The sequence below is a fragment of the Prionailurus viverrinus genome, chromosome B1 (assembly GCF_022837055.1).
Source record: "Prionailurus viverrinus isolate Anna chromosome B1, UM_Priviv_1.0, whole genome shotgun sequence".
Lineage (NCBI taxonomy): Eukaryota > Metazoa > Chordata > Mammalia > Carnivora > Felidae > Prionailurus > Prionailurus viverrinus.
In genome coordinates, this window is record NC_062564.1 from 182,067,932 (window position 1) to 182,140,020 (window position 72,089).

The following is a 72,089-nucleotide window of genomic DNA, read 5'->3' on the forward strand; positions in this document are numbered from 1 at the left end:
ATGGTCTTTTCTCTGGCTGTTGACATAAGGTATAATACTCTCAATAATCTTTCACAATGCTGAGCAGTGGCAGTCTACTGCAGTGACCACAAAAGCAAACAACCAGGGCACCTGGGTGTCTCAGTTGGTTAAGCATCCAAATCTTGGTCCTGGCTCATGTCATGATCTCACAGTTCATGAGTACGAGCCCAACATCATGCTCTGCACTGATGAAGTGGAGCCTGCTTGGGATTCTGTCTCTCCTTCTCTCTGCCTCTCCTTTGCTTGTGCACTCTCTAAATAAATAAATAAATAAATAAACTTAAAAAAAAGTAAACAACCAATATACTTAACAACCTTTCTGTTCACTTTCACGCAGTATTCAATACATGACATATTCAATACTTTAGTATAAAATAGGTTTTGTGTTAGATGATTTTGCCCACCTATAGGCTGATGTAAGTATTTTGAGCACGTTTAAGGTAGGCTACTCTAAACTAAGATGCCTGTTAGGTTAGGTGTATTAAATAAATTTTTTACTAGTGATATTTTTAACTTACCATGAGTTCATCAGGACATAAGCCCATTGTAAATTGAGAAAAAAAAATGTATCTGTATATACCACAGCTTTATGCATTCATCCATCATAGAATATTTAGGTTGTTTCCATGTCTTGTCTATTGTAAATAATGTTGCTATGAACATGAACATGAAGATATCTTTTCCAGCTAGGATTTTCATTACCTTTGGATCTATTCCTAGAAGTGGAATTGCTGGAGCATGTGGTATTTCTATTTTTAGAAATTGAGCATTCTTCATACTCTTTTCCATAGTGGTTGTACCAATTTTCAATCCCACCAGTAGTGCACACATGTTCTCTTTTCTCCACATCCATGCCAGCATTTGTTATCCCTTATCTTTTTGGTGATGGCCATCCTAGTAGGCCATATCTTTGCATTTCTTCTTTGCAAAAATGTCCCTTAAGGTTCTTTGCAACCTTTTTAATTGTGTGTCCGTGTGTGTGTGCATGTGGGTAGTATGTGTGTGTGTGTGTGTGAGTTTTGTTGTTTATTTTATTTTATTTTATTTTATTTTATTTTATTTATTTTGCTATTGTGCTGTCTTTTTTTAGGTTTAGATATTAAATCCTTACCAGATATATGATTTGCCAATATTTTTTTTTCCATTTCATAGGTTGTCTTTTACTCTCTTCATAGTTTTTTTTTTCTTTGCTATGCAGAGGTTTTTTAGTTTGATGTAGTCTCAGTTGTTTATTTATAATTTTGTTGACTGTGTCTTAAGTGTCATATCCAAAAATTATTACAAGACCCCTGTCAAGAAGTTTTGTTTCTGTGTTTTCTAGGGTTTCGTGGTTTCATGTCTTAGTTTTATCACTTTAATCCACTTCGAGTTAATTTTTGCAAGTGGTATAAGATATGGGTTCCATTTCATTCTTGTATGTATGAATATTCAATTATCCCAGCACCATTTATTGAAGGGATGTTTTTTTTTCTGCACTGAGTATTCTTGGATCCCTTGTCAAATGTTACTTGCTGATAAATGTTTGGGTTTGTTTTGCAGATTCCCCTGCAATCCCAGTGGTGTGGGATCAGAATACGGGCTACCACAAAATGGCTGTCCCTCTTGGCTTGTCTTTCCTCTGTAGAGAAACAAGAGGTTCATGGGGGGCCTCTCTGTGTGGTGCTGCACTGGCCTGCAGTAGGAGCAATGCAGTCAATATGTAGCCACTGTTTTTCCTTCTAATGCTGTCTGTCTTGGTTTCTCAGGTGCCCAGTGGAAGTGGTGATGATGTTTTAGCCTCACCTACGTGTTATATTCTCTCAGTAGTGTCTTGTACTTGAATAGATGTTAGTTGATCTTCTTGTGAGAGGAAGAAAAGTAGGAACTATCAATGGAACTATCTTGAGGACATCACTTCCTTATCTTATTTGAAGATTAATTTGAGTATCAAGCAGACACATACAACATTTTTCAGCAAAGGCTACAGGAAAGCAGCAGACCTACCTAAGATATAAAATTAAATGAAATAAAGTAACTTGTTGGATGTGAGGAACAAGAGATTGGAATCAAATGTAATATCTATATTTATGGCTGTGGAATGGGGTGAATGTTGAAACTGTCCATAGAGAAAAAGTAACTTAGGAGACACTTGAGACATGATGGGGCAGCAGGGAGAAATAAGATAAGATTTATACATGTGTAAATTTAGCCATGCAAGGAGAAATAAATAGTGTGAAAAACACCCGTATTTAAATAATAGCTAGAATAAAAAGGCACTCACAAAAAGACTATAGAGCAAACCTAGTGGTAGAAGAAAAAAAATATTAGATTTTATGTCATAGACTCTGGGTCTAAAGTTCTTTCTTTTCTAGCAAGACAGTGGGATGCAGGATGAAAAATGAGAGGTATCTAATGGCTGGGAAAAGACAAGAGCCCCAAAGAAGGGTCCTTGCCTGTATTTATTAAGATCAGAAGGCTTACAAATGTGATGGGTGTGCACAAAGAGACAAAGAAACTAGGAACATTAACTTGGGGATGTGAGGAAAAAGAGGGTATTGAAGATATAGTGTTTGGGGTTTGGGTCAATATAAAACAAAATCCTGTTGCTGGGCACATGGGAAGATGGTTGTTAATGGCAGACAGGAGATGCCATGTCTGTTTATCTTAGCTAGCCTAGGGGATAAAGCCTATTGGTGGAATAACCTCAGAGTTAACAAAACTTATTTCTTTTGTTAATCATCTCCACTCTGGGCATCTTCACCTGCAGCCCAGTGGTCTATAGTCCAATTTATCTGTTTACCTAACTTGATCCTTTCCTCCTGTGAAAGCATCTTTCTGCCATAGTACTAAATTGGGGGTGCTTCCACCTTGAATATCTAATCTTGTTTATTTCATATACCTATGTATCAGGTACCTTTGCACCACTATTTTGGGGCCTTTGTCCCTCCCTCTCTATTCTGGGGGCTCTACACCCCTTCTCCATTCTGGGGTGCCTTTGCACATACATATTTTTTGGGTGCCAATCATGTTTCCCAAACTCGGGTGTGAGCATCCTATGGTTTTGTATTTCTTTATGCCTTGTTAACCTGTTCATGTAAGCCCGGGGGATTCCTAAGCTTATTCCCCACAATTTATACCATAGAACTGAAGGAAGAGACCATATCAGAAAAACAGGGTAGGGCAACAGAATCAGATGTTTCCAGAGCTTAAACAATGTAAGATTAAACAGACCTTGGATTTAACCTTACAGAGATCACGAGTGTCCAGTATGAGAACTTTTTTAATAGAGTGATATTGGTGGCAGCCATCTTGAACCTGGCTGAACTGTAAAAGTGAGATGACAAACTAGAAACAATAGTTGGTAGACATCCTCTTGAGCAGTGTGAATATCAAAACAAGCTAGGGGTGACATTAGGTAGAATGAGAAACAGATGGGGGTGAGATGTTCTTTGTATTTATTTTTATCTTGTATAAAAAGATACTCTTAAACACATTTAAATGATAAGATGAAGAGATTGAATGGAAGACAGAGGAATGGAAAACAGAATAAATGGGTTTGACGGTTTCTGGAAGAGAGGACCCAGAGCCCTGGTAAAATGAGTTATCTTCGACAGTAGGAAGATTCTATCTTTCCTCCACATAGATGGGGAAGAAAACAAGATGAGCACACATGTTTTTCTATTCCTGGGTCAGGAGAAAATAAGTTGAGAGATTATTTTCAAGTAGTTTCTATTTTCTCTGTGAAGTAAAAGGCAAGACCATTGGCTCAGATTGAGTAGGCATGTTTGGATTGAAGTGCAATTGGTTTACAATAGTGAGTAGGAAATGGAAGAAAAATGCCCAGGCTGTACTGAGGGCTTTGGTAACAGAAGTGCATGTACTTGGACCAAGCCTGCATGATTTGAAATTTTCCCTAGAAGTACTCAGACTCCTGGGTGTTAATGCAAAGAATTCAGATAGTCCAACTGTGCTAGAGTTGTGGTTGTGCTAGACAGGATAGAAGGCCAACAGGACAAGAGACTAAATCATGTTGGAAATTGATGAATCAAGGTGTGGGTAGCTAAAGTGGGTTATTTTTGTTTGAGATTTTTTAGAGATACAATTGTGTTTAGATCATGGTTGTGTGTAGATTCAGAATATTTTATTTAGAATTTTATCTGAAATCCAATGGAATAAAGATTTAGAAGTAGGAGTTGAAGAAATTGGCAAAAGATGTTTGTGATTTGCCAGGGAAGAAACTGGATTTGGACTTAAGGCTAGGCTTTTAATCCAGTATTTGCCACTTTCTACCTGTAGGTTTATGCATGTTAGGACTGTCCCTGATAAGATATTTATGAAATCATGGCAAGGCATTCAGGAGAAGAATCGAGTATACAAACAGAAATGTTTATGAATATAAAATACAGAAAATAAACTAGAATTTTGAAGGATGGTTTTAACCTTATAAAGAAGACAGTAGTGGGTACCTGAGTGGTTCAGTTGGCTGAGTGTAGGACTCGTGATTTCGTTTCAGGTCATGATCCCACAGTCATGGGACTGAGCCCCATGTCGGCTCCATACTAAGCATGGAGCCCTGGTTGTGATTCTCTCTCTCTCTCTCTCTCTCTCTCTCTCTCTCTCATCCTCATGTGCTCTTTCTCTGTCAAATAAATAAATAAATAAAATAGAAACAGGTATTTAGGGAATTGTAAGTCATTAAAATAGTTTGAGAAGCTATCTTCTTAGTTACTTTAATTTTTGTATCTTTTTATTAATTCTTACTTTACTTTTCTTCTGAATTTGTTTGGCTTCACTTATGTTTTTCCTTCAGATTATGGATACTATTCTTCATTGTTCCCTGGGGAAAACATCAGAATCCATACAGAGATGGTATTGAAAGATTATCATTTTATTTATTTTTTAAGACATTAATTTTTTAGGGCAGTTTCAAAATCACAGTAAAGCTGAGGGGAATGTACAAGGATTTCCCATCGGTTCCCTGCCCCAAACATGCATAGCTATCACATGGTCATCACCCCCCACCAGAGTGGTACATTTGATACAATTGATTAATCTACTTTGTTACATCATCACCCATACTCTATAGTTTACTTTAGAATCCACTCTTTGTACATTTTATGAGTTTGTACAAATGTATAATGACGTATCTCTATCATACAGTAGCATTTTATTTTTCATATTAAGTAAATTTGAGCTTTAAGTTTAAAAAAAATCACTCAGAAGGCTGCCTAGTTTTGAATAGTATGTATATTAACAACGACCTCTTTTATTGGAACACTTGAGTCATGTACCTTGTCTATGCAAAATAAAACGTTAGTTTAAAGACATAAAGAGTAGTTCTAACCTGAAGTTTTTTGTAACACCCCTATATCAATAATAGACTAGCAATGACCTAATGTTTCATGTGTATATTAGTATAGGAAGAGTTAAGATTATAAGAACCAAGCTTTTTTCTCCACTTCCTGAAACTAAATTTTGATTTACTCACAAAAATCAGAGAAATTAATTTTTTCTACAATGCTTTGCATTCTCTTAATAGTCACTAATAAAAGTTTTTAGTCAGGGTTAAAATGCAATGAGCAAAAGTACCCATGATTCCCCTAAAATACATTGTATTATCTGGATAGCTAATTCGGTACAAAAATAGTTCATCGTGGATAGATTTTATTTTGTAGACCATTATAAATGTCCTGATATCACCTTGCATCCCTTTGTAACATTTTAGCTGAGCCATGGGATGTGTTTTCAACTTTAGAAATGCAAGGTGATTACCAACAGTGCACAAACACAATCCCAGTACATTCTAGACCATAAGTCATACAACTTCTTATTACATAAATACATAAAAATAATAGGTTTTCACTTCTAATTATTGCCAATGAAAAGGAATTTGTTCTCCTGTCACACAACTAGATATTTCATTCAATTTATTTTCATCAAAAAGACTTGAAAAGACAGATGACGGTGAACGTTAGGGGGCAAATTGCATAAAATTATTAGATGTGAAGTGTCGGAAAAGGTAGAGTGCAAATACAGAGAGACCTATCTATTTACCCTAAGAAGCCTAGGGCAAGAAGACTTCTGTCCAAACTTAAAAAGGCATACTGTGAAGTTAACACTCACACTGAAATTTCCTGACAGCAAAGGTTGTGCATAAACTTCACAATGCAAACAACTTGCAAAAACTAAACATCATTAAATAGTTTGCTATTTGAAAACTTAGAAGACATAACCCAAATCATGGCCAAATATAAGTGTGTTTGATTCTCTCAGCAAACACACAGTGGCATATTATAGAATGTATTATCATATTTACTGAATGGTGTCTATCCTGGAGACAATCAGTTCCGTGTGAGTAGGGATGGAACTGAGGCCTTATTTCATATCCTCTTTGCCTCACTGTATCCGAGTTCATTGGACTTGATCCAGTGCTAGCCACAACCTATTCTGTGTGGCCTCAACCAATTTCACTTGCATACAAATCGATAGTGCTGCACTTTGTCCATGCCACACTCTTGTCATGTCCTTCCCCAGTGCGTCCCTATTGCTACATTTCCAAAATGGTTGGTTGCCTGTAAGTGGTACAGTGAAGTGAAGGGAAGAAATCTGGCTCTAACGGTAGAAGGGATCTTCCTTTCTAATGTCGCAGGAAAGTACTGAGAAACAGTTGTTTGCATAGTGTTCAGATGCTTGATACAACATGGGGATCATCTTCACATAGGTTCGTGTATTTCTCTGTCCTTCTGTTTTCTAAGATTACATTTTTAATGTTTATTTATTTATTTTGAGAGAGTGTGTGTAAGTGGGGGGGAAGAGGCAGAGAGAGAGAGAGAGAGAGAGAAAAGAGAGAGAATCCCAAGCAGGCTCTGTGCTGTCAGCACAGAGTCCAATGTGGGGCTCAGACTCATGAACCATGAGATCATGACCTGAGCTGAGACTGAGAGTTGGACGCTTAACCAACTGAGCCACGCAGGCGCCCCTGAGATTATATTCTTAAATAGACTTCAGGTTCTGCCCTCTGGAAAACTAGACTAAAATATTTAATGATGTTTAAAGCCTACAAGAGTGTGAAAAACGTACTAGTCACTCAGTAAACATCTGTTGAGTGATACTACGGTGGACATTGCTAGTGTTGCTTACTTAACATCCATTTCAATATCTTCTCATCCGTTCCAGAGGCGCCAAGCAGGAACATCCTTCCCAATCTTTCATGAAAAGAGTTTTGAGTGGGGCTGTCCTTAGCTGTGGTCAGTGAAGAATGACTTAGTCTAAACTAATGAATCTACCTCTTGGCATCCAGGAATAGCATATTTTCTCTTAACATTTATAACTTTGGGACATAATGTTTCAATGTTATTATATTTGTTAGGGTAATTTCTGATCCAGTGATCATGACTTGGTGAAAGCTCAGAGGACAGTTAATACTTTTTAGCAGTAAAGTATTTTTTAATAAAGACATGTGTATTGTGTTTTTTAGACATAATGTCATTGCACACTTAATAGACTGCTGTATAGAATAAACATAACTTACACATGCATTGAAACCCCAAAATTAAAATATCATTTGTCTCATTTTATTGCAGTATTTGCTTCCCTGTGGTGGTCTGGAATGGATTCCAGATATTCCAATATCTACAAAGTATGCCTGTATTTCTCTTTCACTATCTCAGTTGTTAGTTTTCTGTATCTATCTATCTATCTAGCTATCTGTCTAATTTATCATATATTTAATATGCTTTATACAAACAGAATACATAAGTATTTTCAGGATTTTGCAGATTATTTACAAATAAAAATTAAAAAAATAAATAATACATTCAAAATAGAACATTTAAAGGCAATAATTATGTATCATAATTATGTACCATAATAAAGGCATAAATTATGTACCAATAAACATAATGTTTGAAAAATGTTATTAAAAAGTCTCTAGGGGTGCCTGGGTGGCTCAGTCAGTTGAGCATCAGGCTCTTGATTTGGCTCAGGTCACGATCTCGTGGTCATGGACCCAGCCTCACTTTGAGCACAGAGCCTGCTTGGAATTCTCTCTTCTTCTCTCACCCTCTCTGTCCATCCCCTTCTCATGCATTTGCATGCCTCTATCTTTCTCTCTCTCAAAAATAAGTAAATACACTTAAAGTCTCTAAGTAAAATCTGCTTCATAAAATAGGACTTGAAGAGTATGATGAAATAAATTCTAATTTAGAAGAAATAAACAAACAAAGGATTTGAAATCTATTGTTGCCACTTTGTGTCTCTGTGCGTGCTGTCAGGTCGCATCTACCTCGGAAGGGTAGTTAGAGATTTAATACGTCAATGAATGTAAAGGAATATCTTACTAATCTATTTTTGGTTCTTAGCCATTAAAACTATGGTGGAATTATGAAAAGTATGTTTTGGTGCTGTTTCTGCACTGTTAAAGAATATCTCCATCTATCATCACTTTGATGTGTATTTTTTCCTTAATTTCCTTATCTGTAGCTATGAAAATTCAGCTATTCTAAAAATTATTTTAGAATTTTAAAACCACTCCCTCTTTCCTTTCTATAGTATGTCATGTGACTCAGGGATATTGCCCATGTTACCCTGCATGAACTTAGTAATATTGTAACATGATGAAGTGTGCTCATATTACTTGTATCAAGTTGCTTGTTTGCCTGTTAAAGGGCTAAGGAAAGAACTGGTAATTACCTCCATGAAATGTCCTATATGTGGGACTCCAAAAGAATATTTTGTCCTACTTTATTTTCTCTACTTGGTTTCTCAGTAAATAGATAAGCAATTTCTTTTCTTGAAAATTTTCTACGTATTTCTTTAGTGACCTCTGCTTTGGAAATGGTATTCTGTGCGGAAAATGTGGCTTGTGAATAGTGTATAAGACAACAGTCATTTGTCACTTTAATCAAGAAATATAAAAAAAAATTAAAAATATATGTTAATATTCAAGAAATAGGCTTATAGAGACAGGAAATTAGCAGCGTGTAGAATTAGTAAAAGAAGTACGTTAGATACTGAAGATGCTTGAATCAAAGTTTATATAAATAAAATGTGGACAACACAACAGATGTGGCAACAGTTTGAGAATACAAGGTAAAAACTACATTAAATAGCAGACCAAGGGATGCTACATTACACATACTGAATTTATTTTGACTTTTTGCATGTTTTTATTCTCACATTTGTGAAACCAAGTTGTGTAAAGCTTTAGTTTGAGTATAATCTATGGAAGTTGTTTTATGTTGCTGAATATTAAGGTTGGATGAGTCATAACTTTCCATATTCTCTATTAAATTTAGGAAAATTTTTGCATTTTAACTGCAGATTAAAAAAGGTTCCATTCCTAGGTGATGGCTCCATGAGTATGCAGTCTTCACCCAAGAGTAGTTTATGGGAATGGAAGGGCAACATGGCAACACCAATAAAATGACACTATTACTTAGAAATATAAGTAAAGGAAGTAAGATAGAAAGAAAAAAAAAAGAAGAAAAAGAATGAAAGAGCAAGAAATTAGGAATCAGCCCAAATTAAAGATTGAATATTAGAATGTATTTTATATCAATCTAGTAAAAATAATATACAATCATTATTAATTTAATATACATAATCTAAGAATAATTTATCATGGGGGATGATATCTTACTGATTTATTCATTTTTTCCTCAAAGATACCCATATCTTCTTAAGGAAACTACTCTTATAAACTAAAAAGATAAATTCCCAATTAAATATCAGAAAGAGACAATTATCGGGTTTCAAATGAATACTTCCTCTCATAAATTCATTTTTAAGGTGCAAAGTCACTTAACAGAACATAATGTAGCTCATTATGGAGAAATGCTATTTAATTATAGTGATTCAGTATCTGGAAAAAGTGAAGATTTTCCTTAGAGAAAAGGCATGTATAATGAGTTATCTGAACAATCACTTTGGGTCTATCAGGATGAGAATTTCAGATGGTCCACAGGATTAATAAAACTTTGAACAAATCGAGTAATTTGGTGAAAATGAATACATTAGTCTATTTTCTGTACTGCCGAGGAATTTTTAATAACTCTATCATTAAATATAACACATTTCATTCTCAGTGTTCTATTCACAGCCTTATCTCCTATTAGACTTCAAGGGCAGAGACAACATTCTCTGGCCTATCCTAATCCGAACCAGATGTGATTCTCATATCTTTGCATGTATAGCTCTTTGCTGGAGCCCCTGTCTAGTAAAAGCAATTTTTTCTTCAGTGGTCAATTGAAACCTGAAATCATCTCTTTTGTTTCCCAAGATCTGAGAGGTCTGGAGTGAACACGACCATGAGTTTCCACATGAGTTAAAACCTCCTCTTACCCTTTTTTTCTGCCCAGACTAATTATTCAAATTAGTCTCTAATCCTCACCCTAGTACCTTCTGTCTTTTTATCATCTAGGAGAGGGTCCTGTTTCAAGAATCTTTGCCTGTAAGATTGCATCTCTTAGCAACTTTGAAACATACAATACAGTGTTCTAACCACAAAGAAAGCATAATGAAGATGTTAGCTAATACTACTGGGGTAATGACATTGCAACATATAAATCTATTAACCCATTCTAAACTTACACAATATTACAATGTATACAACGTCAATTGTATCTCAATGACAAGCAGGCCACACACACACACACACACACACACACACACACACACACACATCCTTGCTTTGATGCTGCTCATTTTTTTCTGGTTTAAAACATTGTAACCACCATAATCTTCTCATCATATTCATCCCCTGGAAAGTCCTAGATGAGGGCTGTTCTTTGAACATTTTATTTTAGTCTGCTGGCCTTTCCTTTTGGGGATAACTAGCGAGTTGTTTCTCTGATCAGCCCTCTAAAATATTTCTGACTTAGTTATTTTACTTTCCTAAATGTCTTGGCATGCTCTGGGTCTTTGTGCATAAATGAGCTAAAATAGTAAATGAATGGTCATCTTTACTAATATGTTTCAAAGATTTACAGCCTATATCTACTCTTAATTTCTCAAAAGGGCTTTCTCTAGGAAATCAACAGAATATATACCCTCAGTTCTTCTAAATGAATATAATGTTAATTTCTACCATGTAAATGAAAATTTTAGTAAAAATAGAGAAAGCATGCCAAATACGAGATTTTGTCATTTATGACTTCATGTCTGAGAAAAAAGTATAGAATTATAGAAGTTGTAAAATTTTATCAAAATGTATAAGTACAAAATACCTTTTCTGAAATCAGTGAATATGATGTGGTTGACAACAGTTTTATAAAATATTTAAGTACAATATTTCACATATTATGATGGTAGCAGGTAGTAGATAAAGGACATCAAACTCTGGGTGTAGGGGACCATGTGATCTGATATAATAACATATAATATAATGATATATGTTGATATAATGGCATATAATAAGAGTTCCTAATGGGTGCTTTTATGTACGTCCGCTTCTCTCAATTCTCCTCAGCAGCCAGCATTGCACCACCACAGGTCCTGAGAACAACTTGTTGTTCAGGTGTTTACGAAACTATTGAAGGGATGTCAGATTTGCGTGACAAAGACCACTCTGAAACTCATGCAATTAGGTAGGGAGTAAAAATGAAAACAGTGTGTGAACTGAATAACAATATAATGATCTAAGGATGGATGTTTCAGGCAAAACCATAGCCATAGACATACAGACTTTGGGAGAGATATTAGAAGCCCATTTGATGGGACGTAGTGACAAATTGAATGTAGAGAATGGGAAAGAAATAATGTGCGCTGTCTCCTGCTGTCTCCTTGGTTCTGAATTGGCCAACTTCATGGCTGTGATACCATCTACGATATGGTTGCTGTTATTGAGGATATGGACATTTAGATTTTTTAACTCATAAAACACAATTTAAATATATATATATATATATATATATATATATATATATATATTAGAGAGACACAGCGACCATGAACAGAGGAGAGGGGTAGAGGCAGAGAGAAAGAGAGAGAGAGAGAGAGAGACTCCATGTTCAACATGGAGCCCAACATGGGGCTGGATCTCTTGACCCTGGGATAACGACGTGAGTCAAAATCAAGAATCCAACACTCGGGGCGCCTGGGTGGCGCAGTCGGTTAAGCGTCCGACTTCAGCCAAGTCACGATCTCACGGTCCGTGAGTTCGAGCCCCGCGTCGGGCTCTGGGCTGATGGCTCAGAGCCTGGAGCCTGTTTCCGATTCTGTGTCTCCCTCTCTCTCTGCCCCTCCCCCGTTCATGCTCTGTCTCTCTCTGTCCCAAAAATAAATAAATGTTGAAAAAAAAAATTAAAAAAAAAAAAAAAAAGAATCCAACACTCAACTGACTGAGCCACCCAGGTGCCTGCAGGGGCCCCCATAAAAGCACAATCTTAATCATGTTATTTTTCTTAAGAGTTGATTCCAGGGTTAACCATGATGGTGGGTTACTGAACATACGGCTTCATATGCCATTGTTAACTGCAAAATTTAGTATTTCATTTAAACCAACCAATCACCTTACTTTCACAAAAGATTACCTTCTGTAGGCCCTCAGCACAGGAAGCAATATATAGCATTTGGTTAAAAATGCTATTCATTCTCCTCTGATGGTGGTTCTATTTTTCAACTTCTTATTCTGTTCCACTGACCTATTTGCTTATCTTGAAGCCAGCACTACATTGTATTGATTTCTGTTACTTTGTAATAAGTCTTAAAATAAGGTAGTCCATATAGCCCTCAAACTATGTTCTCTTTCTCAAAGTTGCTTAGGGTATTCTAGGTTGTTGGCCATTTCCATATAAATTTTAGAATTAATTTAGAATAGGGGCGCCTGGGTGCCTCAGTCGGTTGGGCGTCCGACTTCAGCCTAGGTCATGATCTCACAGTTAGAGGGTTTGATCTCTGTGTCGGGCTCTGTGCTGACAGCTCAGAGCCTGGAGCCTGCCTGCTTCAGATTCTGTTTCTCCCTCTCTGTCTGCCCTTTGCTGGCTCTCTCTCTCTCTCTCTCTTTCCAAAATAAATAAACATTGAAAAGAAATTAACAAAAGAAATAATTTAGAGTAAATTCCAAATAGTGTATGTAGATATTATGCCATTAAGAAAGGGGGAGATAAGTCCCCACACTTTAAGTGTGAGCTGTGCATAGGGACTTCCAAAAGGAATAGGTTGGAAAGGGGAAAAAGACTATCTCTCCAGTGCAGAAATTTGACAAAAATTATTTCATTTGGTGACTAAGATAAATATCAAGAGAGGTAAGTCAGGTTGATAGCCTGAACTAGTTCACAAATTTCTACAAAGGTGAAACATCTGCTGAAGTTTTGGTTGAAAGCTTATTGGATCTATATTATAGGTCAATTTGTAGAGAACTAATATTTTTAAGATATTGTAATGGTATTCTAAGTATTAATGAGCATTTTATTTTAGAACAATGTTAGATTAGCAGAATAAATAGGAAGATAATACAGTTACCAAACACCTCACAAGCAGTTTCCCTATTACTCACATTTTACATTGGCATATTTGCCACAGTAAATAGGTCAATATCGATACTTTATTATTAATTAAAGTTCTTACTTAAGACCATATTCCTGAGTGCTCATTAAATACACTTCTACTCTAGAATCCCACCCAGGAGAGCACAATACATTTAGTTGTCTTTTCTACTTAGTCCACTCCTACTCTTGAATGAACCCATTCCTTAGACTTCCCTAGTTTTGATTACCTTGTTTTGATTACTTTGAGGAGTACTGGTCAGATATATATACATACATATATGTATGTATATATGTATGTATATATGTATATGTATGTATATATATATATGTATGTATATATATCTATATATATGAGAGAGAGAACATATATAATATATATTATGTAATGTAATATATATTACAGGTATATATATATAATTACTTTGTCAGTTCCTTGACAATTTTGTGTATATATATATATATATATATACTTTATATATATGGTAAATATATATATATTTACCATATACATGTAAATTTACATATATATGGTAAATATATATATATTTATAATATATATAAAGTGTATATATATATATTTACTTTATATATATGGTAAATATGGCTTATATATTTATGGCATGTAATATATATGTATGTGTATATATATATGTATATATATATATATATATATATATATACACATTTACCTTGTAAATAGCTTGACAATTTTGAGGAGTATTGGCATATATATATATAGATAGATATATAGATAGTAAAATTGGGGCTTGTTTGATGTTTTTATTCTCAGGGTTAGTTCATACATATGGGTTATTGAGGGGAAGATCACAGAGGTAAGTAGTATCATTCTTATCAACATATTACATGTACATGCTATCAACGTGACTTACCTTTCTTGATGTTTATCTTACTCACTGACTGAAGTAATATTTGTCAGATTTCTGTACTGCAGAGTTAGTCTTTTTCCCCTTTCCAACCCTATGCCTTTTGGAAGTCCCTATGAACAGTTCACACTTAAAGTGTGGGGACTTATCTCACCCTTTCTTAATGGCAAAGTATCTCGATACACTATTTGAAATTCTTTCACATAGGAGATTTATCTTTTCTGTCAAATTTTTTTGTTAGTTTGTCTATTTATTCAATTATTTACTTATATGTCTATGGATGTATGGACATTTATTTTACATTTTCAGTTATAATCCAGTAGTATTTGTTTTATTTATCTCTTCAAACTGTTTCCAGTTTGACTGCTGGGGATTATTTGGCGAATATATATATTATATATATTATATATAATATATATATAGAATATATATATTATATTATATATAATATATATAATATATATATTATATAATATATACATTATATATATATTATATTATATATAATATATATAATATATATATTATATAATATATACATTATATATATATTATATTATATTATATATAATATATTGTTTTGTTTTGTTTTTTAGGAATTGTTTTGTTTTTTAGGAATTTTTAAATTTTCTGTATATAAGAGGTTCTAGGCTTATATATATTCTCTGTCTCAATACTAGATTTAGACATTCTTGTAAGAATTTTCAGTTTCTTTTATTGCTGAGTAGAATTGAATGCAAGATCTGGGTACTGAAGAAGTTTATTGCTACTGGGATGGCACTGCTACCAGTCTCATTCAGCTAACAGAGCAAAGAAACATTTCTTTATATTCTATAAATAGGTATACTAACCTACTTGCATAGACATGTCTATAAATACTTCTATATGTGATGTATGTATATTATATGCATATTAAGTATGTACACTAAGCTACCTGAGTTTATATCGATGTTGCCGACTCTGTTGGCGCTTGGCTCATTGCCATCTTCTCCCTTCGCTTATCTCTTCCAGCTTCAACACAAAAGCCTGGCTAGCAGAGACCCTTTCTATCCTCTTATATCCTAACATGGTTGGTACGCACATGGGAAACGACTGTCAACAATTGCGGATGCTAGGCACAACTCCCTTTGCATTTAGTTTTAAAAACACCAGCTTTGGTTTCCAAATTTTCTTAGGTCAGTACGTTTTCCTTCACTTCTTTCAATAAATGGTTTCATACATGTCATAGCGTTAGCTATTTTTGTCATAGGCTGAATCATTCCATCCTGGGATTCCTCAATCTCCTTTTTTTTTTTTTCCTAATTTTCATTTTGCTTATGTTGTTTCACCCTTTAGGGTTTAAAATCTAAAGATTTTGACAAATGCATAGCATCAGGGATCCAACATTACATTATTATACAGAACAGATTTACTGACCTTAAAAATACTGTTATTCACCTTTTCAAGCCGCTCTTCCCCAAAACTGTAGAAACAACTGATTTATTTTTACTGTCTCTAATTCTTTTTCCTGAAAGAATGTTCTATACACGGAATCATATACTTTGTAACTTTTTAGAATGACATCTTTCATATGCATGAAAGATTCATTCATGTCTTCCTATGACCTTATAGCTCATTCCTTCTAGTAGCAGAATAATATTCCGTTATGTGAAAGTAACACCACCTGTTTAAATATTCACTTTTTGAAGGATATTCTATTTACTTCCAATTTTTGGAAATTATGAATAATCTAATGTAAGTATTCTTTTTTTTAATTTTTTAAATGTGCATTTATTTTTTTTTTTAGAGAGAGAGAGAAGGCATGAATGTGGGAGGGGCAGAGAGTGAGGGAGACAGAGAATCCAAAGCAGGCTCCAGGCTCTGAGCCATCAGCACAGATCCCCACACAGGGCTCGAACTAATGAACCATGAGATCATGACGTGAGCTGAAATAGGATGCTTAACTGATTGAGGCACCAGACGCCCCTCTGCTATAAGTATTCTTACACAGACATAAATCCTATTGGATTAATACTCTTACCCTTAATTATTTAATTAACTTTTTAAAGACTTTATCTCCAAATTTACACACAAAAATGTTTCCTAAGATATTGGGGGTTTGTCTTCCACATATGAATTTTGTGGGAGGACACATTTATCTCTATAACAAGTATTTTTGAGCTGCTTTTAGGATTCTTGAAGATATTTCAGAATTCAAAAAGTTTTTCCTAATCCATTAAAAAATTTTTCTTTTCCTCTTCTCTTAGGCTATTAAAAAACTTTAATGGGGGCGCCTGGGTGGCGCAGTCGGTTAAGCGTCCGACTTCAGCCAGGTCACGATCTCGCGGTCCGTGAGTTCGAGCCCCGCGTCGGGCTCTGGGCTGATGGCTCAGAGCCTGGAGCCTGTTTCCGATTCTGTGTCTCCCTCTCTCTCTGCCCCTCCCCCGTTCATGCTCTGTCTCTCTCTGTCCCAAAAATAAACGCTGAAAAAAAAAAAAAAAAAAAAAAAAACTTTAATGTGGGACATAGACTATACTGTTTAGATAATTCTCTTCTTATTAGTTATTTTATTCTGAGATTTCTAATTATTTATCAGATTGTAAGAGTCATGAAACCCAACTTGAGGAAAATCATGAAGAGAAACGCAGGACACCAGCTCTGTCTCTGATCACAGTTGTCTATCCTGATTTATCCCATGTGCCTAAATACACACCAGATGACAAAGCATTATATTTTATTATTTTGTTCCTATTATGCTTATGTATCTTAACCAACCATGAGTTACTCTGAGGTTGTGGCAATATAGCTTTCCTTGTGGTCTAAAAACTTTCGCCTGAGCTTAAAAAAACAAATACATTCGTCCCCATTTGAAAGAAAAAAAAATTGGCAATGCAGTTATTAGTAACAGACAATGAAAATCTTTTCACATGCTATTGTTGATCAGTGGAATAGAATATTTGATAAATTGGCTGCATTTTGTTATATATACACAAAAGGATATTGGTTAAGTGTATTTCTTAGTAACAAATATATGGAATGTTTTCATTCTTATTTTAATCCTACCCAATAAAGGACCTTGGATAGAATTATAATATTTTGCAAGTCAATTATAAGGTCTAAAACCTTTCCATAATAACGTCCTCAATACCAGTATTTTACCTAATCCTTAGATACACTTTTTTGTGGAATTTTTAAAGTATCTTATTGCCAGGAGAAGAACAAGCTTTGTGGGTTTTTGTGTTGTTGTTTGTTGTTTTATTTTATTCCTTAAGTTTCATAATTAGAATCATTTTCCTAGAGAGGAAAAGCTCTTATACTACAGAACTGCTTTGTCTATCTTGGATCCTGGGTAGGAAAAATAATTGACCCATTGACAGTGATAGGAAGAAGTCCTGGTCAAAAAGAGGAGTATCTAGTGGGTATAGATTGCATTAACATTGTGACATCCACTGATAATAATAATAATAATAATAACCACATATTTCAGAAAGAAGCGCAAATTGGCAACCACAAATCAAAACATGGTCAGTCTTTAAATATCCACACAAACAGATTGGTAGCATGAATGAAGTAAGTTTGGTAACAGATATAATGGCTTCTCTCACCTGACTATAGTTGGGCACTAAGACCTAGTTAGGTAGGAGGATGACTAGGCCAAATAAGGCAAATTCTAGGATGTAAAAAAACATTGTTTTAATGCAAAGTCCCTAAACTAGACGCTATTCACCAAAAAAAAAAAAAAAAAAAGAAAAAAGAAAAAAAAAAAAAGAAAGAAAAAAGTGATAAGAAATGTATTTGCATAATTTAGCAATAAAAGGAGTAATATGATAAGTCATATAACATTTGGTTACATACTTTATTGGGTCAAGACTGTGCACTGAACTTGAAGGAGCGTGGATAGAGAATTGGAGAAGGTGGACTTTGGCAGGTACGAAACTGAAAGAAGAAATGATAAGGAAAATCTAAGAATTTTCCAAATCATAACATTGCACATGCCACATGGGGAGTTTTCCAACTTGCATCATAATATTTTCTTGTAGAATACCCTCCCACTGTTGTCTCCTGATCAAAGCAAACATTATACTGATAGGGATTTAGTTCAAGTAGAAGCCCTTTTGTGAAAACATCTATCTTTCATCATGGAAGTATAAGATATGTTCTAACTGGAATGCTGTGCATATTGTTTGGGCAGATAAGTTTTTCTTTTTGTTTTTTTTTTTTTTTTTTTTTTTTCCCAATGGAACCAGGAGAATGGAGAAAATAGATTACTGCAGAGTTTTTTATTCATAGAACTTCTGCTCCTAGCATGGTTTACATGGTGCTTAGACTACAGTAACATAGCGCACAAATGTTTCAAAGGGAAGTGTGGCCTTGAGAGCACATACTGCACAAAGGACTTCAATGAGTGGCTCAGAGTTGCTTTTAACAGTTTACATTATAGGACTTGAGACTATGAAGATTACAAAAATACCAGTGAAGTTGAACTGTGGTATTCAGAAGTTGGGAGCAAGGCATGCCAGAGGGAGTCTTTGAATGTACAATAGATCTTCTCCAGCTTGGTGAGCCTAAGATGAAATTCAACCATGATTGTGGCAAATAAACATTATCACACAAAAAAAATCTCTTTCATACTTTGTTCCATTGTGACTGCAACTTACAGAGGCTGGGCATTCCTACCTCTTCCTAATGTTACTCAGACTTTTTCTAACTTCTATCCTCTTAGACTGTAGAAACTTGACAATTCATTTTCTACCCGGAACCTAGAATAACTATTAAAAAGGAAAATTAGATTGTGTAACTCCACAGTGAGAAACAATTTAATTCTTCCCATTGAGTTAAGAATAAATGCCTACTTCATACAACGGCCTAGGTAATAGGGGGAGAACCCTTGATAGGAGGGAGGGCATGGCCTACACACCGGCCTTAAGGGTTATTTTATGATTGATCTTTACTAGTCATGGTAATTTCTTTTCCTTAGCCACATGACTAAGTTCTGACCAGTACCATTGTTTCAAAAAGAGAAAGTCCTTCATCTTTCTGTCCCTTACTGCTGACCAGAGTGTGGCAGCCATCTTCACTGTGGGGAGAAAGGCCAACTTTCCAAGAGTCACAGAACACAAACATGGAAGATCATGGTTTATTAATGACACTGTTGAACTGCTGCACCAATGTTGGACATATTTTCTCTGAACAAATTAAAAAAATATATATATATACATACACATATATATATATATACACACACATATATATACACGCATATATATATGTCTGTACATATATATATGTATATATGTATATATGTATGTGTGTATATATATGTATGTATATATGTATGTATATATATGTATATATGTATATATATACACACATACATATACACATACATATACACACATATATATATATAACAATGGTACACGTCATTGTGTTTTCTGTGGCATCCAGGTTAACAGATTCCGAACTGCCACTTACCTTCTTGTGTAATTGGAGGCTAAAACAAGTTACTATTTCACCCACTGCTTTCCACATGGCATCAAAATCAGCCACACACTATTGATTAAGAATCTGTGGAATGGATGTAAATGAATGACACAGACTTAATTACAAATGGTATACTACTTTATGGTTTTATATGATTCTTGTCAGTCATTACCTATTTTCAAAGTACAGATTCTTCCACGTTTCCAGAGGTTATCTCAAGAGCAATGTCAAAGACTTCAGGTCTCCTCATGGTTTCTTCATTTCTCTCCCTGAAGAAGGTTATTGTTCCTTGTATGCAATTGTAACTAACTGATAAAAGAGCTATTCTGAAGGTAGTTCACTACCAAGAGGACATATCTTAGTATTTCATATATTTAATAACTTCAGTGTATGTTAATACACGACAAGAAGCATCAGCCATTTTCACCTTGCAGTTGATGATTAATTGTGTTATGTAAGTATCATGTTTGGATGTATTGTGGCAAATGATTCTGAGGCTTCAATTAAGTAATATCGGATGATACCATAGTCCAGTGAGCATAATTTTACATCAGCTGATAACGATACGTTATTACCAATTGAAAACTTTCACAATTACTTCTGCAATCATGCTCTCACGCTTTCAATTTCTGTCTTCTGTTTAGAGATTCTCTACATTCTCATCTGTAAGCTTGGAAAAGCACACTTATGTGCTTATTTCTCTAGCTACCTATTACTATAGGGTCTAGATTTTGTTTTGCCATGTATATCAATAGACTTACTAAATGATGATGCATCCATTTTCCTCTTTCATGAGGAAAATGCATTATAGAATAACCTGATTATTATGTGTGAATATTTTCCCAAGTAAATTATTAAAAGGGGTGGGTGGGCGGTACAATGCTTCTGGGGATCCTTAAAACACCCTCAATCTATTTTACATATATTTTTTTAATTTTTTTACACTGTTCATGCTGTGTGCATCCTCAATGAAGGAGAATATTCTGTAATAACAGGAACAAAGTAAAATGACAGACAGATAATAGGATAAGTTAACTCTATGCAGAAGTGGATGTAAGTGTCATCTGAAATCAGCTTCTTTCAGATTTGGTTTCAAATTCTGCCTTTTGTTTCTGAATTATTCCTGCCTACTCTATGATTCATCACTTTCTCCCTTGACTTACTGTGGCAGTGCATTTGTGTCATATAATCAGACTTCCGGTTTCATATGTACCACATTTGTTTTTTCAAATACCATATTAAATTTGAAACACACGGTTAGCTCCTAATTTCTCTACTGCCATCATTATCTCGTTCATCATCAGTAATTAAAAAATGCTCAGTAAAAACAGTTGCATTGGGTTATGCGTTTTGTAAATTAATAATGCCTTCATTATTTATTTCTTCTTAAGCTTTCTACCAGTCCTCCTTCACAGTGTTGTAAAGCATTTTCAGTTTTAAAGCATTTAGAAGCAGTAGCTTTTTCTGTTAGCTCTTCAGACAGGTAGACACAAATTGTTTTTTCGCATCCTTGTTGGAATTTGAGTTTAGATTCATTACTAAAGTAAAGTGTTTTTATTTCTCTGTATCACAGGAATGCTTTTTATGTGGATGAGGTTCCATTTTTCCCAGTGTAGAAAAAAAATAAAGATATCCTAAAAAATTGTAATGTTTTTAACATCTATGGCTATAAGAAAGATATTTCAACAAAAGCATTTATTTACTGGATCAAAAACTTGAAATTGCTGAATATCTAAGGAAGAAAGGTGTGCCAGGGTGGCTAAATTCGTTAATCCTCAAACTCTTGATTTCAGCTCAGGTCGTGGTCTCACGGTTTGAGTTTGAGCCCCCAGTTGGACTCTGCTCAGACAGCACAAAGCCTGCTTGGGATTATCTCTCCCTCTCTCTCTGCCCGTCTCTGCTCACTCACTCTCTCACTCTCACAATAAATAAATAAGCATTTAAAAAATAAAAGAAATAAAAGAAATCGATTTGATGAGATACTTAAATTTATACAGAACAGCCATTTGATATGAGGCTTCACAAAAATTCTCACTATCTTAAAAATTGTATTCCACTGTTTATTACATAAAAAATCAGTGACACGAAGAAAATGCCATGCACGGTCATAATTTTTTTCTAGAAATATGTATGTAAGTATGTATAAGACTAGGCAAAAATGAGAATTATATGTAGTAAAATGTCGACATTGGTGAACTGATGAAGCTATTTGATTGTTTTCTATGCGTCTTCCATTTTTATCATTTGCATTCTCTAAACTGCTTTTTGCAATAAACATTAATTGCTTTTATCATAAGAAAATAGAGGGTCACCTTGGTGGCTCAGTTGATTAGGAGACCAACTCTTGTTTTCAACTCAGGTCATAATCCCAGGGTAGCGGGATTGAGCCCGGTATCGCATAGCATGGAGCCTGTTTAATATTCTCTCTCTTTCTCTGCCCCCATCCCTGCCCTGCTCATGCATGCTTTTGCTCTCTAAAATAAACATTAAACAAACAAACAAACAAAAAAGAAAATAAGAAAGAACAGCTTTACTACCAAATATGAGAGAGGTCAAAATGAAACAATCCAGAAACAATTCCATTGAGATGCAATTGTGAAACCTACATATAATTGTTGACAATCGACTTTGTTCCCTAAAATAACAGGTTTCTATGGTGTTTTCACTTAAGCCCCCTGTCTTTGTCTTCGGTACTGTGTCTTTGTAATATCATATTATGCAACATAATTTTGAACTGTGCTCTTTAAGGAACACTTGTGGAAGGAAGCTAATTTTTCAGCACTGAGAAAATATTTGAGAAATCCAAGGTTTTTCTGCCTTTGTCATGAATAGAAAATTTTCTCGAGGGTGCTCATGTTGAATTAAAATTCACCTCAGGCTGCTTCTGTCTATGACTGCAATTTGATACTGCTGTATGGGACTCTTTTTATTGATTTCTCTTGCTTGGAGCTACCAAAAATTAAGGTTGCCAAGTGTTTAGGGAGCAATCCTATTGGAGAGGTGGAGTCTTAGTTCAGAGGGTAAAAAGCAGTTTTGACTAGTAACTTTTGGTTGTTTCTTTTTTTTTTTTTTTTTCCTGAAAGCGAACATTGTCAAATCTGCTAATGGATGTCACCTATTGACAAAAGGGATAGAAATAGTCATTTTGTGGTTTATTTGTAGGTTTTGGTAGTAATGTTTTTAACTTCAATTTTCATCAGTTTCCTTTCAAAATATCAGCTGCCGGGGCTGATGTTAGCTGTTCAGTTCTTCTTTTATTTAAATATTTATTTGGGGGATTTCACAAGCTGGGGACGGGCAGAGAGAGGACAGAAGATCTGAATTAGGCTGTGTGCTGACAGGCTGACCACAGCGATCCCAACGTGGGAATCGAACTCACAAACTATGCGATCATGACCTAAGCTGAAGTCTGACGCTCAACCAACTGGGTCACCCAGGTGCACCTAGCTGTTGGGTTCTTCTAACTAGCAGTGGAGCAGAATTGGTCTGACAGTGATTGGGCTGGTTTCTAATAGAAAGAATTATTGACAAAGATACTGAATCAGGTGCTCGATTCGGCAGCACATATACTAAAATTGGAACGATACAGAGATTAGCACGGCCCCTGTGCAAGGATGACACACAGATTCGTGAAGCGTTCCATATTTTTAGCACTGCTAGGAATTCACCCAAGGGATACAGGAGTACTGATGCATAGGGGCACTTGTACCCCAATGTTTATAGCATCACTTTCAACAATAGCCAAATTATGGAAAGAGTCTAAATGTCCATCAACTGATGAATGGGTAAAGAAATTGTGGTTTATATACACAATGGAGTACTACGTGGCAATGAGAAAGAATGCGATATGGCCTTTTGTAGCAATGTGGATGGAACTGGAGAGTGTGATGCTAAGTGAAATAAGTCATACGGAGAAAGACAGATACCATATGTTTTCACTCTTACATGGATCCTGAGAAACTTACCAGAAGACCATGGGGAAGGGGAAGAGAAAAAAAAAGTTAGGGAGGGAGCCAAACCATAAGAGACTCTTAAAAACTGAGAATAAACTAAGGTTGATGAGGGGTGGGAGGGAGGCGAAAGGGGGTGATGGGCATTGAGGAGGGCACCCGTTGGGATGAGCACTGGGTGTTGTATGGAAACCAATTTGACAATAAATTTCATAATAAAAAAAGGAAAAAATAAAGCTACATTTGTGGTAAAAAAAAAAAAAAAGATACTGAATCAGCTGAATATTCCACACATGCTTTTGCATATCTTATTTCATTAAATGTCATTATTTTTTGCCATAGATATACCTCTATCTATCTATCTATCTATCATCATCTATCATCTAGTGGTTGTCTGAGTTTTCCTGTAATAAGAAAATGGTGTGCACTTTATTTTCAAAATACACATAGAAGTATTTTAGATAAAGTATGTATTAGTCATAATTTATTATATTAGAATGTGTTAATGTAATATTTTGTTAAAATAACTGAAATTTTATTTATCGTACGTTGGCTATGGCAGGGTTATGGTGGTGAATATGATTGTGTTAATTTTTACCACGATTCTATGGCTAGGTTTCCATACCTGGTTCTATGTGACTAATAAAGCCATTCAATATTAATAACCACCACAGCATTCTGTTTCAGTAAATAAAACTCATTTCTGTAATTAGGTTTACACTAAAAATGGAATTTGTAAATCATTGTACATGTTTTCTATTACTGTGATTCTTCCAATTAATTCAATAATTATTTTTTTTATACCAGTTGTTTAAACGTGGTTATTTGTGAAGCAATGCTTGTCAAGGATTCTGTAATGGTCATATTTTTAATAAAAAGAAAATAGCTCAGGGTGCCTGGGTGGCTCAGTTGGTTAAGTGTCTGACTCTAGATTTCGGCTCAGGTCATGATCTCACAGTTCTTAGTTCAAGTCCTGCATGGGTCTCTGTGCTGACAGCACGGAGCCTGCTTGGGATTCTCTCTCTCTATCCCTCTCTCTCTGCCTCACCCCCAAAATTGTGCCCTCATTCTCTCTCTCTCTCTCTCAAAATGAATAAATAAACTTTAAAACAATATTTTTAAAAATTAAATAAGTAACTAATAAAAAAAATAATTCAACAATTCTAAGACACACACAGAGCAAATATATCCATATTTCCCTCCTCCCAATCTGTCCTTTTCTCCTGTATCTTTGACACTTATCAAAGTACAAAATATTCTGTGTACACAGAGTTAGTAGCTAAATTATACACCATTCTTAACTGTGGAGTGGAGAGTAAATGGGTCCTTGAGAAAGTACACCGAATATAAAATGTTTGTAACATTTCACTGTTTCCTCTCCACCTCTGATACAATTCAAAAAGGAGTCGTAGATAATAAAAGCCCACTTTGCTCCGCACAAAACATGACGGATGCATTTATCACCCGTATTTCAGGACCGGATGAGACACGATCTTGCTCAAAGGTTTAGGGACTGCAGCAATGTCAACATGACTGCTATGCTGTGAGATAGATTTACTATTAATCCGGATATACTATATTGCGAGTGTGTGCTGAGGGGTAACTCTGACTGGGTAATTAGAACTCCATACTGTGTAAAAGTTTTAAAAAATGAGGATCACTCCTCGACTTTTACGTTATTTTCTGACAGCGTGCAGATAACTTCAGACACCCGCTCAAACTGCCAGAAGAATATATATTTGCTTTCAGTGCCACCCCAGAGAAAGATAAAAACTTGCTTTGAGCATGACACTTATGTGCCAGTCCTTGAGTCGGACAGGCAGGGGTAGCAAGACATGTTAGCTGAAAGTAGCGATCCGGCATATCTCCAAACATGATGTCCCATTTATGTTCAAAATGATGTGGATGGAATCAATTAGGAGAAACAAGTGAGTTCCAAGACACATTTTGAAAAAGCTGCGGAGTTGCTTAGTAACCTGATGTTGTACTTCATTTCCCAACAGAGCTGTAAAGGCTGTCAGAGTTGGTAATGGAGCACTTAAATGAAGCAAATCTCATGTGCTCTGACAAGAACATGCCCATATTAACTACGTCAGGCCCTCCCTGTCAGAAGTGAACATACGTGGTCAGTAAAACACGGAGCATGACAGCGATCGGGGGATATGACTTCAAGTGGCGCTTCGACATAAAAACCCTGTTTATTTTCTTTACGTGCCTTGTGTTGCCATAAATCATTGGGCCGTGTTATCCATCATTACTCGGGAGAAACCTTCATTCAAGTGCATCGTCTTGCCACGCCACTTGCCATTCACAGGATCTTCTCGGGCAGAACTGACTGCTCTCCACACCTTGAACGCTTTGCATTTTAGGATTTCACACGTGAAGTCATAAGCAATGTTGCTTCTCCTTCACCTTGGCCAGGCAGGCAGCCACCTACTCACATAAATGATATCCTTATGGAGAAATTATACTTATCGAATACTTGAAATAATGTGAATATATCCTCTGCAGAGAAAACCAAGCCCATGCACATAAACTACACTATGCATATCATAGTATTTTTAAAAGTATTATTTATGAACATTTGAACCAAGGATCTAGAACAGCCTATCTATTTTTGCTTTGAATTTATAAACTCTTAATCCTTTATTCTAATTTGCCAGAAAGGAAAAACAATTATTGATTGCCATTGGGAGTTGTGTCTTTGGAGGCAAAGGAACAAAAGGAAAGTAGAGACACATTAACTGACTACCTTTATTCGTAAAAACTCATGTGACAGGTCTTGATTTTCAAGTTAAAGATCTAAGGAGAAGAAAATCCCCTATTATCTCCTCCTCAAAGTTATTTGACACATGATCATTAAATTATTAATTCTTGTATCATCTTTGTGAGAAATATTGGGAGCAATCATTATTTTTCTAAGTAGGAGATTTCACAAATTTCTGGTTAATTGGCAAGCATGTCTATGTGAATCTTGGGAAAACCATAAAGGATCACATGTAATGTTGCATTGGAAGATTTTATAAATAGATCCTGTCATCAATTATCTGGTAATAACTGTGAATAAATTTAGTAAAAACGTAGTGAGACAACTTTATTTATTTATGTTCAACATCCCTGACTATGTTTGGACCCATTTCCAACAGTTTTCAAACTTAGACTTTAAGACTAGAAAAGTACCAGTAATATAGCTTTCATCAAGACACATGGAATTAACATATAAGGACATTTCTCCTACAGGTAATCCTTTGAAAAAAGAAGACAGGTAAAGCAAGAAATCAAGAGAGAATCACAAATCCCAGCTTTCTCTAGGGTTGTTGCTTCATATTATGATCATCCTTGAAAAAAAAAAAAAAAGAAAAGAAAATCACACTTCAACAGATAAAAATAATGCTTAACAATGATTTTATTTTTATTATCCTTTGAACATCAAAAATGCAAATGCTATTGAGGCATTAATTGCCACACCAGAGGGTCAAGGTCATTGCAGCCCAACAGTCTAGAAATTATCGATTCTGACATCATTACAGTCTCATTCTCACTGTGATGGAAAAGCATGTTGTAATGTTATCCAGTCTATCAATAAACTTTGCAACTCACTAGTAATTCTTGTATGTTGGCCTACTGCAAGTATTCAGTTTGACCATCTGACCTCAGAGCATATTTTCATTCAACCTGTAAGGCCAGAATGAGCGGAAACCCTTCCATTGGTTGCTCTATTAAAAAGCACCAAAAAGAAAACACCCTTTACCCATCTGCAAATACATAATAAGTACCCTGTCATGAAATATGGACACATGACTTTCTGAGTCATCAGCTAAAGAATTGAATTACTCTGGGGGCGCCTGGGTGGCTCAGTCGGTTAGGTGTCCTGGCTTCAGCTCAGGTCATGTTCTCACAGTTCGTGGTTTGAGGCCCAGGTCAGGCTCTGTGCTGACAGCTCAGAGTCTGAAGCCTGCTTCCAATTCTGTGTCTCCCTCTCTCTGCCCCTCCCCCACTCACACGCTGTCTCACTCTCTCTCTCTCTCAAAAATAAACATTAAAAAAAAAAAAAGAATTAAGCTACTTTGTTACAGTTAGACTCCAAATATGAATATGAAAGTTTTAGAATTAAGTATTAGGTTTGAAGATTGAACAGTTGTTAGCCAACTGCTGAAGGGAAACAAACTGATAATCTGTTGTCCCCTCCAGTTTACAGGTTGACTTGGCCTCAGCCCAATAAAAAAGAGAGACACATATAGACTTTTTTTTATTTCTTCCTTCAAGAAATCCAATCACGCTGGCCTTTTAGTGTGTAACAGCCAATAGACGGAGTGTTTTATCCCACAATCATAGGGCATGGATTTCCTTTTCTGGTAGATTTTTTTGTTCTCCAATTTCTTTGAAAGAAATGCTCTTTTTCCCTCCCTCAATTCTTCCATCATGAGCTGAAACATTGGTAATAGATTCCAGGAGATGTGGGATTTGTTCTAGACTGCTTTCACATGTAGATATGATGAGATGTTTTCATAAAAGTAATATCTGTTGCATTTATAGTGCACCATATACCGTTACATTGATTATTTTCAACTTTATACAAAGCACACAGAGCTGGTTGTTTTAAATGCCACTTTACAAAAGCAGGGCCCATAGCTTTGCGAGTTTAGCTGACATTTCCAAGGCCTCAGAATTAGTAACCATGGAGGTAGAATTGTTACTCTTATCTGTCTGACAACAAAAGTGCATGTCTTTCCTTAGTGTCAGGCTGCCCCTCTTGGGGGGAAAAATTGGAAAGAAAAGGGCATTGTTAGTAAATGCACAAGGTGTGGGAAGGTTGCTTCCTCAAGGTATGTTATTTATTTATTTATTTATTTATTTATTTTTAGAGAGAGAGAAAAAAAGAGAGGGACAGTGCCAGCGGGGTAGAGGAGTAGAGTGAGAGAGAGAGAGAATCTTAAGCAGGCTCCACATTCAAGATGAAGCCTGTCTCAGGGCTCCATTCCACAACCCTGGGATCGCGACCTGAGCCAAAATCAAGAGTCAACCTCTCAACCAACTGAACTACCCAGGTGCCCCAATGTGTGTCATTTCTAATGAAAAAATAAAGCTAGAGTATTTTCATCATATGTGTCCATGTTACATTTGACTAAGTGATCTGAACTTGATTTTAATAAGCTATTATTTCCTTCTCTGGAAATGGCAATGGCTTCTAAATCATGGATCTGTGGTGAGAATTTGAAGAAATAACAAATACAAATAATTAGCACAGTGCCTGGCAAAAAGGAAATGTTCATAGAATTTTAAACATGATTATAATTATGTTTACCTCTGGAGTCAGTCACGGTAGTTTTGAGAGGCTCAATGTGGATTCAGAGGACAAGATCCTTAGCAGCTGCCAGTAGTTACCTGTGCTTTGCCCCATTCACTTTAATGTCTGCACACATGGTCTATGAAGAAATTTGAGATTCAAGGAGGTTAAGTGACATTTAGAAGACCATGTATGTTGTAGATAAGAGTTTTTTTTTTTCAATCCCAAATCTCTTGATTCACAAGTCACCCAGAAAACATCTTACCTTTCCTACATTAGTTTACTAATTATCCTAAATGTTATTTTGTGTAAAGAAAAACCTTGAATGGAATTCCTAAAAAGAAAGAGAAAAAGTTGTATATCAGTTCAGAATATTTGTCATATACCTTTTTTTTGAGAATTAAAGTAGAAAAAGAAGAGACATACAATGCAAAGAATTACAGCTCTATATGTCTTTTCTCAAACCTTTATTTTTAAGAACCAATGCCAGTCGATGGAAAACTACAATATGTAGAAAAAAGAAAATTTAAAAACCTGCATCCTGTAAAATTCAGAATTGGTGTGAATATGAAATTATAAAATATAGCTGTGTTTATTGAATAAAGCAGAAGACATAAATATAGTTTGATTAATTATTTTCCATATATATATATATATATATATATTTTTTTTTTAAGTAGGCTTCATGCCCAGCGTGGATCCATATACAGGACTTGAACTCACAACTATGAGATCAAAACTTAATCTGAGCCAAAGCATAAGAGACTCTTAAAAACTGAGAACAAACTGGGGCGCCTGGGTGGCTCAGTCAGTTGAGTGACCGACTTCGGCTCAGGTCATGATCTCACGGTTTGTGAGTTCGAGCCCCACGTCGGGCTCTGTGCCTACAGCTCAGAGCCTGGAGCCTGCTTCTGATTCTGTGTCTCCCTCTCTTTCTGTCCCTCCCCTGCTCATGCTCTGTCTCTGTCTCAGAAATAAAAAAATAAAAAAAAAATCTGAGAACAAACTGAGGCTTGATGGGGGGTGGTGCGGAGTAGGTGATGGGCATTGAGGAGGGCATCTTTTGGGATGAGCACTGGGTGTTGTATGGAAACCAATTTGACAATAAATTTCATATATTAAAAAAATAAAATAAAAAAAGAATCAAAATGGAACAAACCTACAAAAAAAAAAAAAGAAAAAAAAAACTTAATCTGAGATCAAGAGTCAGATTCTTAACCAACTGAGCCAGCCAGGTGCCCCTACCTAAATTTCTTATATATGGGCATATAAAATGCACCTAGAGAACTTCATGACAATATATTAGGAAAAAGTAGCTCCTCAGCTGATAAAGAATTGGATGAATTACTAATATGATGACAGACTAAAAGGTAAGATGAGGAAAAGAATAGCAATCCTATGCACCCTTATATTCTGACAAATGTTGCTTTGTAGATACATGAATATTATTTTGAGTTTGGGATTGTCCTAGAGGAGGTCATAGCAACACTGAGTGGAATCCAGGCTTGTAATGTATTTTGTTCAGTGCCATATATACATATAAAAAGCAAAACATGATAGATATTTTTCTGTTAAAGTTTAATGTTTTGATTACAGAGTCATTAATTATACTAGGCAAATGAATCTGACTTGAAATAATTAGCAATGATTTTATTTCTAATATGCAGCTCCATGGTGTCATTCATCTCAAAAGTCATCAAGTATGGATATTAGGTCGTGAAATGCAGGTTCTGTTAAATCTAGTATTAATAGGACTAATTATATAATTTGTCTATATTAACTTTGATTTATACCAAAGTATATGAATTTATATTCTTTTTAAAATTTTACATTACCCATTCATGCCAAAGTTATAATAACTCTGTTGGTTTCAAGCTTGTTTAAATACTTAAGTGTATGCTTGTTCTTACATTTTTATATGTGAAATTTTGTGAATTCAAAGCTGAATCTAGTCTTGATCTTCCAGAAAAAACATCCATTTTTCTTTATCATTTTCCAAAATTCTTGTTTTAGGAATCCTGAGAATGTTAATTCCTTTAGATGTACTATTTCCAAATGTGTGTGTACATGTACATGAGAGAGAGTGAGAGAGACAAAGAGAGAGAGAGAGTTGGTTTTGTTCCTTATCTCTTCTTTCTTTCTCTCCATATTTACATGTGTTTGTGTATAAGGACTCCATATGTCTTCTAATGTTAAAATAGGATGTTAACAATTACAAATATTGTTATTTGTTCCTTTACTTATTAATAATAAATATAGTATAAATATAAAAGAATAATATAAATAAATGTGAGTTGTACAACACAAAGAACCAAATGCAACTGGAAAAATTACAGTTGCTGTCATTAGGATACCTGAACAGCTTTAACTTTGAAGTCACCAAGAAGGAAGGCAAAGAAAGTATTTAAAGTCCATAGTTACAAAGAACCACCAAGAAGATCTTGGCCTATACAATGTTATTTAATTTAATTGCATATTTGTGTTTTCCAAACCCAGCAATGCATATTTATGATTTCCACAAAACACAAAGCCATGAAATTGTTGGTTTTGTCCATTCTAATCATTAGTGATTGGTATGATTAAAAGATTGCAAACAAAACCTAAAATTTAAATTCTGTTATAGAAAATCTTATGTCTCTATAATATAATGGTAATGATATAGATGATATTATGCCTCTCTAGTGAAAATGAACCATGAGTTATAAAAAATATCTGTTTGTGGGGCTCCTGGGTGCCTCCATCGTTTAAGCCTCTGACTCTTGATTTGGGCTCAGGTCATGATCTCACGGTTCATGAGTAAATAAATAAACTTTACATTTTTAAATTTATTTTTGAGAGAGACAGAGCACAAGTCGGGGAGGGACAGAGAGAGAGGGAGACAGAACCAGAAGCACGCTCCAGGCTCTGAGCTGACAGCACAGAGCCTGACGCGGGGCTTGAACTCATAAATGGTGAGATCATGACCTGAGCCGAAGTCAGACACTTAACCAACTGATCCACCCAGGCATCCCTAAGTAAATAAACTTTTAAAAATCTGGTTAATTTGTCTACACCATGCCACAGTCAGTAGAGATTTTCATCTTTTTATAACCATTCAATTTCTTAATGATTTTGATTTGATCTATTAGACCTTTTGGTATTTCTATTGCAGTCAATCTTTTTGGAATATTTTAAAGCTAAATCCCCAAAGTTGTAAATTATTTATTATTCCTTCTTATATTAAATATTTACAGTTTAACCTACACATATATATGTACATGTCTATCATTGTAGTTTTTTTTTTTGTTTGTTAGTTTTTTGTTTTTTGTTTTTGTTGTTGTTGTTGTTGTTGTTGTTAGGCCACTTAGTATTAGGATGATATTTCCTAATGTTTGTTATGACATAGCCAGTAAGATAAAAATAATTTATCCTCAGGACTTCTGACATCTACTTTCCACTTTAGTCTATTTACTGTAGCTACTCCTAGCTTGTAACCTATGTTTGTTTATATAACATTCTTTTTTATATGCTGTCCTCTTGTATATACTGTGATTTTATATAGGCTATAAAACTTAAAATACTATGAAGACAGGGGGATAACAACATTTCAGTCTTCCTGTGTTTCTCTTTACTCTCATGCCATCAAATTCACACAACACTTCTGACACTGGATTATCTATTTTTTTTTCTCCCACACTCAGCAATTCTTCAAGCTCAACTGAGTGACCTACAACCTAACCCAATTCTGACACTATCTGCCTGGAGATAGCATCAGACCCCACAGCTAAAAGAAGGCTCAGTCCCACTAGATCACTTTTTCTCCCTCACAGATTTCAGATGCCAATCACAAGTACAAGTTTATGTTTCTGACCAATGACCATAAATCAGAAGTTCCCATGACCTGCTCTTTTGGTTCAATAACATGCTGGACTAGTTCACAGAACTCAAGAAAAATAGTTTACTTACGATTTATAGGTTCATTATTAGAAGATATGATAAAGGATACAGATGAATATCCAGAGGCAACAGGGGCATAAGACAAGGTATGTGGTAAGGAGCACAGAGCTTCCTAGCCTTGTCTGAGCATGACATCTCCCAACACCTCTATGTATTTGCCAGCCTAGAAATTCTGAAATTTATACTTTTGAAATTTTAATGGAGGGAGGATTCATCATATAGGCACAATCTATCATTGACTCCATTTCCAGCCCTTCCTCCTTCTCTGGACAATGGGAGATGGGCTAAAAATTCCAAGCTTCTAACCCTGGCTGAGTCTTTCTGGTGACCAGCCCCCACCCAGAGACATTACCCATTCCACTCCACCCCACCCCCTCCAGAGTCAGCTCATTAGAACAAAAAACACTAATATTCAGAAAATTCCAAGATATTTAGGAGCTCTGTGTCAGAAACTAGGGCCAAAGATCAAATTTTAGAACAAAAAAATGTTGTTAGTGCCCTTATCCCTTGAGAATTTATAACGGTTTCCAGAACCCTGTGTCAAGAACTGGGGGGTGGGGGCGCTTGGGTGACTCAGTCAGTTAAGCATCTGACTTTGAATTTTTTTTTTTTTTCAACGTTTATTTATTTTTGGGACAGAGAGAGACAGAGCATGAATGGGGGAGGGGCAGAGAGAGAGGGGGACACAGAATCGGAAACAGGCTCCAGGCTCTGAGCCATCAGCCCAGAGCCCGATGCGGGGCTCGAACTCACAGACCGCGAGATCGTGACCCGGCTGAAGTCGGACGCTTAACCGACTGCGCCACCCAGGCGCCCCTAAGCATCTGACTTTGGATCAGGTCATGATCTCACAGTTGGTGAATTCTAGTCCGCATTGGGCTCCATGCTGACAACTCTAAGCCTGGAGCTTGCTTCAGATTCTGTGTGTCCCTCTCTGTTTGCCCCTGTCCTGCTCACAGTCTCTCTCTCTCTTAAAAACAAGCATTAAAAAGAAAAGAAAAGAACTGAGAGCAGGAACCAATACATATATATCCTATTATTTCACAACAAGATATCTATAAAGTAATATTTCCTAAAGGAAGTGAGTGAATTGTAAAGTTGTTTACTGTTCCTTTTCACAATGTGCAGTGTGTGTATGTGCGTGTGTGTCTGTATGTGTAAAGCTTATAGAATATAGGTCGTTCTAAGAATTTTCAAAAATGTTAGTATATTAATTAATGAAGTCCTGGCCAAATTTCTTGGAGGAGTTTCCCAGTAGAAATTCAGAACATGAGTTCAATAAAAGACTTCTTACTAGCCAGAAAATTAAGCTTCATCGTTATTCAAGGGTGTAAGAAACCTAAACAGGGATAATTTGTTGTTAGATCACCGTTATGAAACTTACCTCTGAATTTACCATTGACTTGCCAAATTGGAATACAATTGGGAGATACTTGTCATGCAATGTCCAGAATTGAAAGGACTCTGTCTCTAAGTATGTTAGGAGGATTTTCTTCCTTATCCCTCTTTATCTCTGTGACAGCACTTTCTCCAGCTTCAAGGTGTAATCTCTTTCCCTTCCTCTCTCTCTCCTCTCTCAGCTCCTCTCCCTTTCTTCCATCCGTGTGCGATGTGTAAGTGTGTGTGTATGCAGCAACCACATATACTTCATCACTCTTACTAACTAGGAGTTAAATAAATATCTGCTGGATAAATAGACCTTGTAATTATTATGAAATATTTTACCACCAAAGATATTATTATATGACAGATGCTTCTTTTACTGTCCCAGAATTGGTAATTTTGAGTAAATTATTTACTCCTAGAATTAGGTTGCCATAAAAATCTATATCAGATCATTACTAGGGGTTCTTTATTAGCAAGTATATTTATGTGTTAGAAAAGAAAACATGGAGAGAAAATCTTAGTATAGATATTTATAACTGTATTATAAAATTAATAAATAAAATTAGACAAGTGATTTGTTAATTTTTTCATTAAAGCCAATGAGTAGAAAGAAAATGGTTTCTGATAATAGTCTAACTTTTAAATTTAAAAAAAAATACAAGATGAGAATAATTTTGAGAACAATATGCTTCCCCCATTATTCTTTTAATCATTATATAATTTTATCTCTTATTATTTAGATTAGCCTTTGCTTAAGTGTTTCCTACTTTTCATAAATGTTGATATTTTTCCACCTATCCAGAAAAAGTGACAATTGCAAAGTCAACCAATAGATGGTGCTAACCATGGCATCTTCTAAAACACTGACAAGTCTGTTAAAAGCTTGAGGTTTGTTGAAATGGATTTAGTCAGCTTTTAGTGAGTGTCATAATAACCTCCGTGTAATGCGTATCTTAAATGAGCGGTCGTAGAATGTGTTCTAAAACTCATCAAGTTTTATTGGGAACCTGATAGGTTTTATTTTCGGCTGTACAGATACAGTGAATCACAGGGAGCAGAGTAGGAAAAAAGTTCAATGAGAATTCAACCTTGAATCTTTTTGCTCATTGGAAGTCCTAATTAGAAAAAAAAACATATATTAGATTTATATAGTGTATTTTCTCCATAAACCTAAAGTGATATATACAGTACCCATTAAAACAAACAACAGCCTTTGAAAGGTTAACCAGAACTCTGAACTAAAGAGGCAGATCAAGAAATTGGCTTGCTTAAATTAATCCAGGGGAAAATATCAGTAGATACTATGGAATATCATTATAGTGAAAGAAATAAACTAATGTGGTTGAATGAAGATTTAGGAAAGAATTTGGTGTTTCAGAGCAACACAAACTTGGGAAGGGTTTCTAGCTGCCACTGTTCTATTATACCTGCGCTAAGCATGATTCACTGACATCCTGTAATATCCATGTGAATCAATAGATTTCAAACATCTTTCCGAGACATACTTATTTAAAAATTGTGTGACTTCCTCTCCAAAGCAAGGAATTAAAAGCAAAGATGAACTGTTGGGTCCTCATGAAGATAAGAAGCTCTGCACTGCAAAGGAAACAATCAACACAACTAAAAGGCAACTGAGGGAACGAGAAAAGATATTTACAAATGACATATCGGATAAAGGGTTAGTATCCAAAATACTACTTGGCAATGAGAAAGAATGAAGTCATTCCATTTGCAGTAACATGGGTGGAACTGGAAGGTATTATGCTGAGCGAAATAAGTCAGTCAGACATGGACAGATATCACATGTTTTCGCTCATATGTTTATTTTGAGAAACTTAGGAGAAAATCATGGGGGGAGGAAAGGAGAAAAAAAATAGTTACAAGCAGAGAGGGAGGGAGGCAAGCCATAAGAGACTCTTAAATGCAGAGAACAAACTGAAGGTTGATGAGGGGGGTGGGGAGAGGGGCAAACGGGTGTTGGGCATTGAGGAGGGCACTTGAGATGAGCACTGGGTGTTGTAGGTAAGCGATGAGCCACGGGGATCTACTCCGAAAACCAAGAGCACACTGTACACATGCCATGTTAGCCAATTTAACAATAAATTATATTTTTAAAAATTGTGTGATTTTGCACAAAATGGTACTCTTTTTCGATACATGGGAACATGCATTGTGAAAGTTGAGGCACCAATTTCAGAGACATTGGCTTAATTTTGAATAAAAGGATTGGATCAACTTAGAATGAACTACCTCACTAAAAGTGAGTTTATCATTTAAATATCTTAACTGCTTTATCCCTAAGTGTAATGTGACATTTATAATTCAGCGGAAAACATGCATACATACATAAGTACGTACATACATTTCACTTGCATACATTATCTTTTGTTTCCAGCCCAAGACAAATTGTGGAAAAATAACCCTTATATATTGTTTTCCTCAGAAAGCTTCATCAATGTGACATCATCAATTATATTAGTATTCTAGATTTTACTAATTGTTTTTTCCAAGGGATATTTAGAGAGCAAGTTAGTGTTTCTTTCCTTCAAAGTGTGAGAATTGAGAAACTTGATGTAACGGAAGATACATCAAGTTTTAAGGCAGCCCCAGCTTTCTCAGTTCTGATGATGATACCCAGCTTTAAATGTAGAATTAGCAATGGTTGAGAAGGAAATAAGGAATATTTTCCTTTTGATAAAACAAGGAAGTATTATCCTTTATATGCCCCCACAAAGAAAAAACATTTTTTTCATAGTGCAGTTCCCCCTGAAATATGTATGTTTGGAACAGAGGGAATCGGGACATGGAAAAGGAAAAGAGGACCCCTTTCCTACACCCTATTTCTTAAGAATATGGTCTCGGGGCACCTGGGTGGCTCAGTCGGTTAGGCGGCCGACTTCGGCTCAGGTCATGATGTCGCGGTCCGTGAGTTCGAGCCCCGCGTCGGGCTCTGTGCTGACAGCGCGGAGCCTGGAGCCTGTTTCGGATTCTGTGCCTCCCTCTCTCTGAGCCTCCCCCGTTCATGCTCTGTCTCTCTCTATCTCAAAAATAAATAAATGTGTAAAAAAAAATTAAAAAAGAATATGGTCTCTAGAACTACTTTGCTTATGGCACAAATCCTGCTCCTGCCAATGAGTCACTTGCCTCTGCTCTCTGTGCTTTAGTTTTCTATATTATTACATAGAAATCACAACAATACCTACTACTTAGGTTTGTTGTAAAATGTCTGATACGTAATCATCAGTATCTGTAATTTTAGACCCTAGCTAATTTCTCAAGTCAAGTTTCTTGATTTTTTTTTGCCCTATCAGAATCTTAAAGCACAGAGAGTCAACATGGTTTTGTATTCTGGAAGACAGGGACTTGCACTGTTTTTGCAAGGGGTACCATCAATAATATAAACTCTAGCACCTTGTTAAAGCTTGCGAAAATAGAAAGTATAGCATTCTCTGAGTCTAGGATAATACTTTGTGTAGATGTGTTCAAATTGATGCAATTTTTGCGTTTAATTTTTTAACCAAGTGACTAAAGCCTACATTTTAATTTCAGGTTCAATGGCCAGTAGGGCCTTGAATTAACTAAACCAATTTCTGTCATGTCCTTCCCATTTAGCTAGGTGGAAATGGCCTGGGACTAAAGAACTCACACATTTGAATTAAATATATTCAGCTCAACTACCAGGTGCCACAGGATAGATTATTCTTCTATAAGTAATTGGTCCTTGGATTAACTAATTAGACCACTTGGTTGAGTGTTTACAAAATGAGTTGGTTTTACTCATCTGGATTCTCCCTGGTGTTCATTATAATAGCATTAGCATTTGAATGTACCATTTCATTATTGTCATGAGACAAATCCTGTAAACAAAGCATATCCAAACCTGACTCAACTCAGATGAGGTTTGCATTGGTTCTTAAAGTTTGTCATAATGGGATTTGTCTCTTCCTAACATCATTGAGCATCTTACCAGGGGCTTAAGGGCAAAATAAAGGACATCTCAACCTGAAGTGAATACTTCTGGCCCTGGAAGTCTAAGTTATCGATAATTGTAGAGGAGATAATGTTGGTCTATTAAGAGTTAATAAAGAATTATTGTGTTTGCACATTAATATGCAAGAGGAATGGAAACGTATTAAAATACACTCACATGCTCAAGGATTATGAGATTTACTGGAAGATGTGTATTAGCATTTCATTGAATCTATGAGTTCAGAAATGGTGTTTTCTTGCAAACATTAGTGTGGTCTAGATCAAAGTGTACAACAAAGAGTTAAGTGCAAAATCACAGAGATAGCACTTAAGACAGACCACTTTATTGGGGTCAAAAGATGCTCTGAGGAGATGAAGCAGTAAGCACCATGGAGAAAATTTTGTTTTATTTCCTGAGGTTAAGGGCTAGGGTCATTGCCCTAAAGCTTGAACTTTCTTACCCTGAGAGAAGTGTTTCATATGGGGCTTTAAAAAAAAAGAAAGAAAGGAAAAGAAAAAGAAAGATTCTTCCACACACACACACACAAAAAGAGATAAGGGACCAAAAATTTTTGAAGAAATGGTTTTTGTAATAAGTGCCATCTAGGTTGAGTGGTGAGGATGGAAAGAGTTAATCAGGTTGAAGAAGCAGTATGCATCACTTTGGACAGAGAAAATCATAAGGGAATGGAAAACAGCCTGGCATATTCAGGAGACAGTGAATAGTCTATGTGGTTTGAATTGTTCCCAAATAATACTCTTTTGTCTGAATTTTTGATGTAAGAACTGTAACTGACCAGATAGTGTTTGTAATGGTAGGAACAGCATCCCGGTGAACCACAGAATTTATGCTTAAGGTAAGAGAATCTGTCTCTCTATCAGTTAATTTAACCACACTCTTACTTAAAGTAGCAGAAGAAAGTTACCAAGTTGTTATTCAAATCAGAATTATTAGTTACATAATCAGTCAAGATTTGTTACTTGATGTGGAAGCTATTTTATGTTTTGTGTTGAGCAGAGTTTGGCAGGTGATCATTGAAACAGAATTATAAATAAAAAGATGTATGTGAGAAAATATTCAGTTAGTGCTAATGTCTTTTATTCTTTTGAAGATCATTTTACATGGAAGCAATAACAGAAGAGAATGATAGAAAAAGTGGATATGTGGTACATTTACATAAAAAATAGTGATGTAATAGAAAAAAGAACACATGGGGACCTAAGGGGGTCAGGCATCTAGTTCACAAACAAGGAAACGTTATTCAGTTTTGAAAACACAGATTAATAGATCTGGAAAAAAATGATCTGCAGCACATCAACTGGAAATATAACCTGTAAAACAGTAATGTCAAATGAATGCCACTGTGCCTTTTTGTAAACGTATCTCCTGGCAGGTGTCTGCAGGTATTTCCTTTTTTAAAATTGCCTACAGATAGGTTATTAAAGTCATTGCAAATCAGAACATGTCTTTCCGGTGGCACAAATTACACATGAGCAGAGGCAAAGGTAAGGACAAGAACACTTAGGGGGCAGAGAGAACGCTTTCTGCGAATCCCATGTCAACAGCGAGATATGGTTCTGAAGAGTTACATTTTATTTGAAACAAACGTTGATTTATAAAAAAAAAGTCTTGATGACTTGACTCTAAATAAATGTGTCTGTAAAGTAATTTGAGGATGGAAAACTATGAATGATTTGGTGAAATTATACTCTCACAATTAGTAGTCTGAAGAGCTTTGCTCACAATTTATGTAAGGTGCTCATTCACTGCAGGTGCATAGGACCAGACCCAGTTTGTGGCTGATGTTCTGACTTAATAATTAATAGGCTTCTCTTTCATCTCAAATCTTCCAGTTGTATAGTCTAATGTATGAGTTCAGGGTATGCATACGTGTGTGTGTGTGTGTGTGTGTGTGTGTGTGTGTGTTTAATTCTCATTCATGCCGTTATTATCTGCCTTGATTCGTTCACAGATTTATTCTGATTTCCTTGCCATTTTGTCTTTCCTCTCCAGTTCCTTTAAAAGAATAGTTCAAACTTAGAAGGGTTAAAGTTAAGGAGTAAATAACCAGATGATGATCAATGACCTCTCTGTCTCCCTGAGAATTTGTGTCTCCTTTGTTTCTCTATCAATACAGTTTCTTGAAAGTGTATTCAATAATCTACATTCTACCTAATTTTCTAGAGCAGATGGGGAGCAAATACCACATAAGAGTTTCTTTCTTGGCTACAAACCATATTTCTCCATTTAGCTCTTGCTCTCTTACCTTCTCCTGTTCTTCAATTTTCAATAAATTTTGATCAGTGGCTCACAGATCCCTGACAGCTTGTAAATTGCTTGAAAATACCCTGGGCTATATATGAACACCAAATATGAATACTAAGCAATGCCGCTTCTAGAGTGCCTTTAAAACTCTAATAGTCAGCATCCAGATGTGTTAATAATCATGTAAGGTACTTACTGATTTATAGAAACTTAAATAAATATGGAGCACTATCTGAATTAAAAAAGGGTCCCTGGGAATACTTGACTTTCTCATGTGGTGTTTAATAATAGTTGAAGAGGTAAGCTGAATAGTAAGTTCTCTTGAGTTCTTAGGCAGACCTATGAAAATATGCTTAGCATACAGAAAGAAATCACCTTGTAAGATATTATAATCAAACTCACAATCCATATATGCTTCTGTATTCTCACACGTTTTTAACATAATCCTAGCCTGTTTAACTACTTGCCTCAATAAATACGAAGACAAATTCCATAACCAGAAAGATCCTAGGTCACTACATTTTTTTGGTGGTAACTATTTATTTTTATTTTTTAATATCATTTATTGTCAAATTGGTTTCCATACAATACCCAGTGCTCATCCCGACAAGTGCCTTCCTCCCTGCCCATCACCCACTTTCCCCTCTCCCCACCCCCCATCAACCTTCAGTTTGTTCTCAGTTCTTAAGAGTCTTTTATGGTTTTAAAGAAGGTTGGAAAAATAGTTTAGTGGCGATATGAATAGGAGAGGACAAACCATCATTTTTTATCTGGAGTAATGGAAATTTTGCCAAGGAGAAAGAAATTGTTTAGGCTATTTTGTATACTGAGGACATTGCTTTTAGGCAAAGGATGGAAAGGTCAAAAGGGCATAGTATTCCAACTTTTGAAAAACTTTAATGCCTATTGTCTCGAAATTGCCTACATTTTGCTGTGGGTTTCAAAATTAGAAAAGTGAAAAATATCAGTAATATATTTTCTTCTTTCAGTGATGTTCCCCCGGGCCTGCCCTTGTGTCCACAGTGAGCTTAGTCCTTACCATCCTACCCCTAAATGTATCCAGTGTTTATACTGCTTCCCAACATTAGGAGAAGGAAATCTTAAACCCAGGGCACTTAACTGTAACAAACCCAGCAATAGGATAGACATCTGTGCAGAGAATGATGTGTGGGATACACGTGATTCTTATCTTTAGAAAAGAAAATGAATACATTAGGCACTTTTGTCAGGCCTTAAAATTGTTTTAAAATGGTGCTAGAAACTATTATTGGAATCTTTGTCATCATGCTTCAGTTTAGGTTTAGGTTATGCTCTGTAGGGAGCAAGGGGTAAGCCTAAGGTTTCTGAAGCCTCGGAAACCCATTCATTTATTTAATCTTTTCACTGAGAATTTAATAAATATGCACTGTATATAAAAGAAAACTACATTGTTTGCCTATAATGTCAATGTCAGACCTGTTCTAAAATCAACCTTTGTGTCTTCAAAGTCACAATCTCTATATAAACGACATTCTACACTTACTAAACATATCAATTCCAGATGTGTCCAGAAAAATTTATTAAAAATATATTAAATTTTAGAAATATAGATATGTTTTAAAAATTAGGTGCTTTTATAACACTCTAGTACATATAATAATACACTACGAGAGTATCTTTGTCCAGATGGGAACTATGTTAATAATCTCCATGTTTGCATTATACAAACATTTACAATTTAACAATTTACATATATATAGATGTCACTAGGGGAGTCTGAAGAGAGAAGGTCGTAAATTACAGGAACAAAAACAGCATCAATTATAATAGTGTGTTATTTATTAAGCAATTTCTCTTTGCCAAATGCTAGACATAGCCATTTACATATATGTTATTTCATTTAAACATCAGTTTAGCCTGATACTAGTATTACTAGCATCTTTATAATATAGATTTTTAAATTTTTAAATAAAAATCCTGCAGTTTGGCCAAGTTTAGAAGTTATAAAATGACAGAAACGTGCTTTCTGACTCAATGCCCATGTTTTAAATGTGAGGTCAACAAACTTTCTGTGTAAAGGGCCGGATAAGAAATAATTTAGGTAGTGTGGACTGTAATAGTCTCTGCCATAAATTACTCAGCACTGGTCTGGCCAATTCTAACCTTTGGCTGGCATTCGAGTTAGGGTTAGGTTAGGGCTAGCTCTGAAACAACTCTGAATTCACGCGTGGACAATGTATAAATTAGTTAGTGTGGCAGTGTTCCAGTAACACTTTATTTATAAAAACAGGCAATCAGTTTGGTCTGAAGGCCATTGTTCGCCAACCCCTCCTATAAAAGACTGTGCCATATTGAGTACATGTTATCCTACCCTGAGAAAATTATTACACTAAGTCATCAGGGAATCTACATTCTTCTACCTACTAATAGTTAATTTACTTAAAATTATGTCATGGTTATTTTTAAAGTTCATTTCAATGAAAATTCTCTTATACGGTGGCATATTTCAAAGTGTTAGAATAGTAAAATTAATATGTCATCTAAACCAGACTTACCATTCCTAAGTTGTTTTATATGTTGACAAGATTATGTTTGTACTCCAAGTCTGTGAAATTTTTATTACAACTAGTTTAATACTTATTTAAAAATTCCAGGGGCGCCTGGGTGGCGCAGTCGGTTAGGCGTCCGACTTCAGCCAGGTCACGATCTCGCGGTCCGTGAGTTCGAGCCCCGCGTCAGGCTCTGGGCTGATGGCTCAGAGCCTGGAGCCTGCTTCCGATTCTGTGTCTCCCTTTCTCTCTGCCCCTCCCCCGTTCATGCTCTGTCTCTCTCTGTCCCAAAAATAAATAAATGTTGAAAAAAAAAAATTAAAAAAAAAAAGAAAAAAAAAAATTCCTTTAGAATTAAACATTTAAGGAATAATAAAACCTACTTTTATTTCTTTAGCTCTGTGTAAAGGGAATTGAAGATTATTCATTAAGGATTTTCAAGTGTGAAATCAAAACCTTGTTGCATTGTAGGCTAGCAAAACACAAAAATCAAGAGCATATGTAATTAATTTGTATTGTTGCTGCTATAATTATCTGCATTATGTCTGACAAGATCAAACTGAGCTACAAAGAAATAAGTGAGCTACTAAAAACAATTGCATATTTAAACACATCTTTTTGTCATAACAAATCTTAGTTTCACAGAGTATTTTAAAAATTGCAAATAAGATTGAGAAAAAAAATAGGACTTGAAGATTCCAAATAATTCAAGTTATGTATAAGAAATTATATATATATATATATATATATATATATATATACATCCTGTGTGTTTCAGAGCCTGACCTGCTTTTTACCTAGAAAGTGTCATGTGTCTTCTCCTCATATTCAATGGCCAGATCAATTTATGGGGTTTTATCCTTAATTTCAAAGGATAAGTTTGCAATCTTCCCATATGCTTGAAAACTGAGGGTCAAAACTCCCTTGCAATAAGGCTAATAACCTATCACCAAGGCACCTTCCTTCATGGAATGGTCTACTGTGGCCAACGTAGGGTCGTCAGAGCTGTAAATTTTTTTTTAAGTGACTAGTGCCGCAGAAGCTCTTCCAACAGAGAAACTTTAGAAGAATAAGGAAAATGAGAAGTACATACGATCATGACGGGAGCCAAGATGTGTGCGCTTGGAATTTGTTTAAAATGCTGTGCGTGCTCGGAGTAGTGTATGTTAGCCACCTCAAAATCTCAGGGAAGGCTTGCTAGAAGATCTGTCTTAGGACTTGATTATAGAATTTTATCTAGGAATTCATCATGGGATATTAGAAAGAGAAGAAGCCTTTCCAAATCTGGCCTGGAAAGAGAAAGTGGCACATAGTTGATTTGGGCTGGAACACGTGGTGAACAGGGTAAGGGACGTCAGCTTTTGGCCACATCCCGTACGTGAACGACAATGCTCATTGTAAGTGCATGTCTCCCTTCTCAGCGAGTATCTGATCCTACATCATAATGCCATTCAGGAAAATAAAGACTTTTTTTTTTAAGTAATGGCTTCCAGGTCCCTTCAGATACACATCGGTGTCCAGTATTAGTATAAATATTTAATGTAGCCATTTTAGGCTAGTAATATATCTGTTCTGAGCTTTATGGGTTTTTTTTAATTTTTAATTTTTTTTTTTGAGAGAGACAGAGACAGAATGCGACAGGGTTAGGGGCAGAGAGAGAGCAAGACACAGAATCCGAAGCAGGCTCCAGGCTCTGAGCTGTGAGCTCAGAGCCCCTATGTGGGGCTCGAACCCATGAGCTGTGAGATCATGACCTGAGCCCAAGTCGGACGCTCGACCGATTGAGCCAACCAGCTGCCCCTGAGCTTTATGCTTTTTACTCAAGGGCTAGAAATATGAAAAATGCCTTGTTCATGAGGACTTAGGGGAGGACTGTGTGAAAATATATCATGCTTTCTATTGTACCTACCATGTAACAAGCATTCCGTGATTGTATAATCATTACTGAGAGGAGAAACATATACTTTGCACTATCTATAGTGGTGTTTATTTTTTATTTTAAATACTATCTAAATGATGAAATTTCCAGGGCCCATTGCAAAAAAAAACCTTGTCCTATATTGAAGTTTTATAATAAGGTCTAAAAACATTTTTCTCTCATTACCCAACTCTCCCTCTTTGTTTGAGTAAATGGGTAGACAAAGGATGCAGATCGGACAGATTCGTAATGGCCAATTAAAATATGAGACTTCCATTGCACTAATTCAATTTCACTTTATTTAAAAAATGAAACCAGTCAGTGAAGCATAATAAATTAGATCTATATATACACATACGAAATTAATGTTATTGGTAAATTAAGGACTGACTTCACTTTCACGGTGCATTTTGGTTTGTTGTATTGGACCACTTATACTCCTAATTCTGTATTACGGCAGGAAAAGTTCAGGTGACGGAGTCTGCTCTTTCAACTTGCTTCTGAAGACTTCAGAGACGATGTGCAGAGAGAGCCTGTCATCGCTCGTCTCCCTGAAGAGCTGGTCTTACTGGAGGCTAACTTAAGGATCAGAGAGCAAAATATATCAGAGTAAAGTAAACTGACATTTACTGATTCCACTCTGTGCACTTCCTGCTTGAATTGTACAAAAAAAGAAAAAGCTAATAAACCTTTACTAATCCCAATATATACAGGCCGTGGATTCTAAGCAATAAGTAGCTTTCCGTATTTCACGCAGTAACCACCAAAGTAAAACTCCGCTTCCAAAGCCCATCCTCTTTAACTTTAACAAACCTCCTCATTTTTCCAGCCTCCAAAATATCTTTCCCTCAAACTCTTCCCTGAACACAGCATTACTTGTTTCAGGTTAGTTATTTATTTTTATTAATATGAAAAATAAAACCCCAGAAAAGTTGTAAGGCATGATGAAGTTTTTGTGCTTTCAAACCTAAGAGTGAAATGGATCTAATTTATTTACTCACATCCCAGGAAGCAAAAGAGTGTGGCTACGTCGGACAGCTTTGTGTATAGCTTGGGTTGGTAGAAAGCAGAGATCTAATGTCTTTATCACTGAATTTATACTTTAAAATTTCCCTTCCAGAAATTGTAGTTTAGGGGCGCCTGGGTGGCTCAGTCCTTTGTGTGTCTGACTTCGGCTCAGGTCATGATCTCACGATTCATGGGTCAAGTCCCGTTTAAGGCTCTATGCTGACAGTTGGAGCCTTGGAGCCTGCTTCGGATTCTGTCTCCCTCTCTCTCTCTCTCTGTCTCCCCTTCTCCCACTCATTCTCTTCTCTCTGTCTCTCAAGAATGAATACATGTTAAAAATAATTAAAGAAAGAAAGAAATTGTAGTTTAGATTTTGATAACACTGGATGTCTATAACCTTGTGCTTACCCAGTCCTAACCATTTGGACAACATCCATCGCTGGTCAATAAACAGGAGCCTCAGGGAGTTAAACATACTACTTTAAACTCCTCCAGTCCTTGCTGTTATTCCCTGTTTCAGGGAACCCTGACTCCGTTACCTCAAGCTAGACTTGAGGATAGTTTGAATTCTCAATACATGTATTCACTCACTGAATTTCTCTCACTTCTGGTTATTTTTGGTTGCCGTCCTGCTCCCATACCTAGCCTCCTACATTTAAAAAAACGTACCAATGAGAAAAAGTGGGACATCAATTCACTCTGTGTCTACACAATGCTTTCACAGTCCAGAAATCTCCATCGTTAGTTAAGAAATCCCAAGACACATAAAGAAAACCTGATGGAGGGTTTCCTCTTCCATCTATCCTCTTTAGATGGCATATTGTTTGCTTTCCCTTAAAAGAAAGTAACAAACAAAAATCAAAGAAGAAATAAATGTAATATGTTTAGAAAACAGTAGATTTTCAGGTAAAGATGTTAGAAATATGTAAGAATTGGACCTGAAATGAATGCTATAAATACTCATTGACTAATCCCTGGTTTCCCCTGGAGCCCAACTCTTTCTTTCCTTGTTGATACCTAATAATGGCTGTATCACCTACTCAGGTTTCTATTTTTAAATGAATGATGAAAAGTTTTACAAAAGACTTTGATCCAATATTCACGATGAGCATTTTATTTATAGACTATATGATTCCATCACAATGGCTGTCAGAATGCTGGCTAACTTTAAATCATTCACTTGATTGTGTTCAATAGTTTCACTCTCTGATCCAAACTTAAACATTTTAACTGATTGGCTTTGGAACACTTTTTCTTTTTTGTTTTCCTACATTTCCACATTCACAGGTGTGTGTGTGTGTGTGTGTGTGTGTGTGTGTAGATACAGGTGCATAATCTTCCCACAGCAAGGGAGAAATCTGAAAAAAAAAGAAAAAAAAACAAAACATTTACAGCACCTGAGTCCTTTCACAAAAACTGTGGACAAAGTTGAAAAGACAGATAAATCTCAAGCCCAGTTATAAGTATCATTTTAAACTTTTCCCCTTATTGGCTGGAACCCTTATTCAGCTAAACACATAAATAAATTTGGAAATTTAGTTGACATTCCAAAAGCATATTCTAAGTTAAACTTCAGAAAACTGCCATTGTAAATTTTCTTTTGGAGAAAGTTTACACACAGAGACATTATTAAGGGGTGGGAAAATTTAGACACAACTTTAACATTTGCCAAAAAAAGTTTTTTGAGATATTTTTCTGAGCAAATGTTGCCATAACATATACTGGGTAAATACTACCCTAAGTGTTCTCATATATAAAGATTAACAGTCTATGGAGTTTGCAGTGACTTTTCTCATGTCAGACGCCACCCAAATAAGTTAAATAATTGTATTATGGAGGAGTGTCTAAGTTAATTCAGGGTGTTATAACAAAATAGCAGAGACTGGGTGGCTTATCAACAACAGATATTTATTTCTTACAGTTCTGGAGGCTGTGAAGTTCAAGATCCAGGTGCTGATATATTCAGTGTCTGGTGAGGTCACAATTCTTGGTTTATAGACTACTTTTTGCTACTTCTCCTCATGGCAGAAGAGGTGAAGGAGCACCCTGGAGTCTCTTCTATGTGGACAGTAATTCCATTCATGAAGGCTCCATTCTCATGACACAATCACCTTCCAAAGGCCCCACTGCTAGATACCTTCACATGGGACTTAGGTTTTGACATATTAATCCAGGGTGAGGGGACGCAAATATTCAATCTATAGCAAAGACCTTTTGGCAAATGCTTTGGTAGATAGAAAGATCTTTCATAGTGACGTTTCTTCTAATTCTTCAGCGTATCATATTACAAATAGTCTGTGGTACTGGCCTCGAAAGATCTAGATTCAACGTCCCTATGTACAATTCAGAACCTTCGAGATCTTGAGAAAATGTCTTAACCTCTTTGATTCATGGTATTCCCATTGGCAGAATTTCTTGTCACTTCTTTTTTTTTTCCTTTCTCTAGAATCTCTTCATTGAGATACACAATCTTTTCTTACTAAAGACAAATGAGAAGCGTGGCATGTGAAACCCATACCCAGTGCTCTCATTTTTCTTGAAAAATGGAATGAAAGTAGAAAATACATGTTCTATTCTGTTTTCTGCTTGGAGGAAATGATCCTGGCATGGGTAAGTTTGACTAATTCACAGGTTAGTTTTGTAAACTTAAACTAAGCAGGGATATGAGCTTTATTCTCCAATATTATATTTCCCAGTAATAAAGTAATTGTGATCCAGTCTTCATCTACTGATCTTCTTTGTCTCTCAATTAAGACAAAACTTGGAAAAGGAAGAGGATGCTATTTTATCAAAACATCTCAAACACCCCAAACTGGCTATTAATATACTCGTAGTTGTTTTTACAGATTAGTTTATTTAAGTATCTTATGAAGTATGAGGTAATGCATATTAGGAACATGTGTGTGATATAAAGTGCTAAAAGTTACTAAAAGGCTCTCAGAATTATAATAAATTTCAGCTTATTACTGTGAGATACCTTCCTGTGGAGAATTAGACATGGCCAAAAATAAATATATATTCTTCTTTTCCTGAGAAATAAGGTATATTTCCCCTCTTTGAATTTAGGCTGATCTATGAGCACTCAATCAGTAGATGATGTTAATATAATAACATATATAATATTATAGTAGTTTCGGTCAGACTTTAAGATGACTGGGAGCTTCCAATTTGGTTTCAAGGATCCCTAGTCCACCAGGTAAAGAAAATAAATATCCTGCTAAAAGATGATAAAAAGATGCCCTGAGGCTGCATGGGTGGTGCTGAGTGCTGAGGCCAGGCATCCAGCCATCTCCAACATGGTGCCAGGCATGCATGTGAGCAATACGCTTTCGACCCTCCGGCCTAATCAAGCTGCCCTCTGAAGTCCACATGAAACTCCACTTGATAACCAGAATTTCCAGTAAAATGTCACCTGGATTCTGGACCCACAAAGTCATATAATGTGATAAAACTTTTTAAGCCACTACGTTTTAAGACAGTATGTTATACCTTCATGGCTGATCAGGTCATCACTACAACAAATCAGCAAATAGGCAAAATGGAAGAGCATAACTGATACGTGACTGACAACGTCTTAACAACTTAAAGGAGGGCTCCATCTTCAGGAAATAAGATGAGGTGGTAACGCTTCAAGAATGTATTAGAAGAAGATAGTGAAAGAATATTAGGAAATTTATGAAATTAGAAAATGGAACAATAGAAAAGCAACACTAGCATTATCTAGTTATATAATGAACACAGTTGACTGTACATCCTTTCAGGATAGTTTTTGGACATAGGTAATCCTCAAAACTGTTGGGTCAACCGTTTTAATTTTTATTCTATGATATAAATAAACATTCTCATTAGTATAATGTTATCAAGAGACATTTTATGCAGACAGATTTTATGCAATTTCTAGTGGCTGTTTAATTTTCCATTAGGTGGGTATCTGAAAAATGTTTCAGTGATAAAATGCTATTCTAAGTAATTAATTACAATGCCATAATTAATTCTCCCCGAAGTTTTGTCTATAAGTTGGGATTGTATTGATAGAAATGATATTCTATAACATTTATTAAGCAGTTCTTATGTGTGAACACTGTGATAAGTAATTAATAAGTTACAGGATAAAAGGCAAAGCAGAGTCAATATAGTCAATGATATTGTAATAGCATTGTATGGTAATAGAGGGAGCTACACATGTGGTGAACACAGCATCATATATATAGATATAGAAAACATATAGAGACATACATTTTACACTTGCAACTAATATAACATTGTGTGTCAACTGCACTCAAATTTAAAAATAAATAAATAACCCACTCTTAATACAAATATCAAACAAAAACAAGGTGCATAACATTATTTCTCTGTTTTATAGACAAGAAAAATAAAGACCAGAGAGATTATTCACCCAGCAAGGATTTTAACCAAGGATGGAAGCCCCATCATATTTGACAAAACTTCAGGGAAGACCAAAATATGTGTGGGAGATAACAAAGGACAACATGTGAATAAATGATAGAGGCTTTATCAAGGTGAGAAATAGGGCTAAAACATTAGGGTTCAATTTTTGGAATCATTTAAATATCAGGTTAAGTGTCTTTGGGGTACCTTAGAGCACAGTTCTGTTCTTCATCATAAAATATTATTTTACATCACATTAGATGTCTATGTTGCCACCTACCTACCTCTAGACACTAAGATTTCTTTGGATGGGTATGTGTTGAAAGAACTTTTACAATACAAACCCCTTTAGACTCCAAATGATAATTATAGATAATACTTTAAAAAGTAATGTCTTCATTCATGAACTTTCTTTCTATTGCTTTGGACATTGTCCATATCACTGTCTATTCTGATTATCATTATCCTATCCATACTTTTTGATTAGGGGCACATTTTCCATTATTTGGAAAACTTTTTTCTTAATCATAATAACCAGATATACTCACTACCTTCTCTGAAATCCTATGGTTTTTACTGTTTTCTGTATTCTCATGGGTCTTAACATTTCCTTTTTCTTCTCAGATTTATTTGGATGTATGGTCTCTAATTTAACACAACTGTAAATTAGTTAAATTAGGAAAATATACTCTGTATCATTTTATAATGTGTATTTCCACCATTCATTAATTAGCTCATTAAGTCAGTCAACAAACATTGACTCAATTTTCAGATCTTGGCTTACTGCTTGGTATATAGCAGTGAACAACAAAGACGGAATCCTGGGGCACCTGTGGCTCAGTCCGTTGAGCATCTGACTCTTGATTTCCACTCAGGTCCCGATCCCAGGGTCGTGGATCGAGCCCCATGTCAGGCTGAGCATGGAGCCTGCTTAAAATACTCTACTTTGGCCCCTCTCCCCAGTTACTCTCTTTCTCTCTAAAATAACTGCATATATATATATATATATATGTATATATACACACACATATATACATGTATATACACACATATATACATATACATATACATATACATATACATATACATACATATGCATATATATACATGTATATACACATATATATACATATCCATATATATGTGTGTGTGTGTATATATATATATATATATGTTTATTTATTTATTTTGAGAGAGAAACAGAGAGCAAGCAGGAGAGGGACAGAGAGAGAGAGGAAGACACAGAATCTGAAGCAGACTTCAGGCTACGAGCTGTCAGCACGCAACTTGACACAGGGCTTGAACCCACGAACTGTGAGATCATGACATGAGACAAAGTCAGATGCTTAACCGACTGAGTCACCCAGGCACCCCTAAAATGAAAAAAGAAAGACACAGTCCCTGTTATTGTGAAGTATTTTGTCTGGCAGGAGCCACAAATATAAGAAAATAAATTAGCACAAAAATATGTATTTAATTACAACTGTGATAAGTGCTAAAAAAATTAGTTTTCTCTCCATTTCTTTTTCTCTCTTTTCATATCTATCCATCTGAATTAATGAAAAGAATAATGCACCTAAGATGAATGAATTAGCAAATGAAGAACATAACAATGGATTTAATATGTTGCATAAAATGTCAAAGTAGTTATCTGGGTTTTCTATTACTGCCACAAAAAATTACTACAAACTTAAAATAACACAAATTTATTGCCTCATGTTTCTATATGTCAGAAATTCAGTGGGCTCTGCTGGGGTTAGGGCACTAGGTATCACAAGGCAAAAATCAACATGTTATTCTCTGGAAGCTCTAGGCAGAATCTGCTTCCTTCCTTATCCAGACTATTGGCTAAATTCAATGCCATACTGTTGTCAAACACAGATTCAAGGTTCCTTGTTGGCTGTCAGTTGGTAGTCATTCTCAACTTTAAGAAGTCTCCTGGATTCCCTGGCTTTATCAGTCTTTCTTTTCATCTGTAAAACCAGGGTTAAGTACTTCTCAGGCATGGAAACTCTCTTAAGTCCCTTTCCACTCTATCTCTCTTGCTGATTCTTCTTCTTCTCTCAGACTCACTCCTTTGCATTTCTCTTCTGTATTTAATGGCTTATGTGATTACATTGGACCCATCTGGATAATCCAGGAAAATGTCCCTATTTTAAGGCCAGCTATTTAGCAACCTTAATTCTATCTATAACTCTGTTTACCACCCTACCTATAAAAATAATCTTTTTTGAGTAACCTTAGAAAGGGACATATTTAGAACTTTGTTGACCACACTGGACTCTTTTAGTTGTACAAGAACCAGTGATTACTGAGTGCAGTTGAAGATAATATTATATTACATACCCAAAAATTTTAAAAAAGGTAAAGCAGCAATTGAATTTCTTTATGGAATTCATATTTTTTATATTTCCTAAAATGATCATATTTTGAGACAATACAAAAATAATGTGAATGCTTGATTACAACTCCTGGAGACCAAGTTCTCTGTTGGAAGATCTTAATCATTGTAATAATTATGTTCTTACTCTTCCGTGGCAGGGATTAGGTCAGATACTACAGAAGCCTCAGGCTTTCCTTCAATTCTAAATATTATAGTGTATTAATTAGCTCAAAATTTTAACACTGGAAAAGGACATAAATTATAAATGAACATATGTATGTTCCCAGCTTTCTACCACCCCTCTCCCCTACACTTTCAGTAAACTGCTGTCACACAGGTAAGTTTTTCTTGCTTGGTTTCCATGGTGCACATTCAGACTCAGCAATGCAGTTCCTTTCCAATAGTAGGGTTTCCAAGGTAACTAGATGGCAAACAAAACCAAAAGTCTTCCTCAACATCAACATGTTGAATTTCCCTAAGAAATGAACACCTTAATTTTATAATTTTGCCAAGAATTTTCAAGGAAAAGGCAGAAATTAAGATAGACCTTTTACCAATATGTTTTAAGCTATTAAAGAAATAAATGCTTATTTTAAAAGTTAATTGTTTAACATCACCAAATATCCACAAGGCTAATGAAATAGAAGCTTCCTGTTAATTTTGTTACTTTTGACTCTTTTTATTTGATATAATGAAATTTTGAAAGACATGAAGAAAAACCAATACATATTCAGGATTCCATTTATAAAAGGAGGAAGAAATGCAGTAAATATTCACCATTTCATGAGAAAAAATTTGTACATAATGTAAATGAATTTCAAGTACTTTGAAATGCATCAAAGATATTTTACATGTAACATATATAATTCTAAAATTACCTACTCATTGAAACTGGTTAATATATCTCTAATATTTTCTAAAAAGTTTTAAAAAATACTACTGCAATGAGGGAGGCACTATTATATTGGTACTATTATTTTTTTAAATTTCACTAATGACCTATTCTTACACAACAAGAATAGTAAATCATATTTTTGATATGATGATGATAACTTCAAGAAAATAAAATATTTTGAAGTAAGTTTTTCAATAGAAAATAATGACTACATGAAATACATAGTAAAAATCATAATAATAAAAAAAATACTTCCCCTCCTTCATCTCTACCCTTGTAGTGTGACTTTGTTGAAAAAGGCGAAGTCATTCCCTGCATCCTTTGAAAATGGTTTGTGCATGTGGCTTGCTTTGGTCAATGAGACATTAACAAATCTGACGAAAACAGAGATATAGACTATCTTGCTCCTTGGGGCTTACCATAATTAGCTTAACATAAATTCCTCAGACCGCCTATAGAAGTCTGAGCTAACCTGTTAGAGGCTGAACGGCCATGCAGAAGAGTTTCAACAGTTTCGGCAGCTGACCACAAATGCATGAGTAAACCATAGTTTGGTAAGTCTTTTACAGACCAAATAGACTTCTAAGTTCAATCCAGCCCAAATTTATGACCCACAGAACAGTCTAAATAGTTGTTGTATTAAGCCATTGAGGTCTGGGGTGTTTTGTTACATAGCAAAAGCTAACTGAAACACTATGTTTTCTACCTTTCAAGATATAAATATTGCCAAAGATTTAATGGAACATTATGCATTCCACAAAAGAAAAAAAATCTCTATCTTTCAATTCTTTCGGAAGGGGAAGATGTCTTAGCTCTGAATCTACAAACTAACCTGAAAAGATTTCAGTGTAGGAGCACATTTTTTAAAACTTCTCAAATTCTAATTAAAGAGTGTTTTAGGTCCTCTTGGCTTGAGAAATTACCAACTATTCATAAGTTTCATAATGCAAACTTGTTACCATACTAGGAATTATTAAAAATTGACAAATAAAGTTGTTTACCAGGGTGAAATAAATTTTTGGAAGTGCTATAACATACTGTGTAAAATTAAAACTTTCCCGTGAAGCTAAATTTTATCTGGGGATAAGAATTGTAACCTTAAAAATAATATATATTAACTTTTGTGACTGTATATACATTTAATTGTATGAGTTTATCTCATTATCCAATCCTAATAAAAGAAACCCCAGTGCTGTGCTGACAGCCAGAGCCTGGAGCCTGCTTCAGACTCTGTATCTCTCTCTCTCTCTGCCTCTTCCCCACCCTCATGTTCACATTCTTTCTCTCTCCCTCGCCCTTCTCTCTCTCAAAACTAAATAAATATTAAAAAACAAATTAAATGGCACAAAGACAGACACTCAGTCAATGGAACAGAATAGAGAACCCAGAAATGGACCCTCAAACATATGGCCAACTAATCTTTGACAAAGCAGGGAAGAGTATCCAATGGAAAAAAGACAGTCTCTTCAGCAAGTGGTCTGGGAAAACTGGACAGCGACATGCAGAAGAATGAACCTGGACCACTTTCTTACACCATACACAAAAATAAACTCAAAATGGATGAAAGACCTCAATGTAAGACAGGAAGCCATCAAAATCCTCGAGGAGAAAGCAGGCAAAAACCTCTCTGATCTTGCCCGCAGCAACTTCTTACTCAACATGTCTCTGGAGGCAAGGGCAACAAAAGCAAAAATGAACTACTGGGACCTCATCAAAATAAAAAGCTTCTGCACAGTGAAGGAAACAATCAGCTAAACAAAAAGGCAACCGACAGAATGGGAGAAGACATTTGCAAATGACATATCAGATAAGGGGTTAGTGTCCAAAATCTATAAAGAACTTATCAAACTCAACACCCAAAAAACAAATAATCCAGTGAAGAAATGGGCAAAAGACATGAATAGACAATTCTCCAAAGAAGACATTCAGATGGCCAACAGACACTTCACTTACCACTTCACTCATCATCAGGGAAGTACAAATCAAAACCGAATGAGATACTACCTTACACCTGTCAGAATGGCTAACATGAACAATTCAGGCAACACAGACAACACAGGCAAGGATGTGGAGAAAGAGGATCTCTTTTGTATTGGTGTGAATGCAAGCTGGTGCAGCCACTCTGGAAAACAGTATGGAGGTTCCTCGAAAAACTAAAAATAGAGCTATCCTATGTCCTATGACTTAGCAATTGCACTACTAGGTATTTATCCAAGGGATACAGGTATGCTGTTTCAAAGGGACACATGCCCCCCAATGTTTATAGCAGCACTATCAACAATAGCCCAAATGTCCATCCATGGATGAATGGAGATAGATATATATATCTATATCTATCTATCTATCTATCTATCTATATATATATATATATATAATGGAGTATTACTTGGCAATCAAAAAGAATGAAATCTTGCTGTTTGCAACTATATGGATAGAACTAGATGAACTAGATGGTATTATGCTAAGTGAAATTAGTCAGTCAGAGTAAGACAAATACCATATGACTTCACTCATGTGAGGACTTTAAGACACAGAACAGATGAACATAGGAAAGGAAGCAAAAATAATATAGAAACAGGGAGGGGGACAAAACATAAGGGAGTCTTAAATATGGAGAACAAACAGAGGGTTACTGGAGGTGTTGTCGGGGGGGATGGGCTAATTGGGTAAGGGCCATGAAGGAATCTATTCCTGAAATAATTGTTTCACTATATGCTACCTAATTTGGAAATAAATTAAAAAAATAAAATTTTAAAAGTTTTAAAAAATGAACACAAAAAATTAAAAAAGAAAGAAATTCCATATTACCCCTACGCCAAGTCTAATAGGAAAGATATCTCATGGATTTAAAAAGATATACACATTTTAAATAGGTTTATGTGTTTATTTATTTTACTGTAATCAAGTATCAGTATTCTCTAATGATATGAAACATTAATTTCATTATGGCATAAAAACTACATAGCTTATTGCATTGTATGATTAATTTAAGTATACTCTGGTATTCCCCATAATTTTTCAGCTCCTGGATAATGATATTTAATAACTTACAATATATTTTTAACATACAGAGATCTCTATGAAATATTTGGTATTACTGATACCTCTCCTCTTGAATTCCATTATATTCTTTCTTTTCACTTATTATATACACCCTCGATTTTACTTTTTTTTTTAAATAAACCTATCTTCGAACTTTCAAATTAACGAGTTTTTAGCCATGCCGAAACTGCATGGTTTCACACCATCCATTTTTGTCTTGTTCACTTAATTAAAAAAACTTGAGTTTTAGCAATGCACATGGTCCCTCACCTAGAGACTATATTTTTAATCATTGTATGAGCTAGTTACAGTGATATAGCTAAGTCTTTATCAAAATAATATGAATAGAGGTAATTTACAGATTTTATAGCTTTCTTTACATGATATTACTTACCATTCGCTCTCTGTCTTTGACTTAGAAAAGGCAGAATGCAGAACTTTTTGGATTATATTTTACCATGTTGACTAATGTATTAATATAGAAGGAAAATATATTGTGAATGATTCTGTGAGTAGATACTCTCATTGACATGTTTCCACCAGTCTATTATGTGAGAGAAAAGTTATTTCTATTTAGCACGGGTACTTTGGTGTACACTTTCCTTTTTCTTTATTTCTTTATTCATTTTGAGAATGGGAGAGGGACAGAGGGAGTGGGAGAGAGGGAGAATCCCAAGCAGATACCACACGACCAGCATGGAGCTCAATGTAGGGCTTGACGCGGGGCTCGAACTCACAAACCCTGATCATGACCTGAGCTTAGATCAAGAGTCAGACACTTAAGCAACTGAGCCACCCAGGCATCCCTTGTGATACCTTTTCTTAGAGTCATAGTTTTTACCTTATGTAACAAAGAAACTTATAACTAAGAGTAGAATTGCTTCCAAAAAATAATATAAGTAAAATACTTGGAAAGCTAATGATTTCTGATGTCATGCCAAGGCATTTAAAATTGTTCCTTGCTTTATTTTAGAGGTGGCCCACTGCACCTCTAGGTCGTAAGAAAATGAATGGAAAGAATAGAATGCTAGTTTATGTTAGTTTTGTCTTACATTATCAATATTGTAGACCAGAGAGAAAACAGGCAATATTAAAAAAAAAAAAAAATCAAGCCTGATGCTATATCGTTCCCTGAGGGCACAACCTTATTCACGGAGACTGCCACTTTAAACTGCTTGAGACACCACTAATTTGGAATCTCTCAGCCTAGATGGAAATCCAGTTTTTGTATCATATATCAAATTAAATAAGGTTTCTACACTTTATTAGTCACCTCCCATTAAGAAATCTTGATTTGGCAAAGAAAACTAGCACAGTGGCAAAAATACTACCTGATGCTCAGAACCAAGAACAGTTGAGTCTCCTTTCTCTGTAATTACACACAATTAATCAAAATAATCTGCCAATTCTACGTTCAGATTACCCATGATATGACCACTTTTCATCAGTTTAATGGGTTTCGGCAGCAGATTCCATAAAGCCAGAAATATAGTTAATGAACAACAAAAAAGCAAGTCAATAAAAAACATGTAAACAAGTCAGAGGGAAAAAAAAAACATAAAATAATCTTCGTATATAGTAGATATGTGGAAAGATTGGAAAAGGGGAAAAAAGTACCTTGAATTGCTAACTGCTATGCTAAACTGTCCTCAGTCAGTGATTCAAATTATTATTTATACAACAAATAAAAGGATATAAAATTAATGAGGTGATAGAGGATATCAAGGGGGCCTGGGTAGCTCAGTCAGTGTCTGACTCTTGATTCTGGCTCAGGTCATAATCTCATGGTTTGTAAGATCGAGCCCCACATTAGGCTCTGCACTGACAGTGGGGAGGCTACTTAGGAGTCTCTCTCTCTCTCTCTCTCTCTCTCTCTCTCTCTCCTCCTCCTCTTCTCTTTCTGCACCTCCCCACTCTCTCTCTCTCTCTCTCAAAATAAAAATAAACTTAAAAAATAGTTTTAAAAAATTAAATAGTTATTAACCCAGAAGTAGTTGAAAAAGGAGAGACTAAGGGATATATAGAAGGCGAGTTAAATAAAAAATAAAAAAAAGAAGAAAATGATCATTAAAATAACAAAGGTTACAGTTTAAAAAATACTCAGTTGCATGGGATACATTGAGACAATGAAGAAAGAATGACATAAAAATAATTAATAATGGGGCACCTTGGATAGCTCAGTCTGTTAAACGTCTGTCTCTGGCTTTCAGCTCACGTCATGATCTCCGTCAGGGTTATGAGATTGAGCCCCGTGTCAGGCTCCAGGCTGGGCATGAATCCTGTTTGAAATTCTCTCTCTCTTTCTCTCTCTGCCCCTCCCCTGTTCATGCGCACACATGTACACGTGCTCGCTGTCTCTAAAAAACAATAAATAAAAAAAATAATTATAATAACATTATATAAAGAATCCAAACCCTGGCTTAATGCAACCCTGAATAATGCAAAAACTGAATTTGTATATTAACAAAGATAGATAGCCTTCTGACAAGAAACATAAGAGAATTAAAAAAATGATATTTTATAATGATAAATATATTCTAAATATGTATGTACTTTATGGTATATCTTTGGTGTAAAAAAGCAAGAGTTATCCAAAACTCTGAGCAGAAATAGACAACTCCTTGCCAATATCAACAAGTTTTAAGCACATCTCTCTAGATACCTGATAAAATGAATCATCTAATAACAAGATAATACAAATTATTTTCAAATGCACATGAAGTATTTACCAAAATTGGCCCAAGGCTGGTGTATAAGACAAGACAGCTATCAAAGAATGTACATCATTTCAAGAGATTCAATATCCAGACAGTAAGTGAGCACTCTATGGAAACAAAAGTAAATCAATGACAATAAAAGTAAAAAACACAAAAATGATAACATCTTTCTACTTGGAAATTGGCAGTATACGTCATAGGGAAGCAGGGGCCAAGAATATATTACACTGAAAATATCAACATTATATTTAAAATATCAATGAAAACACTTTAAACTGAATAATGTTAAAGGTATAACATATTTGTGCAGCTAGAACATAACAAAGAGAGACATTGTTTTAATTTTTTTAATGTTTATTTATTTATTATAGAGAAAGAAACACAGAGTGTGAGCAGGGGAGGGGAGAGAGAAAGGGCGATAGAATCCAAAGTAGACTCCAGGCTCTGAGCTGTCAGCACAGAGCCCATCATGGGGCTCGAACTCACCAACCGTGACATCATGACCTGAGCAGAAGTCAGAAGCTTAACTGACTGAGCCACCCAGGTGCCCTTAGAGAAATTTAGTTTTAAATGAATAGGTTAGAAAGACATATAAAACCTTAACAGTACAATCAAGGGAAAAAGAAGAAAAATAAAAATTGTCAATATCAGTAATTAAAAAAAAAAAGAAAGAAAGAAAAGAAAAACAGGGAGCATCAAGGTTTCAGTTCCATGAAGAATATAAATAATATTCAGAAAAGAAATATATGATGCCCAGGGATGTACTATGAACATTGAGAATAAGACATGGGGGTCATTAAAAAGTCTGAGGGAGTGGAGAAATGAGAATCTAATCAATACAAGTGTACAGAAGAGAGAAATTATTTATGATCAGAAAACCCTCCATTTAGGAAAGTGATGGATGATTACATCATAGTATGTTGAGTGCTTTTTTTAGGAGGATGAAAATAATACCTTAGGGATGGCAGAAAATGGTATCTGAGGCCACCTTAAATGTTCTCTATGCCACGAGACAACCTTTCTCCCTTCTGACACCTATCATATTAGTTTGAATATTTCATAGTCCTACCAGTCACTTATTTGCACATTTTATGTCTGAGCTCAATAGGAACATTCCTGGTTTCTCTTTTATTTGCTATTTCACTCCCAGCATCTAGAACCAAATAAAATATTAATAAATATTTATTATTGAATGACTAAATACTCTATGGAAGGTGTGATGATGATTAATCTTTATTCCAATGCTATAACTAGCTTGATGATCAGCAAAATGAATATAGGCAAAACATATTTGTTAAATGAATAAATGAATGAATTAATCATTTGGAATATTCATTTCCCCAAATGGTAAGTGAGTCACATTTCCCAAGAAAAATTTAATCAAATAAAACTTTGAAAAAGACTAAAAATTAGGGGCGCCTGGGTGGCTCAGTCGGTTGAGCATCCGACTTTTGCTCAGGTCATGATCTCACAGTCTGTGAGCTCCAGCCCCGCGTCGGGGTCTGTGCTGACAGCTCAGAGCCTGGAGCCTGCTTCGGATTCTGTGTCCCCCTCTCTCTCTGCCCCTCCCCCACTCATGCTCTGTCTCTGTCTCAGAAATAAATAAACATTAAAAAAATTTAAAAAAAAGACTAAAAATTAGATTTTTACATCTTAAAAATTATGTTAATTTATTGTTTAGTTTTGGGGGAGATTAAACTGTTCATTTCTGGGCTTTCTGGAAGCATGTAGTGCATGTTCCACTCTAACTGAGATATTGAGCTCTGTGAACTTATGAATATGAAACCGTTATTTAACTGCTGATATTTCTGAATTTTGAATACAACTACTTCATGGATAGTAAATACAATCACTCGATTTTCCAAAATGGCAGGCAATATAAATTCACAAGTAATTTACAACGTATTTTGAAAAAAAACAAAAACCGATAACATATTTCAACTTTGAAAAATAAAGGAAAGTGATCAAGAATATTATTTTTTTAATTTCCGTTTTTGTGATGAGAAAATATGTGTGCCTTTATTGTTGTTTGTCATCTCCATATACATGTTCTTTGACTATCATATTAATGCATAATTATTAAGAAAATTCAGAAAAGCAGAAGTAAAAGATTAAATTTACCTATGATTTTACCAAGTAGAAATCTAGGCTAGATTTTGTTTTCCATTATTCCATTTGTTTTGTGTGTAAATGTGCATATACATATATACACACATATTTCTTTTTTCTAAAATTTTCTTCAAAAAAATAATGTTGGGGCACCTGGGTGGCGCAGTCGGTTAAGCGTCCGACTTCAGTCAGGTCACGATCTCGTGGTCCGGGAGTTCGAGCCCCGCGTCGGGCTCTGGGCTGATGGCTCAGAGCCTGGAGCCTGTTTCCGATTCTGTGTCTCCCTCTCTCTCTGCCCCTCCCCCGTTCATGCTCTGTCTCTCTCTGTCCCAAAAATAAATAAATGTTGAAAAAAAATTAAAAAAAAACAAAAAATAATGTTTTTTTTTTCTCATTAAAAATACCACTGTGGTCATTTTTATAATTCTTTGTGCGCTTCTGCAGCTGGTTTTCTTAAAATTAATTTCAGGAAACTGGAATTATAGGGTTCAATAAGTATAATAAATAGATTGATTTGTATACTATACTATACTATACTCTATTTTGTATAGATTCCTATGCAAAGTAAAATATTTGCACAGATTTTGTTACCACTAATAGTCATACAGGCTTAATGCTGAAGGTTAAAGAAAATTTGTAATATGCTGAACCTGTTTGTGCATTCTGTTGGCTATTGATAAGAATGGTTTAGTCATATTCATCACATATTTAACTCTCAGGACTGAATGGGGCTACTGATATTCTTCTGAAGGTGTTATAGGAAAGAGCTTATGTTCCTTTGAGTCCTCTGAGAAGCAGCTTCCAAACAAAATTATATGGATTAGAGAATTAGTGAGGAAGTACCTGTGAGTGAGAAAAAAGAGAAGGATCCAGAAGACAAAAGGAAAAGCTATCAGGAAGAAATGCAGCACTAACTCCTGGGAAAGAGAGATCTAGGGTGGGGAGGCTGGCCTTTAATTGTTTTCCTTATCTTACATATCATTGAATAGACTTAATTGTGCTAGATTGCATCTAGAGCTGGAGAATTGTGTTCTCACCCTGGTTTGGTTATTACATTTTTAGTGTCTTGGGGAGTGAATCTTCCCATGTATTTATCTCATCTTTCATACTTAAAAAGTGCACCTTATCAGCAATACCCATTTCTTAGGTAAACTAATAAGCATTGAAGTATTTGGCAAATAATGATGGGGTACCTATGTAAATGCAAAATATTATTTTATAGTGTTAATAATGTTTAGTTGCAGTGGTCAGGGGATGAGTAACTTTGACTAAAAGAATAGCTAACTCCTGCTAACTAAATCCTCCACACTTCCTGGGGCTATAAGAATATCATGCATTGAGAAACCTGAAGTCAGAGAATTTTTTTAACTAACAACATTTTCAAGAATGGGAGAGAATAGAAAAAATACTCACGATTAGGGCACCTGGGTGACTCAGTTGGTTAAATGCCTGGCTCTTGATTTTGGTTCAGGTCATGAACTCACAGTTCATGAGTTCGAATCTGTCTAGGGCTCTGCTCTGACAGAGCAAAGCCTACTTGAGATTCTCAATCTCTCTTTCAAAATAAATAAATTATTTTTTTAAAAAGAGTCTTGGTAGCTTAATGACGGACCAAGTGTAAGAAAAAGTAGAACTTGTTCATTTCTAACAATGTTTGGGTCAAAATGTTACCTCCAAGACTGAGTATAAACCTTCATAGAAATCTAGAATAAAGAAAGCATATCATCATTGTGTTGTCAAATCCCTGTATTAATATCCTGTCATAAGCGAGAAACTGAAACTCTAGGAGCTCTATTTTAAAAATACAGCTTTAGTATTTGTTGTCCAAAGTAAGGGATTGTCTGTTGCTTTGAGGACAAAAGCAAAAAAAAAAACAAACAACAACAACAACAACAAAAACAACAAAAAACAAAACAAACAAAAAAAACAGAGTTATGCTGAGATTCTTTCTCAGTCTATTTAAACACAGTCTAATTAATGGCAAGGAAGAAAGAAAGAAAGAAAGAAAGAAAGAAAGAAAGAAAGAAAAGCAAGCTAGTCTTGTTGATTACTCATAGATCATTAATTTATCATCTCTAATCATTTGGGTCTAAATTTTTTAAGTAAAATTATTCCAAAAGTTGTTCTTTGAATTATAAATCAAGTTCATGTTGCTCTTAAGTGCAAGTCGTTGTTTAATGAGATTTATAGGGTGGTAGTAATGATGGCATTTAGTAGCATAAAAGATCACTTTTTACACTATGAAAAAAAAGTCACTTATTGGCTTTTCCAAATGGAGAAAGTCTTTTGATTCTGCACTTGTTGGCACGCATTTATGTTTTTACTTTGACAGCATATTTAATTCATAGCCTTTGAAAAACTCTTGAATGGTTAGCTGAGGAAAATATCTAAACATTTCAAACTTAACCATTTCTACTCTTTTCTAGTGCAATTCTCTACATTATTGAATGAATATATCAATGGAAACAGTTAAAATATTATGATGTATAATCTCTTGCTGTCTCTTTATTGGTTCTTTCACACCTGAAAACCTACAGTCAGATGTAAATGAATAATACAATGTTTACATTGTGCGATTGGATCATTACTTATGCTGGCTTTGTAATATTCCGAAAATAATTTGTGAGTTTTAAAATTTGTTTCTGTGAAAAGCAGAAGAAGAAGGATAATAGAAAGAGTTCAGGTAGACATTCTTCTGGTCTTATTTCTGGTCTTATTTCTCTTTGCTCTCTGGTAGTCTGGGGCCAAGGTAGCATGTGATGAACAACCACATTCAAAGACTCTATAGAGAAAAGTATTTTCGTTGTTGTCAAAAAAAGAAAAAAAAAGAGGACTGACTTAGAACCATTAAATATCGATGATTTAATTATTTATTTTCCAAGCTCTTCCCATTGTAAAAAAATAAAAGTACAACCTGAACTAGCTTAATTATTAAAGGGGAATCTATTGGCGCATATTAATTAACCACAAGCTCAGTGGTATCTCTGGCCTCATGAACCACTGGAGTAAAGGATTAGAATCTAGATAGGATCATATATATAGAGTCTCCATTTTTTTAAGTTTATTTATTTTGAGAGAAATAAAACATTAGCCAGGAAGATGCAGAGAGAGAGGAGAAAGAGAAAATCCCAAATTGTCAGCATGGAGCCGATTCGGGGCTTGAACCCATGAACCATGAGTTCATTACCTGAGCCATGGTCAGACACTTCACCACCATGAGATGGTGAACTGAGTCAAAGTCAGACGTTAAGCAAGTGAGCCACTCAGGCGTCCTTGATTTTACTTTTTAGTGATGGCTAGAAGTATTCCACTGAAGGTGGTCGTCACCCATGTTAGGCTTACTGCTTACCAGTTACATGACCCGAAATAAAAGAAAAAAAAAAGCAAACCAACAACAAAAAAGAACTTATCATGTTATTTACAGATTAGATATTGCCAAGGGAGACCTTCTTCATTTATCATAGGTCCATTGGCCAATCATATGTCTAAAGGACTGAGATAGTCTGATGGATGATGCTCAGGATAAACAACGTGAACAATCCATTGACCAACAAAACAGTAGAGTCTTTTATCAATCATGTGGAAGGACCACAGTCATGGCTACTAAAAATGATGTCTCCAGGAAGGTCTCCCAAATCATGTCTACTGAAATCTCACACCAAATAACTTCTTTGTTTTTACTATGTGTTGAGATACATTAAAAAAATTCTAAAAATATAAAAAAATGTACTATCTGAAATTAAAAAATTGCTATATGCATACACTAAAAGATTTCAAACAGTACAAGAAGATTATTCAAAAAGTGTAGACTCTGTCTACAAAAAACTTCCAGCCATCTCATTAAAGGGTTTTGATTTTTCTTTTGTAATCTTCCAGAAATTACTCATTTAATAATATGGCTTGGAAAAATCTACATATTAGCTCAAACACACTAACAGTATTATTATCATTGGTATCATCACTAGTGTTAGTATTTACAACTATAATTATTTATTCTACTACTTTTAAGTTCCATGACTTTTTTGAATAATAGTTGTGGTAAGCAGAATCATATCCCAAAAGATGTCGTAATTACCATAACCTAAGAATACGTCATGGTACGGGACATAACAAGAATTATGGTCACATATGGAATTGAAGTTGTTAATCAATGAATCTCAATAAGGACATTATCTAGGGTTATCCTGATGGATGCCATGTTGTCACATTACTCTTTAAACGAGGGAAATGTAGACAGAAAAATCAACACCAGAGAGTTGGTATCTTGAGAAAGATTGGGTCAACTATCACAGGCTTTGAACTTAAAAAGGAGTATGGGTCAAGATATGTGGGTAGCCTCTGGAAACTGAAAACAGCAAGAAAATAGATTCTTGTGTAGAGCTTTGAGAACCTTGTTGCCATCTGTGTTTGGCCCAGTGAGGCCAACTTTAGAAATCCTGATTCTAAGATAATATATTATTGTGTGTCAAGTTGTAGAATTTGTGGTAATTTGTTACAGCAGCAAAAGGAAAAGGAAACATTGGACTTTTGTGGGGGGTTTTGTTCTGTTTTGTTTTTGGTTTTAAGAGCTATTTTTCAAGTACTCAAATCTCATTATTGCCATTCCTTTACTAACATTTCTCATGCATATCCTGAAATCCAATATTTTTGATGTGGTTTTCAAATTGATTTTTGTTTATATTGTCCCAGGCTACCTATCAGCCTTGTCCTTCAATACTCTGCCCTTCCTTTCTTAATTCATTGCCCTGCTCACAACTTTGAAACGTGTCATGATGCTTTCACCTTTTCATATTGGCTCTTTCAGCCTGGAATGTCTTTCCACACATTAGGTACCCAATGCACACTTCCCACATGATCCAACTCAAATTACAGACTCAGAGAAATCACCTTTAATGTAAATTCTTATGTGTAAACTTCTTTATAATAAATACGTGTGTGTGTATTTGATAATTTTGTATTTCTTTATATTGTATTATTTAAAAAATAAATGTGCTATTTCTGGAAATATCATGCTGATTTCCACCTCTAAAGCTTTGCATTTTCTCTTACTTACACTGAAATTCTCTTCTCTTAAATACATGGGGTTTTTTTTTTTAGCTTATTTATTTATTTTTGAGGTAAAGAGAGGCAGAGAGATCCCAAGGTGACTTGATGCCATTAGCACAAAGTCCAATACGGGTCTTGAACTCACAAACCATGAGATGGTGACCTCTGAGCCGAAGTCAAGAGTCGGACGCTGAACCAACTGAGCCACCCAGGTGCCCTTTGTCTTGAATACTCATTAGCCATGTAATGGTTCTATATTGGGCTCTGTACGATGACACACGATGTATTTTTTATTTTATTACTCCATAGCCCATAAGAAAATTGCACATTCTTTCTTTCCCCAGGATTTTTTAAAAATCATTTTAATTGTTAAACAGCAAAACCAAAATACCATAAAAAAAAAACTCGTACTCAACGTTTTCCATCTGCAGTCTATGTGCCTCAGAACCAGAGTCATAATGGCAAACGGGGATGAGATGTATGGTTGATGCATTTTGTTTTAAATTTCACCTGCCCCTCCCTGAGCTGAAAAAATAAACGCATTTCAGCTCAAACTTCCCTCGGTCATTGTTATTTTGTGTCCCGCCAAGGGTGAACCGAGAGAGAGGGACAAGAAGTACAAGAAATGGAAGGCTTGTCATAACTGCTCGTTGTTATAATCTGGCATTGATGCCTTATGGGAGTAGCAGGTATCATGATATGGCATCTTGGGCGACAAGACACTTTTGTTAATTTTTCAATGATACCCTATCTCTGGCAATCTTCCAGTAGTACACACGGGCATCTGCCAATGGGAAAGAGGATATCTAAATCTAACCTGGACTTTGAATGCCAACCGTACACCTGTGATTTTATTTACTTATTTTATTTTATTTTTTCTAAAAGGACCATATGATACCCAATCATTGTTTGCGTGATACTTTATCCAATTGGAGCATGTACAGTTTTCTAATTTGAGAAAAAAAACTTAAATAAGAATTAAAAAGGCCTCACTATCTAGAAACAACCCTAGTTCCCTAGTTTTCTCATCTGCAGTTTTTTTTTATGTTTAGTAATATAAACATACTTCTTTTTTTTTCCTTTTATTTTAAATATTTAATGTTTATCTTTGAGAAAAAGAGAGACAGAGACAGAGCGTGAGTGCGGGAATGGGCACAGAGAGACGGAGACACAGAATCCGAAGCTGACTCCAGGCTCTGAGCTGTCAACGCAGAGCCCGATGCTTGGCTGGAACCCACGAACCATGAAATCATGACCTGAGCTGAAGTCAGGCACTTAACCGACTGAGCCATCCAGGCACCGCTAGTAATATGTCTTCTAAACGACCTCTGAGGCCTGCCAGATCAGGTCCAACTATTCGATTGGATCACTTCAGCCTCTAAGTGGATGTCTAGAGCACTAGGAGGCATCAGAGTGACCCAAATCCCACTTCATTTTTCAGGCTACATATTCAAGTTATATGAAACACATTTTGCCTTTCCAATGCAACCCTATATCTTTGCTCTGATATCTGCAATGCCAACCCAGCACCAGCTGTATTTCACTGAATCTAAGATGCCATTCATCCTAAATTATCTTATTATTTTATGTACTACTAAACAAAACAAAACAAAACAAAACAAAAAAACTCTCTGCTGATTAAACCAGATAGTATAACAAACAACAATTTACTTTGAAGTTGCAATTCTGGCTCTTATGGTAGTCTTAGTAACGGTGAAAACAACATATTTAAAATTTAAAGGTTATGGTATTGGAAAATCCGTATTATACGCGAATAGTGGCGTGATCCTGCTTTGTGGATTCACAAAAAATTTAAACAAAGTTATTGATAACACTGAAACACCAATAAATGTCAGTCCGTTGATCGCTCACCATTGCAAGATGATATTGGGTATGTTGCAAATATTAAGTCTTTTCAGTCTCACACAGCCCCATAAATATTATTGTCATTATTGCACCAATATGTAAATAGCATTTCAGGTTGTTTACATTACATGGCAAAGTATGTATAACTCAGGAAATAATATAACATAAATGTAAGAATGGCACATTCTAATGGCCATGGTCTTAGACATCATTTTATACTGCGCTAAAAACAGATTTTTTTCCAGATTATTTATCTTTTCATGCCATAAAATTCTGTTGTCTCATCTTCAATTCTAGCTATAAGCCTGAGTTTAATTAACTTTCCTCTGTATTCAGATTAAAATTATGCTTTATACCAGCCATGGATTTGAATCAGCACGCTGCTATAGTATAGATGTAACAGAAAACAAATCATGAAAATACAAAAATAAGAAAATAGAATTTTACCCTACATTTCAAATACATTAAATATAAACTTAGAAACATTTTTTTAAAGGAATTTGTATATTTGTTTATCTGTGGGTAATGTTGGCTGTGATATTCAAATATATGTTCATATGTTAAATGGATCTACATTTCTTCATCTGTCCTTGTCTGGTATTAATATTGAGGCGAAACTGTCATCATAGGGTTTCCTAGTTATTAAGGCTTAATTAATTAATTAGATTCTCCAATAATTATTTCTTCTAGGGAGGTTAACATAAGTTGAAATGATCTATTCCCTTGACATTTGGTAGCAAACATCAGGAAAATTATCTGTGTTGGGTTCACGTGTGCGTGAACCTCCTACTTAATATTTAGTTGCTGTCAGTGCTAAAAATTACCAGTTTAGTTCAGTAGATTTTGCTGATATATATATTTTTAAGCTTATTTGCAAAACGATTTGACTTTTACAAATTCAAATTACTTTGAATGGCTTCTGCATGGAATTCAATCAAGAGAATGTTAAATACAAATATATGTATTTTTAACTCAATAAATGGGTTTGCTAGAGCAGTTGAAGTGAAAACTTAGATGATGAGATGATCCAGAGCTTAACTCAATGAGTATGACAGCTTTGAAACATGGAAATAGGGATGATCACAATAAACTGAAAAGAAAACAAACTCAGGACGCCTGGGTCGCTCAGTCTGTTGAGCCTCTGACTCGGGCTCAGGTCATGATCTCGGGGTTCATGAGTTCATGCGTTCGAGCTCCAAGTCGGTCTCTGTGCTGACAGCTCAGAGCCTGGCCTGCTTCAGATTCTGTGTCTCCCTCTTTTTCTGCCCCTCCCGCATTCGTGCTTTCTCTCCCTTTCTCTCTCTCTCTCTCTTTCTCTCTCTCTCTCTCTCTCTCTCTCTCTCTCAAAAGTAAAAACATTTAAAAAGGAAAAAAGAAAAAGAAAACAAGTTGTGAAATTAGAAAACAAATAATTGCATGTCTAGAAGTTATATAACGTAAAAAGATGGATACATTTTAAAGGAGTTCTTGTTTGGATTTTACATCAAAATTTGGAGGTAAAGTTTCCTGAGTGTAAGCTACAATCTTTTTGTCATGTAGCATTTCACTCGGGACCATAGCCCTTACTGAAAGAGAATAAAATTTACAAGCTAAAATTGTAGTTAATCTATGCACATGACAACTTCTATTTAGTTACATCAAAATTTCTTTGGAATTCGAATGACTATTTTGACATTTTCCCAGTTTGTAGGCTAAAATAACATTTATTTTCCAAACAAATCAGTTATCTCATTCACATTCTTGTATTTCAATATATGAGCATCCAGCTACAGATTGGTGTTGAAAATTGCATTCAAATATTGTTGATTCTTTCTCACTTGTATTTGGGATTTTTAAAAAATAAATGACTATCTGCAATCATCCCCAATACCAAATACCCCAAGTATTTTCACATTGAACTGGCACACCCATCCATTAACCCCTCACTAATTCTGAATTAACATACTGAAGTTTTCATGTCACTTTTTGAATTTATTCATGCAACAAACATGTAAAGTGCATAAATGCTAAGTAATACCTCGATAAATTTTTACAAAGTGAAAACATCAGTGTAATCATCACCCATTTTAAGAAATAGAACTTGAAGTGCTCTGTAGAGGCCCCATGGTACTCCATCCCAGTCACTACTCCTCAAAAAAAAGTGATAAATTAATTAAAGAATCAATTAAAGGTAAGTTTCTATTTAGTTTAAAATGAAAGAAAATAGCTTGCATAGAAGATCTCAAGCCATGAATTATAGTGTGAAAGCATACTCCTAAAACTGTGATAATCCCTTATTTTGGTAGCAAATGTGTTAGAAATAAATTCATTTAATTTTATGGATATTGACTAGAAAAGTTGAGTTATTTAAAATATCATAACTACTTATGTATGGAGTTTTTTCCCCCTACATTGGATCCCCATATCTTTTGAGAAATGCAGAAAGTATGCAAAATCAATTTAATTTCTATTTATTACACATTTTATAAGCCCTTACTTTATGTCAGATTCTGAGCCCTGTTCTGCAAATGCACAATATGAAGTGTCCCTATCCTAAGAAAAATAGTTAGTTTAAAAATTTTTACTTTGTTCATTGCCAAAAAGTAACATTTTGTAATCTGCTAAAAGTTAACAATCTAATCAGATGTTCTTTTGCATTTTCTGATGCCTACAGATAACCTAATTCCTTTCAGGCTTAATAGGAGTAGCATATCACCTCTATATTCCTGTAATCTCTATTCAATTGCCTTACTGATCTACTTTTTCTTTCTATAGTATAATTTTCTTTATATTTTAGATGCATGACATAAAGATCTTTTCAGTTGGTTGTATGCCTTCAGAATCGCTATCCAATCACTTTTATGGGACATAAACTTACATTTTTACCCTGAGATAGAGTTCTGAGGGTGGAAGATGGACAATGTGAATGGTGGGGTCCCTAACAGACTCAGTGTGATGAGCTTTAGAGAGGACTTACAGAGTAGAAATATTCTCCAGCCGGATTCTCCCATCACACACACACACACCTGTGACACAATCAAATCCTACAGAACCATTTTCACTCAATTAAGATTAAGGTAGAGAATGAATCCATGTTAAATGATCTAGTTATAACAATTTCATGATTAAGATAAATGCGTCCATACAAACTCTGTGTTTTCTGTCTCATTCTGGTTCATTATAGACTAAGTTGAATGGAAATAGGCTCATTAAGGCAATAACCCACAAGTACATCAAATAGGACACAATTTCATTTTCTCCTACTAAACTGAGAATTAGTATAAAAAGTCTGTAGTTCCTACAAAAAGTTTCCTCATTATATCAGGAGAGATGATTATTTTCTGGCTCTTTAAAAACATACACAAAAAATAAATCATGGAAATGAACATAATCAGGAGAACACTTATTAATGGTAAAAGGGTATTCATGCTTTTTAATTTTTTATTTTTTCTTCTTTCTTTCTTTCTTTCTTTCTTTCTTTCTTTCTTTCTTTCCTAGTTTTTTCACATTACCACATTAACTGATACTCACCTATGACTTACATTCCAATAAATTCATGTCTGGTGCCTGAAGCACAG

The 72,089-nt window shown here is 35.2% G+C and overlaps 1 non-coding gene across 1 annotated transcript; it reads left to right on the forward strand.

The window, feature by feature from the left end:
• The first annotated feature begins 23,379 nt into the window (after window positions 1–23,379).
• On the forward strand, window positions 23,380–23,483 carry LOC125164989 (U6 spliceosomal RNA). The gene has a single exon (XR_007151898.1). It is a non-coding gene; the product is annotated as a U6 spliceosomal RNA (small nuclear RNA).
• The last annotated feature ends 48,606 nt before the right edge of the window (window positions 23,484–72,089 follow it).